Source organism: Lissotriton helveticus, chromosome 5_1, assembly GCF_964261635.1.
Source record: "Lissotriton helveticus chromosome 5_1, aLisHel1.1, whole genome shotgun sequence".
Lineage (NCBI taxonomy): Eukaryota > Metazoa > Chordata > Amphibia > Caudata > Salamandridae > Lissotriton > Lissotriton helveticus.
Window position 1 is genome coordinate 1,607,906,012 of NC_136065.1, and position 72,089 is coordinate 1,607,978,100.

A 72,089-nucleotide genomic window follows, 5' to 3' on the forward strand; every position below is an offset into this window, starting at 1 on the left:
ACACATTTTACAAGGCTGATTATGTGGGTGGCACAACTAGTGCTGCAAGCACACCAGCAGCATTTGGATCTGCACGCCCTGGGCACACTCAGTGCACTGTACTAGGGTCTGACAAGTAAACCAAGCTGCCAAACACAGAACCACTGATTAGTACATCAATTTACAATAGGGAGCACTTGCACTGTGGCACTGAATAGCAGTGGCACAGTGCACAAAGCATCTAATACACAAAAACACAAGAGGCAACAGCAACAATGGAATAGAGACCCATGCCAATGGTGCCAGGTCTAACAGGTGGAAAACTTGAAAGCAAAAGAAAATAGTTTGCGGTTGCTTGTTCTTCCATCTAGAGGGGACCTGACATGGCAGTTCAAGCTTGACTGTTAGTAATAGAGGAGGGCAATTTGTATATGGCAGATATCTGTCTGGAGTGGCATAGTGGTTGTTAGACTTGTCAGCCTTAGGGCGGTCTTCCCCCAAACTTATTGCTTTATTATTTACTCCTCCATATTTTTATAATCTCGTTTATGTTGGTGTTAGGACTCTGTGCACTTTACCACTGTTAATCAGTGCTAAAAGTGCATGTGTTCACTCCTTAGCACGTGTTGTCATTGGATTATCCCAAATTGGCATATTTAATTTACTTATAAGTCTCTAGTGCAGTGGTACAAAATGTATCTAGAGATTGTAAATTAAATACTACTAGTGAGCCTGTATCACTAATTGTGCCACCCATTTAGGTGGCCCTTTAAACATACCTCAGGGCTGCAATTGCAGCCAGTGAATGTTTTTTTTAACCTGCCAATTCTACCTGGCAAAGTAAACCTTTTGGCAGAACCAAACAATCCTTATTAATACAAATAAGGTGCCCCTAGGTTAAGCCCCAAACAGCCCTCAGTGCAGGGTGTAATGGATTGAAAAGGTAGGACATGTACTTTTAAGATTTATAGTCCTAATAGTGAAAAACACTTACTTTTATATTCTCACTGTTGCAAATCCTACCACTCTCCTGGGAAAACATTGGAGGTAACTTTTTGCGTATAATAAAGGTATCTGCCAAATGGGAGCAGGTAAATAATTCATGTTTGGTGTCTTATGAATTGTAATGAAAGATAATCTTTTTTGGCGAAGTTGAATTTTGAATTACAATTTTGAAAATGCGTCTTTTAAAAGGCTGGCATTTTACTTCATTAGACATTCAGTGCTTGGATCCAGTCACTAGATCTCATGGATAGCTGTAGTTGTTGGTTGGTATTTGTGCATTCCTCCTAAACAGCCACAAACAATAGAGACATTTGGTGTTGGGCCATCAAAGACAAGATGGTTGGGGAGCTGGGCAATGCCCTACTTACATCTGCATAGACTGTATCCTGCCTTCTTGGAAATAATTGCTTACCCTCTGTAGCTAGTCTGGAGCCAGGGCAGGTGAGGCAGGAAACCAGATCACTTCAAAGAGTATCCTCTAGAAGTTTCTCCCAATTCAAAAAAAGCATTTGGTATACATATTGGACTTCAGCCATCCCAGTACCAAGATACACTTCTTGACCTGTGGAAGACTCTGCCAGGAAAAAGGACTCCTGTGCTGTTGAAAAGACTACCACTCTGCTGTACTACTGGCTTGACAGACTACTGATTGGTATGCTGATCTATTGTCCTACTGCCTGAGTAAGACGGACTTGACCTGCAACCTGTACCCAGGCTCACCAGAGTGACTCTAAGGGCTTGTCTCTCGCAACTAGGACTCTGCAACTGTAAGCCCTACCCTAGTCCTTGACCTTTGGATGTGAGCCTGAAGGTGCTCTGCCAGACCATTTGTTGACCGAGGAAAACTGGCTCAGTTTCTCTACTGTGCCGCACAACCTCTAGCAAAATGATATATCTCCTCTGCTGTGAGGACATTTCAAGCTCAAGGACTTCACATTAACCTTCTAGCCCACAGCTTCATCAGAACTGCCACTGCGTTATGCATCCCAAATGCAGGCCCTCACGTCACAGCACTCATTGACAGCAGATTTGACAATGATGCAGGACTTTCTATTGCTTACCCTCAGATTCTTTGGAACCAGAGAGTGCACAAGGCCTCCTTAGGGCACGACTTCACATCGCCAGCTCCCCGTATCATTGGCCTTGTTGACAATGATGCAGGATCTTGCATCACAGCCTTGCAGCTCCTCTGAACTAACGCTGTGACGCAGATTTCCAATTCGGACCATGCTTAGCATCAGCTGTGTGACGCAGGACCTCACAACATTCAGTAACTAGGATTTAACCTACTTTTATTAAGCAGACCTAACTGTGTCCCTGTAGCCAGCTTGCGCTCAATCGTGGTTGGCCCGAACTTGTGATAGTGTTCTGGTTCGGTGCAACCAGATACCAACAGTTGGTGCTTTATGCTTTTGGTGCTATTTTCACTCAACCCTTTACAATTAGATATCTCCGGGTCTACTGATTGTATTTTTGCCTTTTTGATCTTGGTTTGTTTATTGATATATATATGTTTGATATGGTGTGTGATCCTTTTTGTGTTGTGTTTTCACTTTGTTACTGTTTGAATTGTTGCACAAAAACCTTACACATTTCCTCTAAGTTCAGCCTAACTGCTCTGAGCCAAGCTATCAGAGGAGTTGAGCACAGGTTAGTTTGGGGTTTGGTGGTGACCCCACCCTGACACCAACTTGTGGTTCCTGTTTGAGTAGGGTTGTACTGCCCTCAACCAGTACCCTAGTTTCTTACAGTGGTTAAAATACAATGGTCTGAATACAGCCCTGAGTGATCACCAGTGGCTGTGACTAATTTAAGCATTCCTTCAATCACCTTGCTGTTTTGCAGTACTGTGACATGTTCAATGGGGCAATGGGTTTGTGACTGAGTGTAACAGTTTTGCACAAATGTCGGTCCAGTGCCCACTGTATCCCAGAACTTAAGTTATAACTCAATAACAAGACCTAACTAGGTCGAAACAGGTCTAGGGTGGCTTGTATTCCTGTTCTAGATGGTATTTGGCCTGGCAGTTTGGGCTGGACTGATCCTATTGGAGTAGGACAAAGACTGACTTGTATATCGAGGGGGGTCGAGGTCTGGATTGGCAAAGTGGGTGAAAAAAGATGCAGCATGAGTGACTGCGAGTTGCTGGCATTACTTGAAGGATTCTTATTCTTGTTCTTGCAAATATGCAACTATAATTTGAGAACCTAATTTAAAGTGTGATGGATGACTTCTGAATCATTATGGGGATTGAGGCCCAACTGCAGCCAAACCCGTGACTAGCTGCCCAACTGCCATTTTGAAGGAGGTGAAACCCTACATGTGAGAAATTGGATAGTTGGTTGAGAGGGGTGTTAATCCTGCTTCAGCACAGCCACAATCCTTGTTAGGATGAAACACAGCATTTACAAAATTAATCAATGCTTAACCTTCTGGTAGCTTGGCACAAACGCATTCAGGCTTAACCTAGCAGAAATGAGTAAAGTGTTTATGCAGCACACAAACAGTAATAAAGTGAAAAACCAAAACAAGAAAAATCCCACACTGTAAGAAATCGGTGCAACCACAATTCTTCCCAGGGTGAAGTCACAAGCAGACCCTAAATGAATCTGTGCTCAACGCTCGGGTAACTTTGTTCAAAGCAGTTAGGCTTAACTCAGACGCAATGTATAAAGTATCTGCGGAACACCTTAAAGAATATTACATTGAAAACACTGCACAAAAGGTGCCTAAAACAGAATTAATAAATAAAACAAGACCAAAACGACAAAATACATTTTATAGAACTGGAGATATTGAATTTTAAAGATTTTATTGAAAATAGTACCCAGAGGCCATATAGTACCAACTGTAGATTTCTGGTTGCACCAGACAGGGACAAAGTCACAAGTTGAGGCTGACGGTAATGGAGCATAGGCCGGCTACAGTGACCCAGTTAGGCCTACTCAACAAAGTGCCTCAAGCCTGGTTTGTGGAGCATTGTGAGAATCTGCGTTTAAGATGTGTTGTACAATCTAAATGATTAATTGGTTCCCGAGATGTGGGTAAGCTGCTGTGCTAGAGCCTGCATTGTCATTGAGGATTCTATTGACGGGGTTTATGATGCAAAGTCTGCCATCAAGGAAGCATGGCCCAGTCGGGGTGATGCATTGGTTCTGAAGAGCTGCGAGGTTGTTGTCGACGAGGGATTCAAGGGTCTGAACTGAGGATAGACTCACTGATGGCAGGGTCGAGGTGCAGGTGTACGTTTTTTGGAAGTCTGTTATGTCCCTGAGGCTGCAGATCAGGAGGCCAGCCAACTAGCCCTTAGAGTCAATCTGGGTTTTGGGTCCAAAAGATGCAGGTCCTGTCCTTCTCACCCAGGAAAGAGTGCAGCAAGTCAGCATAGCAGGCCAGTAGTTCCTTCAGAGCAACAATCCAACAGAGTGGCAGTCCTTGTAGCAGCAGAGCAGTCCTTCTTCCTGGCAGTGTTTCCACAGGTCCAAAATTGTACTAAAGTGGTGGTGTCTGAGGTCCAGTATTTATACCCAGTTTTACCTTTGGAGTGGATGCAAAGCTTCTAGAGGTTTTCCCTTGAAGTCACAAAAGCATAAAAAAACAAATGATGGACATAATGCAGAATAAATGTCATACATACACCCCAGTACAGAGATCTAGGCCTAAATCCATTGTTTCTTGGCTCCCATGCCATTCCAGTTGAACTCAGCCATATGCAAATCAGTCTTGACCATGTGCCCAGTGGGAACAGTCCATCCTGAACTGCCAGGCCAGGTCCTCCCTAGACTGGAAACAGTCATGCTAGGACCGGTTTCGGAGTTTGGCCCCTCATCTGCCAGGATAGCTTGACTCCAGTGGCAGGGAGAGAATGGGAAACACAGAGTACATTTTAATAAATTATTTGAAAATGACAAAAATCCAATTAGCAGAACCAGATTGATGAATTTTTTAACTTTAAGCAAATAATTATCAGCTGAAATATCAAAGAGCCAACTGTGTTCATCTATTCACACGAGATTGGCTCAAAGTCTAAAAATATGACTAACTGTAATGGAGTGTGAGTTGGAAACAAATAGTGGACTGTGCCCGGTAGGTTTTTACCTTCAGACTTAGAAGAGAATTTTTTTGAGTAGAATGTAAAGTTCAGTGTGGCAAGGCTGAAGGCGATGTCTGAGGAGGGAGTATTATCATGGGGAGCTGCTGAATGAAGAGCTGGGAAGATTTCTTCATTTGAGTTTGTCACTTTCTGAAAGTGGTAAATCTTCAGCAAAATGTGGCTGGGGTCTTCAGCTGATGAGATTTCCATGAGGCCAGATACCGCTTTGGTGAAGAACTGATGAACAGGACTTGTTGCTGAGGAGAAGAACATGGTGGGAACTACCTTGAAGATAGTCGGAAAAGCAGTGCACCTTCGGTAGATATACAGGTCATTGATCCCGGTCTCCTCTCGGTTTTCAGAGCAGTTTTTAGCCACAGAAGTTCTTAAGTTCTGGCTTTCGGCTGTCTAGGCACCTACAGCACTACCACCAATTATATGGAACTGGAAGGGCACCACTTGGGGGGCTAGGACTTACTCAGGTTGATGCAGGTTCAAGATGGTTGGAGCATTTTCTGTCCCTGAGGTTTTGATCAGGAGACCAGAAAACTAGCCCTTGGAGGCCATCTGGTAGTCCTAGGTTCAGCAGTAGAACAGAGCTCAAACAGTAGGACAGGCCTCTGGGGGTACAAGGCAGGCTTCTGGTAGCAAACTAATTCTTCTTATTGCAGCAAGGCAATCTTCTGAAGTACACAGCAAGCCTCAGCAGCAGTCAGTCCTCTGAGAGTGCTTCCGCAGGTCTTGAAAGGGAACAGATGAATGGGTCTGAAAGGCTCATTTTTATACCTGGTTTCCTCTTTGAAGTAGGATAAGCTTTTAGAGAATTCCATTTGAATGTTTCTTGCTCACCTGCCCGGGCTCCAAACTGACGGTATGAACAATGCAGGAATGACAAGCCCTTTGTTTGAAGTCAGAGCACAGCCTACTCAGTTGCAAGTGAGGCTGTTTCTAGCTTGGCCCCCTCCCTCCTGCCAGTTGAGGGCACACCTAATCCCTCTATGTGTGACTGTTTGGGAGTAAAAAACTGCCTTCTACACCCAATCATGTGACCCAGGAACAGGCAGCAGGCTTCAATATTTAGAGTAGGAAAATGCCAACTTTTTAAAAGGTAAATAACAAGGAGGTAGGTCCTTGGGACGTATGGTCAACTGGACCCTCTGTAATATTTATGAAAAAACAAGTGTTGGCCATACAGGGTGATTTTAGTCTCCTTCGTTTAGAGTGACAAAATAAAGTTATATTTCAAAATTTGTCTGGTATTATTTATTTTATACCTTTTTACTTTTAAATTTTCAGAAAATTCACAAAAATACTTTTTACAAAAAAGACACACCTAATTACATTTATCATACAATCTGTTCAATCATATGAATATTTTACACAAGACAAACAATACATATATCTAAATTTCATATATACAAAGACTCATGCAACAACATCATTAATCATATTTGCACTGAGAAAAACAGAGAAAAGATTCTCTATACTCAAAAAGGAGAAATCAAACGGAGATAACAGTCTATGTACACAATAATGCAAATTAAACTGAGAGTATGAATCAAGAACTCAGTCTAACACAAAGACAATTGTTTCAAGCAGTTATCAATTGCTTCTCTCCAACTGGCCGACGCGTTTCGAACTCGCTATTTTAATTAGCGTGTTCTCGTCAGGGCGTAACGACTCTATCCTGTAAGGGTCATGCAAAAATAAACAGAAAAATGATGTCAGTTCTTACTGGGTCTATTATAGCCTAATTAGATTAACAAGCTCCAACTCATAAGTTCATACCTTATAAAAACTTCATTGGTGAGTGGGGTTCAGTGGGCGCTATAAATTCCAATCGTGAAATCTAGAGGGAGAATGGAATCAAAATCAATTCTACTTATCCAATGGAGAGCCAATTGTCTTTTGCCACACACACGGGAGCCTCGCTCTTACCTGCGAGTACTCACGTCTTTGTTCAAAAATTATTTTGACTTCGTGCACAGGGGGGCCCCCCTAGGTGCACTAGAACCTGTCAAAAAACGGGAAGCATAGTCACTTCACCTATTCAGTATCCCTTTGCACTACTACGTTTGTCAAAAATATGCGCGTGTAATCAAATACCTCCGTTTTGGTTTTGACAAATGCTCAAACAGCCACTCGGTCTTGGTTTATCCTCGCACGGTAACCGGCACTTCCCAATCACACGTCCGCGGACGTACAGTGTTAATTGTCTGCCAAGACAAAGACAGAGAGGTGCGTTCAGTAACCAAACCACCCCTCCACCTTACATGAGATCAGGTCACAGTTTTACAACGGCTGCGGGCAAATACCTGGTTAGCGCAGCTCACTCGGCTCACTTCACTCGAACTAGCAATCCATCAATGCGCCATGTTTGAAAGAGGCGTGACTAATTTATTGTTATGTGTCGGATGGATTCCTGGGACATGTAGTCCACTTGGTGTTTAGAAAACGCGCGTTAATTACTTCAAACAACGCGCAAGGGGTTTGATAACATGAATTTCTTGGCAGGTTTTTAGGGGGCTTTCGGTATTTATCACGAGGACACACAGTTAGAAAAGGAAACGTGTTTTGAAAAACGTGCAAAGGGATCTAGATATAAAACAGGATTTTTATAGCCTAGAAATTTCTGACATCGAGTTTAACCCAGTTTGGAAACTATTAAATCGCAGGATTAAATAGGCTTCTTTCCTAAGTAAAACATCATCCACATCCAAGACTGTTTTCATATGTCCTATGGTATATAGGACCGTCCACTTGAAATCGGTCTCTGAGTGACCCTGTTCCAAAAAATGTTGGACCATGGGTGCCGATACCACCTTAGTTTTGATCCGTGATCGGTGTTGTGTGATGCGGGTATTGATCTGTTGATTTGTTTTCCCGATATAGAGCTTATCGCAAACACACCTGATTGCGTAGACCACATTTCTGGTCCTACAGTTACTGAAACACTCATTCCGCCATCGTATTCCCCGGTGGATGAATTCCCTGCCCTCTATTGTTGATTCACATGAGACACAGTTACCACACCTGTGGTGGCCAACTATCTGTTTCATGCCCCATATTGAGAGCAGGTCATGTTTTGGTCTATCTATCCTCACATCTGCCCGTACCATATGTTGACCAATACTTCTATTCTTTTTAAAGGCAAAAATAGGTTTGGGAAAAGGACACTCCAAGTCTTCCAGTAGATGCCAATTTTTTAGTATCGTTTGCCGTACTTGGTGGGCATGGGGACCGAACGTGGTTACACAGACTAGTTTGTCTAAGTCTTGTTTCACCTTACGTTCAAAGAGGCACTCACGTGGTGTGAATCGTGCTCTCTTGCGTGCGTGTTTCAGTAATTTAGCAGGGTAGCCCCTGTTGGACATCTCATCGCAAAATCTCTGCGCATGTTGATCATAGTCTTTTATCTCCGAGCAGTTTCTTCGAATGCGAAGAAGCTGCCCATAAGGAAGATTAGTTCGCAGGTTCCTGGGATGGGCACTCCGGTGGTGCAAGATGGTGTTCCTATCTGTCTTTTTTCTAAAGAGAGAAGATTTTAACACACCATCATTACAGCTTATTTCGACATCCAAAAATGTCATTTTTGAATTGCTATGTTCAATTGAAAACTTGATATCTGGATGTTTATGATTTAGCCATTGATGGAATTCAAGCAATTCGGTGTGGCTCCCCTGCCACAGGAGCCACACGTCGTCGATATATCTGAGCCACTGTTTTATATGTTTTTTGAAAGGATTGTTGTTCTCGACAAATTTGTTCTCATATTCTGCCATAAACAGTATAGCCATCTCCGGCGCATAGGGACTGATTTCACAAAAACTAAAATGGAAATGATCTCATTTTGTCGCAAAATACGCCTGAAGGCTTTCTTTAATAACCAGCCACCTGTAGTGGACACCGAAACAACTGGACTAAGAAATAAATCTTCTTTTATCCCCAATCAAAATATCCCAAAACAGATATATGCCTTTGAGCAAGTGGTTCTGTCCTCAATAAATAAGTTGGAGAAACAACAGAGATATGTCAAGCCCAACTTAAGCAAGGGACAACAAGTAGCACTGAAAAGCTTAAGCATGGATAATTCCATCATAGTAAAACCGGCCGATAAGGGCGGGGCAACTGTCCTGTGGCCGCGGGACAAATATCTTAAAGAAGGGGATATTCATGTACAAAATCAAACATGGTATAGAAGATTACCAATGGACCCTACTAAAGAAATTCAGTCAAAAATATCTGACTTGATTCAAACAGGCTGTGACAATGGGTATGTGGGAAAGAAAGAACGAGAATTTCTTATTAAAAAATTCCCCCGCATCCCATTGTTATATTTTCTGCCAAAAATACATAAAAACCCTGCCGAGCCCCCTGGACGACCGATCGTCTCAGGGTGTGACTCGTGTTTGGAGCCGCTATCAAAATATGTTGATCATTTTCTGAAGCCTTTTGTGAGTGGTGTCAAGTCGTATCTTCAGGACACCACTGACTTTTTGATTAAAGTTGAGGGATTGGATTTTGACCCCAGAAGTGAGATCTTGGTCACAATGGATGTGACCTCATTATATACGCAAATCCCACAAAGTGAAGCGTTGGAGGTCATTGAATTGTATCTAGACATGAGGGTAAGACCTCATCGGGTTCCAACTTCATTCATTTTGGAAATTGCGGAATTGACACTAAAGAGGAATTACTTTCGTTTTAATGATGAGTTTTTTGCTCAAATCAAGGGTACGGCCATGGGATGTCCCTATGCGCCGGAGATGGCTATACTGTTTATGGCAGAATATGAGAACAAATTTGTCGAGAACAACAATCCTTTCAAAAAACATATAAAACAGTGGCTCAGATATATCGACGACGTGTGGCTCCTGTGGCAGGGGAGCCACACCGAATTGCTTGAATTCCATCAATGGCTAAATCATAAACATCCAGATATCAAGTTTTCAATTGAACATAGCAATTCAAAAATGACATTTTTGGATGTCGAAATAAGCTGTAATGATGGTGTGTTAAAATCTTCTCTCTTTAGAAAAAAGACAGATAGGAACACCATCTTGCACCACCGGAGTGCCCATCCCAGGAACCTGCGAACTAATCTTCCTTATGGGCAGCTTCTTCGCATTCGAAGAAACTGCTCGGAGATAAAAGACTATGATCAACATGCGCAGAGATTTTGCGATGAGATGTCCAACAGGGGCTACCCTGCTAAATTACTGAAACACGCACGCAAGAGAGCACGATTCACACCACGTGAGTGCCTCTTTGAACGTAAGGTGAAACAAGACTTAGACAAACTAGTCTGTGTAACCACGTTCGGTCCCCATGCCCACCAAGTACGGCAAACGATACTAAAAAATTGGCATCTACTGGAAGACTTGGAGTGTCCTTTTCCCAAACCTATTTTTGCCTTTAAAAAGAATAGAAGTATTGGTCAACATATGGTACGGGCAGATGTGAGGATAGATAGACCAAAACATGACCTGCTCTCAATATGGGGCATGAAACAGATAGTTGGCCACCACAGGTGTGGTAACTGTGTCTCATGTGAATCAACAATAGAGGGCAAGGAATTCATCCACCGGGGAATACGATGGCGGAATGAGTGTTTCAGTAACTGTAGGACCAGAAATGTGGTCTACGCAATCAGGTGTGTTTGCGATAAGCTCTATATCGGGAAAACAAATCAACAGATCAATACCCGCATCACACAACACCGATCACGGATCAAAACTAAGGTGGTATCGGCACCCATGGTCCAACATTTTTTGGAACAGGGTCACTCAGAGACCGATTTCAAGTGGACGGTCCTATATACCATAGGACATATGAAAACAGTCTTGGATGTGGATGATGTTTTACTTAGGAAAGAAGCCTATTTAATCCTGCGATTTAATAGTTTCCAAACTGGGTTAAACTCGATGTCAGAAATTTCTAGGCTATAAAAATCCTGTTTTATATCTAGATCCCTTTGCACGTTTTTCAAAACACGTTTCCTTTTCTAACTGTGTGTCCTCGTGATAAATACCGAAAGCCCCCTAAAAACCTGCCAAGAAATTCATGTTATCAAACCCCTTGCGCGTTGTTTGAAGTAATTAACGCGCGTTTTCTAAACACCAAGTGGACTACATGTCCCAGGAATCCATCCGACACATAACAATAAATTAGTCACGCCTCTTTCAAACATGGCGCATTGATGGATTGCTAGTTCGAGTGAAGTGAGCCGAGTGAGCTGCGCTAACCAGGTATTTGCCCGCAGCCGTTGTAAAACTGTGACCTGATCTCATGTAAGGTGGAGGGGTGGTTTGGTTACTGAACGCACCTCTCTGTCTTTGTCTTGGCAGACAATTAACACTGTACGTCCGCGGACGTGTGATTGGGAAGTGCCGGTTACCGTGCGAGGATAAACCAAGACCGAGTGGCTGTTTGAGCATTTGTCAAAACCAAAACGGAGGTATTTGATTACACGCGCATATTTTTGACAAACGTAGTAGTGCAAAGGGATACTGAATAGGTGAAGTGACTATGCTTCCCGTTTTTTGACAGGTTCTAGTGCACCTAGGGGGGCCCCCCTGTGCACGAAGTCAAAATAATTTTTGAACAAAGACGTGAGTACTCGCAGGTAAGAGCGAGGCTCCCGTGTGTGTGGCAAAAGACAATTGGCTCTCCATTGGATAAGTAGAATTGATTTTGATTCCATTCTCCCTCTAGATTTCACGATTGGAATTTATAGCGCCCACTGAACCCCACTCACCAATGAAGTTTTTATAAGGTATGAACTTATGAGTTGGAGCTTGTTAATCTAATTAGGCTATAATAGACCCAGTAAGAACTGACATCATTTTTCTGTTTATTTTTGCATGACCCTTACAGGATAGAGTCGTTACGCCCTGACGAGAACACGCTAATTAAAATAGCGAGTTCGAAACGCGTCGGCCAGTTGGAGAGAAGCAATTGATAACTGCTTGAAACAATTGTCTTTGTGTTAGACTGAGTTCTTGATTCATACTCTCAGTTTAATTTGCATTATTGTGTACATAGACTGTTATCTCCGTTTGATTTCTCCTTTTTGAGTATAGAGAATCTTTTCTCTGTTTTTCTCAGTGCAAATATGATTAATGATGTTGTTGCATGAGTCTTTGTATATATGAAATTTAGATATATGTATTGTTTGTCTTGTGTAAAATATTCATATGATTGAACAGATTGTATGATAAATGTAATTAGGTGTGTCTTTTTTGTAAAAAGTATTTTTGTGAATTTTCTGAAAATTTAAAAGTAAAAAGGTATAAAATAAATAATACCAGACAAATTTTGAAATATAACTTTATTTTGTCACTCTAAACGAAGGAGACTAAAATCACCCTGTATGGCCAACACTTGTTTTTTCATAAACTTTTTAAAAGGGGCATTTTCAAAATTCTAAGGGCCAGATGTAAGTTGCTAAATACCGGTCGGTAACACAGAAATTTGCAGAATTTCTGCATTATTGACTGGTATTTAGCCATGTACAATGTAGGTGACACCAAACGCCATTGCAAATAAGGAATCGGTAAAAATAAGGGAAACCAGTTACCGATTCCTTAATTTGCGATTAGCAGACACCAAAAACCCCAATACGGAATCGCCAAATAAGAAATCCTTAAAAACTCGCAAATCAATGTACCAAAAATCTGTAATACCGATTTTTCAATGTTTCAGTATTTAGGAGTCTCTAATTACTACTGACTTAAATCAGGTGGTAATCAGGTGCACTGTATTTAAAGAGCCCCAAATGCAACAGTGTGAACACAATATCGGCCCTCTACATCATTGCAAGGTGGCTACATATGCAAGCAGCAGGGCTGAAGATCTGGAGACAGGAGGAGCGTATGTACAGACTGCAAGTTACACTGTTCCAACTGACTGAGGCTGAAATCCAAGAGAGGTGCAGGCTAGACCACCAAACCATCCTAGACCTGATACGGGACCTGCAGCCACTCCTGGAGCATCAGACAGCAAGGGCACACGCCATACCAACACATGTTTAGGTGCTCTGTAGCCTGCACCTACTTGCATCAGGTAGTCACCAGGGGGTGAGGGGGTGATAACTGTGGCAGGTGGTGTGCCACAGAGTTGCCTGTCCTGTTGTTTCAACACTTTCCTGGATGCCATGATGCAAAGAATGCATCACTACATACGCTTCCCCAGCACACAGGAGGAACTGCAGAAAACAAGGATGGATTTTTACCAAAAGGCACTGTTCCCACAAGTGATAGGGTGCACTGATGGGACACACATACCAATCTGCCCACCTGCAGCTACAGAGTAAATATACTGGAACTGCAAATTTACACATTTCATCAACGGCAGGTAATATGCAATGCCAACAACATCATCACAGACATTGTAGCCAAATTTACGGGAGTACCCATGACTCCTACATATTCAGGAACAGTGGGATCTACACACGTCTGGCTGAGGGTGAATTTGGAGAATGATACCTGCTAGGTAAATCAATGTGACACACCCTGATGTATACCTTGGATGAATGTGTTGGTGACTGTTATTAATGGCACTTCCTTTCTCACTCAGGTGATAGCGCATACGCCGTGCGGGCATTTATCCTGACTCCATACCTCAACCCATCCACCCCAAGTGAGAGAAGATACAATGTGGCACATAGAACTACGCGCAACGTTGTGGAGCGCACATTTGGACTCTTAAAAAGCAGGGTCCGCTGCCTCTACAAAAGTGGAGGTGCACGTCAGTACCGCCCCATCATCATCTGTCACATAATTGCAACATGTGCCATGCTGCATAACCTTGCCACAAAGAAAGGAACAGCAGTGGAACTAACTGACTTCAAGGAAGAGGGTGAGGATTGTCCACAGACAGACCACAGCACAGCAGGTGTGGCAGCAGCACCAAATGGGAGACACAGATGGGCTGAGATCAAACGCAACTATTTCTGAGTAAGTAAGGAGACACAGCCAGCTACTGTAATTGTGTGACAGTGTTTTATTATCATAGCACACCGCCACAACATGAAGGGCTTAACATGCCAGGCCAATATGCAGTTCAGATTACAAAGGCGAAATGGGTTACATCACCCATTTCGCAATACCATGTGATGGCTGGCAATACTTCCTGCACCCATGTGCAGAAATGCTGTGTTCCCTGAGCACACTGTCCTCACTCGCAGTCTGTCCTGTTGCAGTGCTGTGCTGTTCGCTGTGCCTCCTGGACTCCGTTATAGGGGCGTAATGCTACTGCTGCTAGTTACCTCTTCACTATCCCCCCCATCACCTGCACCTGTAGTGGCTATCTGGTTTGTCTGTCGCACTTCCATTGCACTGGTCACTGTGACCAGCCCCCTTGCCACCTCCCGACTGCAGTGGGCCATCTCCTCCTGCATGGTCACCAAGCGCCTGCAGAGCAGAGAGGTGGCAGTGGAGAGGCGGTTCACCGCCTTAGTGTAGTTGTCAAGTTTCTGCCTCTCAATGAGCCCCGCCAAACAGTCCTCATCCATTTTGCTGCACAGAAGCCTCACTGCCTCGGACATGTCAGTCATGCCTTCAGCCACAGTATTGTTCATGCTGCTGATGCCCTTCTCGAATTGCTGCATATGTCTATTTATGTGTACAATCTGACGTTAGACTGATCTTATTGCTTTGCCTTGCAGGCGCTGCACCTTGAGCATGTTCCCCTCAAGGCCGGAAAATACACTTTGATCCTCGCCCTATGGATCTGGACTGGCTGCACTTGCTTTGCGGCATCTGGCACCTGTGTGGACGTGCTCGGTGGGGGACTGTGTGCCTGCACTGTTGGCCTTGTCTGCCACCGTGTTCTGTTGGCCTCCCATGATGTCCTTCTTGGACATCTCCATTTGCTGTAGGCCAGCCACAGTATGCCTCCTGGCTCTTGTTGGTGGTGATGGTGGCGGTGGTGATGCTGGTGATGGTGGTCTTGGTGGTGGTGGTGGTGATGGTGGTGGTGGTGGTGGTGGTGGTGTGGTGTGTTCTGCAGGCAACAAGACCTCCTCTTCCTGTGTTCTCTCTCTCCTGGGGGCATTTCCTGTGTCACCTTCTGCAGCCCTGTGTGATGGCTCGCCTGTAGAGACAGAATGTACATTTGCACATTTGACTACCAATCGAACTGACTGTCCTCTGCTTGCTAATGGCTGATGTGTGTCACATGCCTTTGGGTTCAGTGGACTGTCTGTTATGATATGTGTTCCTTTTGACTACATCTCCCATAATGCATTGCAGGTTTGTAGTAAAACATGTACTGGAGTGGGATTCATACAGCCTCATTTGGGATTGGGGATTGGGCATTGGGGTTGGGGGGTGGGGACACAGCATGCTGTGCATGCATCTTACCTTGCCTGTTGTCAGCTCTGGCTGAGCTGTCTGCATCCCCAAACCCACTCACACTCTCCGGCTGGAGGGTGGACTCCACAAGGAGATCCACGGCAGTTGGTGCAGGTGCTGTGTTTCTCCCTTCATCTGTCTGGTTAGCTTGCTTCATTCTCTCTGTCAGCCTCTTCTTTTCACGCTTCCTGAGGTCATACCAGCGTTTTTTTAAGATCTTCAATGGAGCACTGGGTTACACCAGTCGCATTAATCTTTCCTGGATGACCAGCCATATCTGCCCCTTCTGAGATTCATATGTATTAAGAAAAAGAGCACTCATCTTGCGCTCCCACTGTCGCACTGCAAAAGGAGGGAATTTACCCCACCAATGTATTCCATTAATCCAGGTACTCCAATGTACACTCGTTGTATTCATGACTATTATGTTGCCTAATATTGAATCCATATACTCTTATCTTTTCATCACAACGAAGACAGTATGATCAAATTTGTAATATTTAATAACATCTTTCAAATACCAGTTGTACCCCAATCCAGGCATAATACTGAGGTACGTCCATATGCATCACAATATGAAGTAGACACGCTTGATAAATACCCAATGCATTTCAAGTCTTATTGGCTCTTCGTCAGGGGTTACTAGAACAAATATGATAAGCAGTTTAAGTATACTTGTGATTAGTGTTTGAATGTAAAAAAACACCAGCTATATACAGCAAACCCATTAACCAGTTCATATCCTAATTAAAGGTGATTCACATACTCTTGATTTTTACACAATGTATCTCCCAGCGTCACCCGCAACTGTAATTACCCACCATATTCTATACACTTGTAAAACTTTGTGCCTTCCTTTTCACCATAAAGCACTTTATCCTCCTCATGAGTCCTCCCCTCTTGTACTCCTGTCTAGATTTATACCTTTCAAAAAATAGTCATCCTCAAAACTCTGGCCCCTCCTGCTTTGCTTGGTTAACACGTTGCTTCTACCAATCTTTTATCTGAATTATCAGCTATGTGACCCTTCTAACAACCTGAGGTAACGTGGCTTGAGTCCCCAACTGTTACTCCAAATTACCTCCGTAACTGTGATTACCCACAATATTCTATAAATGCACAAGACATCGTGCCTCTCATTTTACCACAAAACGCATTATCCTATTCATATGTCATCCCCTGTTCTGTTCCCCATTTCATTCTACCACCTCAATTACCCTCCTTCTACCATGTTCCAGATTTTTACCTTTCAAATAGCGTTCAAATTCAGGACTCTAACACCTCTTGCCATACTCCATTAACACACTGCTTCTTCCTCATTCCAATCATTAGTACAAGCTGTGTTCCCTCTCTCTTTTGTTTCACAAGCTAACATCATGTGACTCTATTCCTCGGCTCCTCCTCCCAAACATCTCTGTGACTCTGCCAAAAGACTTACACTCCCATGATCCACCTCTCTCCCCAACTACTGGATCATTTGAATGCATGTATAATAAACTAATATGTGCTCATTTAAAATACCCAAATGTCCCGTTTCCAACAAGTTTTATAAAAATACCACTACGATTTGAATCTAAACGTGTTCAATCAACCCCAAATGGTGCACTTGACAAATCCGTGTGCATTCTCTGCATTATTCGTAATCATTTTTAGTACCAGAGAAACTGAAAAACAAAAAAAAGTGAAAAAAACATAAGAAAAGCCAAATGGCTGTAATAGTAATCAGCTCAAATAGTTCACATTGAACATCCAAGAGTGTTCTAGGGCTTGACTTCATATCTTCTGTCTCCGTGATGACAAATTCGTTACTCAATCCATTTCTCATTTTTCAACCGTCCATCGTAACAATAGGGTGCAAAGCTCCAGAAGGCGATAAATTGCGATTGATGAAGAGATTGTGATGAGATTCAGGCATGTGCAGGGAATTCTTACCAAACAGTTTGTCATGGTCCTTAATAACCTCCTCAATAAGGACCTCCAGCTCCCTCTCACTAAATTTGTGTTTCCTTTTGCGTTCAGCTGCCTCCTTTTCCCTCTCCTGTTTGTCCATATCTTGGCTGTGATGTCAGCAAAAACTTGGAAAGTTGCTCCTGGGTTGTCTGCTGTGCTCCCTGCCTTTCCAACAGCTTCAGGATCAGTGCAGCTGCATGGGTGTGGCCACTTCCTGGTTGTGAGGTCATGAGGAAGCTCAGGATTGGCTGATTCAACAATTTCCGATTTTTTTAAATATGCTGATTCGCTAATTACCAAATCTGTATTAAAAAATTGGTGATATCGGTATGTTTTGCGATTTTTACGAAACCGCTAAATATTATCGATTTTTACCGAATCAGTAATTTTTACCGAATTATTACCTACATCGGATATACCGACTTCCAAATTAAAATTTCACAAACATGAAACATTTACCTGTTCCCAATCACAATTTAGCACTAATTAAATGTAAATAACACAATGTTATCCTATAGGAGAGGTAGGCCTTGCAGTATTAAAAAAACTAAGGGGCATATTACCAAGCAATAGCGATAATTATCGCTATTGCTTGGTTAGAGACAAAAATTTACCGCTGAGCTGCGGCGAGTTTTTATCGCAGATAAACCTTGGTATTACCAAGGTTTATCGCAAATGCGACAAAAACGTCCGCAATGCATGAATATCGCTGAAAAGTCAGCGATATTCATGCATTACCGAGCTAATGCTCTTAGCCATGTTATCCACCTCCCATTGGATAACATGGCTAAGAACTGCTCAGGGCAGGTGTTAGCTTTTGGAGATATTCGCGCTTAGGCGGCAGGCCCACGAGTCGGACGGTCCATGCGGGCTGGAAGCTCTTTGCTTGAAACAACAGCAGAGGCTGGCCAAGCAGTCCATCCCTAAACGGACCAAGAGTTTTCTAAATAGAAGTAACCTCCCTCTATCAGCGGCAGGCTCAGGCGACTGCGTATTTCTCCCGGTTATTTTCCTTCCGCTTATATTCTGCCATTGATAAAAACATGTTAATTACCTTTGGCTTTGAAACCTTTCTGCATGCCACTGGGTCCCTGAATAGGTCAGGGAGCCTGTTAGAAATGGGATTTCTGGTTGGCTAAGGTTTGCAACAAATCCAGGCGGAAACCACCACTCTAGTCAAGATAAGGGAGTTACACTCCTAAATTAACCCCTGCTCACCCCCTTGGTAGCTTGGCATGAGCAGTCAGGCTTATCTTAGAGGCAGTGTGTAAAGCATTTGCACAAATCCAAGAGTAATACAATGTAAGAAGCACAAGAAAAGGACACCACACCAGTTTAGAAAATATAAATATTTTTATATACTTACGCAAGACCAAATACGATAAAAATCCACAATACCGTACTTGAAAAATATTTGTTTCACTAGATGTCTTTTAAGTGGCAAAGTTACGTTAAAAACATAGTTTGTAAGAGTCGGTAACTCGTTCCGAGTTTACCGCGATGCTGAAAACAACAGAGTCTCACAGTTCTAGCTGACCGCGTCGGTACAGGCCAGCAACAGCGGGACAGACTCGTTAACAGTACCTTTCTTAGTGCGGCTCACATAGAGGTGCGAGTCAATCTTGGCATCAGTTGCGGTTGCGATGCAAAGTGGCAGCGTTGCACAGTGCGGTGTCCCTCGATTTGGTGCGAGCAGCGTCTCGGTGACGATCGTCCAGACGGCGTCGGTGAGACCAAGGCGGGCGGTGCAGGGCGAGACGGTGCTTGATGCGGTGCTGGCAGGTTGCTGTGCAGGTGACAGAGCTGGTCGTGGCATTCGTTGCAGTTATGGTGCAAAGTGGAAGCGGTGCACGGTGCGGTGTACCTCGATGAGGTGCGACCAGAGGCACGGTGACGATCGTCTAGCCGGCGTCAGTGAGACCAAGGCGGGCGGTGCAGGGCGAGACGATGCTTGATGCGATGCTGGCAAGTTATAATGCAGGGACAGAGGCGGTTGGCAGGAATCGATGCCGGCCAAGTCGGACATGGGTGTCGAGCCAGCGGCGACTGTGTCGGTGAGACCAGGCCAGCGAAGTGAAGCGAGGCGGTGGTGGTTGCGGTATCTCTCGATGCGGTGTAGGCAGCGGCTTGGTGACTATCATCCAGACAGTGTCGGTGAGACCAAGGCGAGCGATGCAGGGCGAGTCGGTGCAGCCTGCGGTGCCTTCAAGACACAAGGCCAGCGGCGGTGTCGGTTGACGGAGTCGGTCGCGTTTCCCTCTTCTCTGTGGCAACTGGAACAGCTGTTCCAGGAGCGGTACCCAGAGGTCGGTGAAGTCGTTGCAGTCCCTGAGGCTTCTTAACAGGAGGCCAGCTCAGTTTCAGGCCATTGGAGATACTCAGCACAAGTAGAGAATGTTCAGTCCAGCCCATCCACTGCCCAAGGCAGAAGCAGCAGCTGCATGCCAACCCAAGAAAGCAAAAACACATCAAAGGGGCAATACTCCTCCTGGCAGCTCTTCCAGCTCTTCTTCTTGGCAGGTTCTGTAATTCCAGCGAGTTCTCTGAAGTCTTTTATATTCCCGAGACTTTCAACAGGAGGCAAGTTTTATTTCAAGCCCTTGGAGAAAATTCTAACAGCAGGATGATGAAAGCACAGTCCAGTCCTTTCCCTGCTCAAGACAAAAGCAACCACTGCAGGCCAACCCCTCAACACACAGCATAGGGGCAGTTCTCCTCCTTCAGATTTCCTGGTCCTTCTTCCTCGCAGGTTCCTTAGTTCAAAAGTAATCCAAATCTCTGGGGCCTGGGCCCCAATATTTATGCTAGCAAATCCTTTGTCGTCTGAAGGCAGAGGGGCCTGCACCTAGTTCAAACCAGCTTTGGGTGCATTCTGCCAGTGTGCACCTTCTTCCTTTGTCAGTGTAGGCCAGGGTAATCAGATGCACCACAGGAGGTGGAGCCAGCATTGTGTTAAGGCACACTAAACTTGAATTTCTACCATGTTCCCTGGTTCAGTTAGGATCATAAGATGTAATTATCAAACTCCTTATTCTGGCCTATGGTTAACATGTAGCCTTGCAATAGTGAAAAATGAATTAGGCTGTAATTCACTATCAGGACATGCCACACATACCAGGGCCTTTCGTGCCTTTCACATACAATGCACCATGCCCATTGGGGTACCTTGGGCCTACCTTAGGGGTGACTCACATGTAGAAAAGGGAAGGTTTAGGGGCTTGCCAGTGTGTGCACTTGACAAGTCGACATGGCAGCCCCTGGCACCACACAGGCTCTGCAATGGCAGGCTAGAGTTACACTTTACGGGTTGTTTGCATGGGTGGCACAATCCAGTGCTGCAGCCTATCAACATCATTTGATTTATAGGCCCTGGCCCTCACAGTGCACTTTACTAGGGACTGACACATAAATCAAATAAGCCAATCATGGTAACACAAATCCATAACACAGTTTACAAAGAGAGCATATGCACGTTACCACTGATTAGCAGTGGTAAAATGCCCAAAGTCCTAAAACCAACACAAACAGGTCAGGAAAAAAGTAGGAGGAAAAAGCAAAAACTTGAGGTCTAACCCTGCAAAAAGGGCCATTTATAACACAACCGCCTTCCAGCCTAAAGCCAGGGAAGACCAATCCAGACCTCGATGGACTTCCCTACTTGGAACGATAGAACATGGAACTTGGCCCGCGACAGCAGGGTTTCATTCCCATTCTATGCCTTCCCGAACCTAGTTGGATTCCTCTATCCATACTCACGGGCCCCACCAACCTGACCCTTGGGGAACCCTTCTCCTCATCAGTGAACACCATCTGTGCAGCGCCTAAATTTACTTTGCTCACAAATGTGTCCCAACAGGCCAACAGTACCCACATGGCCAACGCAGTCATGTGACCCAGTCCACCAGTCGTGTGACACCTGTCCCTTCCCAGGGTCAACCCTGCCCACCAGGACAGCAAGCCACAGTGGCTACTGACAGTTGTCAGTGGGGAGACCCAGGCCTTAGGCCTCTCAGGGCTCTCTAACCTCAGTGGTGTCAGGGAGTTTGGGGCAGAATCCCCAGGTGCCGGGGCACCCTTTGTCCATTTTCCCTCTTGTCAGGTCAGGGATGACATCCTGGCACTGACATACCAGCCCAGGGTCTGTAATCTGCAGCTGGACAAGAGACTGGTGCAGGCTCTACAACACACTGTCCTCCTTCCCGGGGTTCTGTACCCTCCCACCTGGAGCGCTACCCGCTTTCAGAATTGTCAGGCCACCTGTGGCAGGTGTTCTGCACAATTAGCCCGCCAGTTCAGGGGTGCTATCCTGCAACTGGTACACCAGCCCACTATATGTACCCTGAGGCTGAACCAGGGACCGGGGTGGGCTCTCCCACACCTGTTCCCCCTCCTTGGGGCACTCTTTCCTCCTACCTGGAGCGGCACCCCCAGAAGACAAACTGGTAGGGGGACTGTTAGCAGTCCCACCTCCCTCCAGGTCAGTGGGGACACCCTGAACCTGGTCCTCCAATCCAGGTTCTGTACCCTTAGGCTGGGCCTGTGCCTGGCAACCCATGACATCCAGAGGAGTATACCAACCCCCCCAAGGGAAACACACTCCTCATGGGTTGTGCCAGAGTCCGCCTGGCGCAGGTCTCCAGCCTCTTGTCCACCTGACAGAGCATGAAGGCCCACCAGGTCAGAAGTGGCCCCACCAGGGTCAGTCTTGGATTGCTCTGACCTCAGAGCTGGCAACCCCTGACCCACTGGTGCTTCCAGAATTGCTAGGACACCGGTGGCAGATGTCCTGCCCAACTCGCCCACCAGTTCAGGACTTCCCTCTAGCACTTGCCTCCCAACCTAGGGTCTAACCCCTCAAGTTGAACCGGGGTCAGAGGCAAGGACTCCCTCCCTCTGGGGCCCCTTCCAGAGTTCAGCAACCTCCCACCTGGAGTGGTACCCCTAGAAGACAAACCGGTCACAACACTGCTTACAGTTGTTCTTCCCTTCAGGTCAGGCAGGACCTCTACCTGGCTTTCCAACCCAGGGACTAAACCCTGAAGCTGAGCACCTGCTTGGTGCACCAGGACTTCCTTGGGAGCGCGCATACCCCGCTGAGGGTAACACACGACTCATGTGCTGTGTGATAGTCTGCCTGGCCCAGATCACCTGACCCCTGTCCATCTGACAGTGCACAAAGTTCCCCCAGGACAGACGTGGTGTCACCATGGTCACTCCTAGGAGGCTCAGCCCTTCTGGCTGGCCCCTGACCCACTGGTTCTCCCACTGAGGAACATGTCACCCTCTTACCCCTCCATCTGGACTTCTGCACCCTCCCAACTGGAGCGGTGTTGCCAGACACCAGAACCGATGGGATGCTTGTTACATCAGTCGCCCCCAGTTCCCCAGATACTAGGGGATCCACCTTAATTGGTGGCCTTCCAGTACAGCCTAGGCTCCCCGCCTGGTGTTCCCTCATGGAACCACTCAGGCTCCGGGACCGGGTTTCAGGCACCTTGGGCCGCAGCCTATACCCACTCCTTCTCCGCAGAGACAGGACGTGAGTCCCCTCACCCTTCCCATGACACCGGGACCTATCTGGGCTAACACAAACCTTTCCCACCACCCTCGGTTGGGAAATACCTTAGCCACTACTTCCGGGTCATCCCCAGATGCTTTTCAAGACCCTCTGGAATCCACCAAAAGGTTTGGCTCCCGTGCAAGCACCCTGGGGCCATAGAACTCACCATCCACTGGGTGTTGGCATAGCTCGGGAAAACAAGGACTTAAAATATGCTCTCCAACAATTGAATCACACAGCCCCACACAGGTGTTAACCAAACTACCCTTCACCCAACCATCCAGTCCCTCAGACAAGTACCCCACATCATTCTCACAAGACTGGGGAGACAGTGTCTGACTGTTGCTGTCTCTCCATCCTTGCTCTTTTGGCGGGTCCCCATACTCACTTACCAGGACTTCTATCATGGGGGAACCCTTCTTCCTGCACCACTCATCTAGAGTCACTATAGTGTCCCTCCCACTACCAGGAATATGATCCTCTGTGCCAGTTCCCCAATCCACCTCAGGGACACTGCATACCACTGAAGTCACCTCACAATGCTGAACCCCCTGGTGTATGTCAACCCCTTCCTTGAAGCAGGGCCCCAAATCTGTGTATGTGTGTACCTCACTCTCAGTGCTGGATACTACATTTTTGCTGCCACCATCTGGGCTGGACAATGCCCTACTGGCTTCCCAATCCAGCCCCAGGTCTCTCATTTTAAGCTCATGATCCAAGATCATCTTCCTTACCTCCATGGCTATTCTTTTGTCTTCCATTGCCCTCTTCATACGGAGTTTCCTAACTCAAACTTCCTTGTTTCTCACCTGTCCTCCAGCTCTCCTGTGGACAAGCTACTGCTTCCTTGCCTGGAAAGTTCCCTCCTCCCAAAAGCATATCCACCCTAGAAATAGGCTCCTCCGCATCTCCACTGAGATCACCAGATTGCGCACTGGCATGTCTGGCTGCTACCCAGGCCCTCAGCGCCTTTTGTAACTCCTCCTTCCTAGTGAGGCCTCTGATTTGGATTCTTAGGTTTTTGCAAATCGCTCTCAATTCCTTGACATTGTAGATTTCCAATCGATCCTCCTCAAAGGCATTTTTTACTGATGCAACAGATGATGATGGTTTCAGGCGTGTTGAAGTAGCAAGTTCAAAGTTGGCAAGATCAAAAATAGGCCAAAAAGAAAAAGAACCATTTGGACATATTAGCAAGAACCTCCTTAAAATTATCGCCATTTTAGCGGCAGGAAACTGCTGCTAAAATGGCGATAATGGGCTTGCTACGCCGTTTTAGTGGCAGTTTCCTGCCGCTAAAACTGCAATAATTTTAACAATGTTCTTGCTAATATGCCCCCAGTATGTGGTACGTAATGGTCTGCGATATGATAGTAGTGCACACCAATCACTGTATGTCAAGTGCAAACACAAATCCTATCCTCACCGCTGACAACCAATGTTAGAAATGGGATTTCTGGTTGGCTAGGGTTTGCACCAAAGCCAGGCAGAAACCACCACTCTAGTCAGGATAAGGGAGTTACACTCCAAAAATAACCCCTGCTCAGCCCCTTGGTAGCTTGGCACGAGCAGTCAGGCTTATCTTAGAGGAAGTGCGTAAAGCATTTGCACAAAACCAACAGTAATACAATGTAAGCACTTCAAAAGGACACCACACCAGATTAGAAAAATATCTAATATTTTTATATACTTAAACAAGACCAAATATGATAAAAATCCACAATACAGTACTTGAAAAATAGTTGCTTCACCAGATGTCTTTTAAATGGCAAAATTACATTGAAAACAAAGTTTGTACGAGTCGTTAACTCGGTCTGGGTCTACCGCGATGCTGAAAACAACAGAGTCTCACAGTTCTAGCAGACCGCATCGGTACGGGCCAGCAACAGCGGGACAGACTCGTTAACAGCACCTTTCTTAGTGCGGCTCACACAGAGGTGCGAGTCAGTCTTGGCATACGTCGCGGTTGCGATGCAAAGGGACAGCAGTGCACGGTGCGGTGTCCCTTGATGCGGTGCGAGCACCGGCTCGGAGACGATCGTCTAGACGGCGTTGGTGAGACCAAGGTGGGCGGTGCAGGGCGAGACCGTGCTCGATGTGGTGCTGGCAGGTTCGGTGATAGAGCCGGTCGTGGCGTCCGTCGTGGTTATGGTGCAAAGTGGAAGCGGTGCACGGTACGGTGTCCCTCGATGAGGTGCGAGCAGCGGCTCGGTGACGATCATCCAGCCGGCTTTAGAGAGACCAAGGCTGGTGGTGCAGGGCGAGATGGTGCTCAATGCGGAGCTGGCAAAGTTGCAATGCAACGACAGAACCAGTTGGCGGGAATCAGTGCTGGCCGAGGCGGACAGCCGTGCGTGATGAGGCGGTCATGGTGTCGAGCCAGCTGCGACATTGTCAGTGAGACCAGGCCAGCGAAGTGAACCGAGGCGGTGCTGGTTGCAGTGCCTCTCGATGCAGTGCAGGCAGTGGCTCAGTGATGATCGTGCAGACGGCGTCAGTGAGACCAAGGTGTATGGTGCAGAGCAATTCGGTGCAGCTTGCTGTCCCTTCAAGGTCAGCGGCGAGGTCGGTAGGTCGCGGTTACCTCTTCTCTGTGGCAACTGGAACAGCGGTTCCAGGAGCGGTACCCAGAGGTTGGTGAAGGTAAAACAGAGGTTCAAGGAGCAGTACCCAGAGGTTGGAGATGTATTTGCAGTCCCTGAGGCTTCTTAACAGGAGGCCAGTTCAGTTTCAGGCCCTTATATATACTCCAACAAGTAGAGAAAGTTCAGTCCAGTCCCTTCACTGCCCAAGGCAGAAGCAGCAGCTGCAGGCCAACCCAACAAAGCAACAACACAGCAAAGGGGCAGAACTCCTCCTGGAAGCTCTTCCAGCTCTTCTTGTTGGCACCGTTCCATGATTCCAGTGAGTTCTCGGAAGTCTTTGCTATCCCTGAGACAGGAGGCAAGCTCTACTTCAAGCCCTTGGAGAAAATTCTAACCGCAGGATGATGAAAGCACAGTCCAGTCCTGCAACCACAGAAGCAACCAGAAGCAACCACTGCAGGCCAACCCCTCAACATGCAGCATAGGGGCAGTACTCCTCCTTCAGCTTTCCTGGTCCTTCTTCCTGCAGGTTCAGAAGTAATCTAAATCTCTGGGGTCTGGGCCCCAATATTTATACCAGCAAATCCTTTGCCCTCTGAAGGCAGAGGGGCCTGTACCTAGTTCAAACCAGTTTTGGGTGCATTCTGCCAGTGTGCACCTTCTTCCTTTGTCAGTGTAGGCCAGGTTCATCAGACGCTCCACAGGAGGTGGAGCCAGCTTCACTTCGCTGGCCTGGTCTCACCGACACGGTCGCCGCTGGCTCGACACCCATGACCGCCTCATCACGCACAGCTGTCTGCCTTGGCCAGCACCGATTCCTGCCAACCGGCTCTGTCGCTGCATTGCAACTTGCCAGCACCACATCGAGCACCGTCTCGCCCTGCACCGTCCGCCTTGGTCTCACTGACGCCGGCTGGATGATCGTCACCGAGCTGCTGCACGCACTTCATCGAGGGACACCACACTGTGCACCGCTTCCACTGTGCACCATAACCACGACAGACTCCACGACCGGCTCTATCACCGAACCTGCCTGCACCGCATCGAGCACCGTCTCGCCCTGCACCGCCCGCCTTGGTCTCACCACCGCCGTCTGGATGATCGTCACCGAGCCGCTGCTCGCACCCCATCAAGGGACACCGCACCGTGCACCGCTGCCACTTTGCATCGCAACTGCGAGTGATGTCAAAGACTGACTCACACCTCCGTGTGAGCCACACTAAGAAAGGTACTGTTAACAAGTCTGTCCTGCTGTTGCTGGACCATACAGACGTGGTCAGCTAGAACTCTGAGACTCTGTTGTTTTCAGCATTGCGGTAGACTCAGACCAAGTTACCGACTCGTACGAACTGTGTTTTCAACGCAATTTTGCCATCTAAAAGACATCTGGTGAAGCAACTATTTTCAAGTACTGTATTGTGGATTTTTATAGTTTTTGGTCTTGTTTAAGTATGTAAAAATATTGGATATTTTTCTAATCTGATGTGGTGTCCTTTTGTAGTGCTTACATTGTATTACTGTTGGTTTTGTGCAAATGCTTTACACACTTCCTCTAAGATAAGCCTGACTGCTCATGCCAAGTTACCAAGGGGGTGAGCAGGGGTCATTTTAGGATTGTAACTCCCTTATCCTGACTAGAGTGGTGGTTTCTGCCTGGCTTTGATGCAAACCTTAGCCAACCAGAAATCCCATTTCTAACATTGGTTGTCAGCGGTTAGGATAGGACTTGTGTTTGCACTTGACTTACAGTGATTGGTGTGCACTATCACCATATCGCAGACCATTACGTACCACATATTGGGGTCATATTAGCAAGAACCTTGTTAATATTATCGTCATTTTAGTAGCAGGAAACTGCCGCTAAAATGGCGATAATGGGCTTGCTAATATGTGTTATAGAATTCCAAAAGAAGCCCAGGTGAGATGTCCTGCACATCTAACCTAGGCTTCTATCGGAATTCTATAATGCATATTAGCAAGCCCTATATCGCCATAAAACGGCAATAGTTTTAACGAGGTTCTTGTTAATATGCCCCACTAGTTCTTTTTCTTTTTGGCCTATTTTTGATCTTGCCAACTTTGAACTTGCTACTTCAACATGCCTGAATCTACTGCATCATCTGTTGCATCAGTAAAAACTGCATTTGAGGAGGATCGATTAGAAATCTACAATGTCAAGGAATTTTGAGCGATTTGCAAAAACCTAAGAATCCAAATCAGAGGCCTCACTAGGAAGGAGGAGCTACAAAAGGCGCTGAGGGCCTGGGTAGCAGCCAGACATGCCAGTGCATAATCTGGTGATCTCAGCGGAGAGGCAGAGGAGCCTATGTCCAGGGTGGATGTGCTTTTTGGAGGGCGGAACTTTCCAGGCAAGGAAGCAGTAGCTTGTCCACAGGGGAGTTGGGGGACGGGCGAGAAGCAAGGAAGTTTGAGTTAGAAAAACTCTGTATGGAGAGGGCAATGGAAGACAAAAGAATAGCCATGGACGAAAGGAAGATGGTCTTCGATCATGAGCTTAAAATGAGAGAACTGGAGCTGGATTGGGAAGCCAGTAGGGCTTTGTCCAGCCCAGATAGTGGCAGCAAAAATGTAGTGTCCAGTACTGAGAGTGAGGTACACACATACACAGATTTGGGGCCCTGCTTCAAGGAAGGGGTTGACATACACCAGGGGGTTCAGGATTATGAGGTGACTCCAGTGGTATGCAGTGTCCCTGAGGTGGATTGGGGAACTGGCTCAGAGGATCATATTCCTGGTAGTGGGATGTACACTCTAGTGACTCTAGTGGTACAGGAAGAGGGGTTCTCCCATTATAAAAATCCTGGTAAGTTAGTATGGAGACCCGACAGAACAGCATGGGTTGATAGACATCAACAGTCAGACACTGTCTCCCCAGTCTTGTGAGAATCATGTGGGGTTCTTTTCTGAGGCTTTGGAAGGTTGGGTGAAGGGTAGTTTGGTTAAAACCTGTGTGGGTCTGTGTGATTCAATTGTTGGAGAGCATATTTTAAGTCCTTGTTTTCCCGAGCTATGCCAAAACCCAGTGGATGGTGAGTTCTCTGGGCCCAGGAAGCTTGCACTGGAGCCAGACCATTTGGTGGATTCCAGAGGGTCTGGAAAAGCATCTGGGGGTGACCCCGAAGTAGTGGCTTAGGTATTTCCCAACCGAGGATGGTGGGAAAAGTTTGTGTTAGCCCAGATAGTTCCCGATGTCATTGGAAGGGTGTAGGGACTCACGTCCTGTTTCTGTGGAGAAGGAGCGGGAATTGGCTGTGGCCCAAGGTGCCTGAAACCTGGTCCTGGAGCCTAGGTGGTTCCATGAGGGAACACCAGGTGGGGAGCCGAGGCTGTGCTGGAAGTCCACCCATTAAGGGGGATCCCCTAGTGTCTGGGGAACAAGGGGGGACTGCTGTAACGAGCATCCCATCGGTTCCGGTGTCTGGCAACACCGCTCCAGTTGGAAGGGTGCAGAAATCCAGATGGAGGGGAGAGAGGGGGACGGGTTCCCAAGGGGAAAAACAGTGGGTCAGGGGCCAGCCAGAAGGGCTGAGCCTCCTAGCAGTGACCATGGTGACACCACGTCTGTCCTGGGGTATCTTTGTGCACTGTCAGATGGACAGGGGTCAGGAGATATGCACGAGGGTATACAGACATAATATCGACCACAAAAATATCGAGGTAGCTAAATTTCGAGTTTAAAATATCGAGTAGACAGAATAAAGATAAGACAGAATATAGACTACAAAAATATTGAATAGAATGCCAATAATATAGAATTCAAAAATATAGAATGGACAGAATATCGAATGGACAGAATATAGGCAACACAATTATCGAGGGACAGAATGTAGACAGCAAAAATATCGAATTTTAGGTAAGTAAGTAAGAACATTTATGTTATTTAATTTTTGCGTAATATAATTCTGGAGCGGGTTGTGGGTTTATAGGGAAATAGGGTGGGAAGTAATTTAATTATAAATAATTAAATATTTTAACTTATTAGTATTTATTTACAATTAATTGTTAATTATTTTTTAATTGGCAATTAACTAAAATATAATTGGTAATTAATTTGTATTAATTGATAATTATGTTAATTTTATTCATTTATTTTCTGGAGCGGGTTGTGGGTTTATAGGGGAATAGGGTGGGAAGTAATTTAATTATAATTAATTAAATATTTTAATTTTTTTATTGGTATTTATTTAAAAATAATTGTTAATTAATTTTTAATTGGTAATTAATTAAATCATAGTTGGTAATTGATTTTTTTATTTGATTAATTGTTAATTATGTTAATTTTATTTATTTTCTGGAGCGGGTTGTGGGTTTATAGGGGAATAGGGTGGGAAGTAATTTAATTATAATTAATTAAATATGTTACATTATTTATTGCTACTTATTTACAATTATGTTGTTATTCAATGTTTTAATTGGTATTTGATTAATATATAATTGGTAATTATTTAAGAATTGATTAATTGATAATTCTGTGAATTGTATTTATTTAATTTTTGTAGTGGGTTGTGGGTTTATAGGGGAATTGGGTGTGAAGTCATTTAATTGTAAGTAATTAAAAATTGTATTATATAAATTGGTATTCATTTTGAATTAATTGTTAATTATTTTCATTTTTTTATAATTTTTTGTTATTGGTAAATATTTTGTATTAATAGGTAATTATGTTTTAGTAATTAAATTAATTTTATTATTTTCAATTGAATAATTATTATAATATCTTAAATTGGGAATGAATTTTAAATAATTTTTAATTGGTATTAATATTTAATTCATTTTCAATTATATATGAAGTATTTACTTTCGCTACTGTTGCTCTATTTGGAGTGGGAATAGTAATTGTTACCTTCCTGCTATCCAACGCTTTCCCTACTGTTGCACTCTATGGAGTGGGAATAGTAATTTTTACCCCTACGCTATTTAACGCTTACCCTACTGTTGCACTCTCTGGAGTCGGAATAGTAATTTTTACCCTCACGCTATCCAACGCTTTCCCTACAGTTGCACTCACTGGAGTGGGAATAGTAAATTTTACCCTCCCACTATCCAACGCTTTCCCTACTGTTGCACTCACTGGAGTGGAAATAGTAATTTTTACCCCTATGCTTTTCAACGCTTTCCCTACTTTTGCACTCTCTGGGGTGGGTATAGTAATATTTACCCCTACGCTATCCAATGCTTTCCTTACTGTTGCACTCACTGGAGTGGGAATAGTAATTTTTACCCCTACGCTATCCAGCACTTTCCCTACTGTTGCACTCTCCGGAGTGGGAATAGTAATTTTTACCCTCCCGCTATCCAACGCTTTCCCTACTGTTGCACTCATTGGAGTGGGAATGGTAATTTTTACCCCTACGCTATCCAACGCTTTCCCTACTGTTGCACTCTCTGGAGTGGGAATAGTAATATTTACCCTCCCGCTATCCAACGCTTTCACTACTGTTGCACTCACTGTAGTTGGAATAGTAATTTTTACCCTCCCGCCATCCAACGCTTTCCCTACTGTTGCACTCACTGTAGTGGGAATAGTAATTTTTACCCTCCCGCCATCCAACGCCTTCCCTACTGTTGCACTCATTGGAGTGGGAATAGTAATTTTTACCCCTGCGCTATCCAACGCTTTCCCTACTGTTGCACTCTCTGGAGTGGGAATAGTAATTTTTACCCTCCCGCTATCCAACACTTTCCCTACTGTTGCACTCACTGGAGTGGGAATAGTAAATATAACACTCTCGCTATCGTATGGTAAATATATTGTATATTTTTTATTAATACTATGTTTATATATATATATATATATATGTATATATATATATATATATATATATATATATGTATTTAAAAATATATATTTTTATTTATATTAATGATTTATTTATTTTAATGTTATTAAAGTATTTAAGCATGTTTAAGTTAGTTATATTTATCATTTCATTAATTTAAAATTACTTTTAACTATTTAATATTATCTATATTTTTGTAGGTCTATATTTTTGATTCAATATTTTTGTACTTGAAGATAGGAAGTCGATATTTTGGCATTCTATATTTTTTACTCGATATTTTTGTAGGTCTATATTTTTGCCATCGATATTCTTTCAGTGATCCCTGCACCAGGCAGACTATCATACCACACATAAGTCATGTGTTACCCTCAGGGGGGCATGCATGCTCCCAAGGAAGTCCTGTTGTGCCAAGCAGGTGCTCAGCTTCAGGGTTTAGTCCCTGTGTTGGAAAGCCAGGTGCAGGTCCTGCCTGACCTGAAGGGAAGGACAACTGTAAGCAGTGTCCTGGCTGGTTTTCCTTCTAGGGGTACCACTTTAGGTGGGAGGTTGCAGAACTCTGGAAGGGGTCCAGAGGGAGGGAGTACTCGCCTCTGACCCCGGTTCAACTTAAGTGGTTAGACCCTAGGTTGGGAGGCCAGTTGATAGAGGGAGGTCTTGAACTGGTGGGCGAGTTGGGCACGACATCTGCCACAGGTGCCCTGGCAATTCTTGAAGCATCAGTGGGTCAGGGGTTGCCAGCTCTGAGATCAGAGCACCTCAGGACGGACCCTGGAGGGGCCTCTTCTGACCTAGGGGGCCTTCATGCTCTGTCAGGTGGACAGGAGGCTGGAGACCTGCGCCAGGCGGACTCTGGCACAACCCATGAGGAGTGTGTTTCCCTTGGGGGGGTTGGTATACTCCCCTGGAAGTCATGGGTTGCCAGGCACAGGTCCAGCCTAAGGGTACAGAACCTGAGTTGGAGGACCAGGTTCAGGGTGCCCCCCCTAACCTGGAGGGAGGGGGGACTGCTAATAATCCACCTACCATTTTGTCTGCTGGGGGTACCGCTCCAGCTGGGAGGAAACAGTGCCCCAAAGAGGGGGAATGTGTATGGGAGATCCCACCCCAGTCCCTGGTTTAGCCTTAGGGCACAGACTATGGGCTGGTGTACCAGTTGCAGGATAGCACCCCTGAACTGGTGGGTGAATTGTGCAGAACACCTGCCATAGGAGGCCTGACAATTCTGGAAGGGGGTACCTCTCCAGGTGGGAGGGTACAGAACCCCGGAAAGGAGGACAGGATGTGGGAGAGCCCACCCCAGTATCCTGTCAGTCTGCAGGTTACAGACCCTGGGCTGCTATGTCAGTGCCAGGATGTCATCCCTGACCTGACAAGAGGGAAAGTGAACAAAGGGTGCCAGGCACCTGGGGATACTGCCCCCCACTCCCTGACGCCACAGAGGTTAGAAAGCCCTGAGAGGCCTAAGGCCTGGGTCTCCCCACTGACAACTGTCGGTTGCCACTGTGGCTTGGTGTCCTGGTGGACAGGGTTGACCCTGGGAAGGGACAGGAGTCACACCCAGGGGGTGGACTGGGCCACATGACTGTGCTGGCCATGTGTGTACCGTCGACCTGTTGGGACACATCTGTGAGCAAAGTAAATTTAGGCGCTGCACAGAAGGTGTTCACTGGTGAGGAGAAAGGTTCCCCAAGGGTCAGCTTGTATGCTTATCACCGAGTACGGATAGAGGAATCTAACTAGGTTCCGGAAGGCATAGAACGGGAATGACACCCTGCTGTTGCAGGCCACGTTCCATGTTCTATCGTCCCAAGGTGGGAAGTCCATCAAGGTATGGATTGGTCTCCCCTGGCTTTAGGCTGGAAGGGGGTGTTGTTGGAAATGGCCTTTTTGCAGGGTTAGGCCTCAACTTTTTGCTTTTTCCTCCTACTTTTTTCCTGACCTGTGTGCGGTAGTTTTAGGACTCTGGGCACTTTACCACTGCTAATCAGTGCTAAAGTGCATATGCTCTCTGTGTAAACTGTGTTATGGATTGATGTTTTCATGATTGGCTTATTTGATTCATGTGTCAGTCCCTAGTAAAGTGCCCTGTGAGTGCCAGGACATATAAATCAAATGCTGTTGATGGGCTGTAGCACTGGATTGTGCTACCCATGCAAACAACCCGCAAAGTGTGACTCTACCCTGCCATTGCAGAGCCTGTGTGGTGCCTTGGGCTGCCATGTCGACTTGTCAAGTGCACACAATTGCAAGCCCCTAAACTTTCCATTTTCTACATGTAAGTCACCCCCAAGGTAGGCCCAAGGTACCCCGATGGGCATGGTGCAATGTATGTGAAAGGTAGGAAATGCCCTGGTATGTGTGGCATGTCATGATAGTGAATTACAGCCTACTTTGTTTTTCACTATTGCAAGGCTACATGTTCTCCATAAGCCAGTGTGGGAAGGCGGTTTGATAAACAGGCGAGGAGGCTGTATAATTTTATTTTTAATAGTGGAAGGCAGGGGTTGAGTAAGGGGCTTTTCCTCTCGTTCCTCTTCCGAAGTGTTGGATGATGAGCTTGCGCTTGACAAGTTTTTCCGGCTGCGGGGTTCTTGCTCTTCTTCCTCTTTGTCAAGGTGATCTCCCCGGAGGCTCTTAGGAGGAAAGAAAAGAGGAAGCCATGAGATAGGAGTTTGTGGTAATGCGTGAGTGAGGTATACCTTCACCACACCCTGGTGTCGAAGAGCTTTTTTGGTGATATGGCTTGGGTTTTGTGAGGGATTTGTGGTAATTTAACAGTAATTAGGTTAAGCATTAGCAGAAGACATGTCGTATTTAGAGACTATCTTGCCCGTTGTACGGAATCCATTTTGTATTTCTATCGGCCATTTTGTATGCCATGAGCTCTGTCCTACCTTCCTGTCTACTGCTCTTGAAATCTGCCTAGAGACAAGATATGTTTAGTCTCCTCTACTTTGCACATGCTTAGAAGATCATACAGCTCTCCCTAGCATGTAACTGTCAGGATGTGTTTACTCCAACTAGCTAACTGTTACCTCCTCCCACTTGTCGACTGTGCATTTTCTGTATGACCTTGTATGTGCCTAAGAACAGAAGCTTTATACTTGTACCACCTTCTTTTGAGCCCCTGTGTGGGTATAAAAGGACCCAGCTCCTTCCAGTCTGTGTGCTACCTCATACTATACCGAAGGGTCTTGTGTGAATGTAGTTCCACCTCATGAGGTTTAATTAACTCTGTCTTTTCTATTTCAGGTTCTGTGCCAACTTCTTACTATTGGTCTAAGGACTCTGAGTAGAGAAAAGCGAATCCCTTGCACTAGTAGGCCTGGCTAGGGCTTGCTATGACAAATTGGCGTCATCGGCGACTCGGATGCCCGAAGGACTGGTCGAGACGAAGGTTTGGAATCTCGCTTTGGACGTTATCACTGCCAGAGAAGACCCGAGTCTTGACACCCACGGCATTTTCCCTTTCTTTCTGATCTGACCATCCAGGTGGTGCCGGTCCTTGACTGAAATCTCTTCTGTTGATCCGCTGTGTAGTGACCGTTTGGTCGATTTGAGAACTTAGCAGGAGGAACCTGGACACTATTTCACTAGTAAGAGCCGTTTTATGGCACTTGCTGTAAGTATGACACCTTGTAATTAGTAAGGTAGTTTAGATATGCTTACTACGGCCGTTTTCTATGTATTGGCCAAAAGTTTGAAATGATTCTATGTAAAGTTGATATATGTCTTGCAACACATATAGGCAGGTAATGAGGAGATTTTTTTCTACTCCTATGAAATTCGAACGGTGCAACGTACCTAGAGTACTTTATTTATTATTTATTTATTTTGTGTACTTGTATAGCGCAGTCCTGTCGCCCCAAGGGCATCCTGGCGCTTGAGATCCAGTCTAAGCTTACTTAGATCCAGTTTAAGCGCTACTTTTTTATAATACAGCATATTTTGCACTATTTTCGACATGCCTGTTTTTAGCACACTTCGTAAGTTGTGTTGCTTTTGTAGTGGTACCAATTTGAAACTTGATGAAGCTCAACAGGCCCCCCCGGAGGGGACTCCTAATAGGGATATGTATATTAAATATGGTGTTTTGTCCATAATGTACAGCAAATTTTGGAATAAATACACTTGCAAGGATCCTGAGTTGCGTTGGCCTATGCATGGGTCATTTGATTTGCGAAAGATTCAGAATGTGGAGCAACGAATGTTCAAGCGAAAGGCTAGGCAAGATATGTTTGACTGTGTGCGAAGGTGGGCGAAAGAAGTGCGCGAGCGAATGAAGCGCGAAAAGGCCTTGATTGAAAAAGAACAGCGTAAAAGTGGGCATGCGAAAGCCTTAGATATGAAAAATAAAGAGATGAGAGAAACTAAAGAAAGGGAAGATAGGGAGCGTCAGTTACAGGTGAACGGCCAATATGCTATTCGTAGGCCTCTCTATCCTATTCTTAATAAACCCCAAAATGATTCTCTGTTATTAAATCGTTCTCCACCTCCATATATTTTCCCTTCTGCTCCTAATGAGTCAGATGAGGACTCTCCTACAGATCAGGATAAAGCCCGAGACACTCGCTCAATGTTAACTACCGAACGTTCCTCTGAGATTAGATCTGCGGCGCGAAAAGCCGATCGGGGTACTCGCACTGCTTCTGAACTTCTAGATACTATTAAGAATTGGTCAGAAAAGGAACAGAAATATTTTACTGAGATATTGGCTACAGAGGTTGTTGAGCGATTTACGAAACATTCGGTGGAAGTAGAGCCAGATGATATAGCAGCTGATTGTAAGCAATTACGTAAAGGTTCTCCCAGGTGGCTGATACGATCAGACGCTTGGTTAAACTACGTGATGAACCAGTCTGTTTGCAGGAGTAGAAAAAGGCAGCAGACGCAGCTGCACAAACATCTGGAATCAACATGGCACGAGATCCTTTTTTTCTTTTTTTTTTTTTTTTTAATTTTTATTGCAGACAGGCTGACACAGAAAGCCAAAGAAAATTACATATAAAACCAAAAAAGCACAAGAATATCTTCCAAAGCAACAGAAAATCGTATACATACAAGTTTAAATATCGTCCAACGCAAACAGCAAATGAAATTTTTCACATTAAATCTCCCTTACTTCCTCCCTTACCTTCTTTCCCTGTTTCCCTCTTATCATGTTATGTTGAACAATAAGTCCCCCAATTTCTGTCAAATTTAGCCAGTGCTCTTCCACCTCTTATGTTTGCTAAGGCAAGTTCCATGGAGTGTATTTCCATTACTAAAGCCCACCAGTCCCAAGCGGTAGGTGGATCTGTAGCAATCCAGGCTCTTGCGATGCTTAGTTTAGCGCAGGATAATAGTATGGTTACCAGGGAGGACTGTGGAGTTGAGGATGGGTGGCAATCTAATAAAATAAAGGGAGCGGAGAGAGTGGGGAGAACGATCCTTTTAATTTTGCAAATATTTTGGATCTCTTCCCAGAAGGTCTTAAGCTTAGGACAGGAAAATAGCATATGAGCTAAGTTGGCAGCAACCTCTGAGCATTTGGGACATTTAGTGCGATCTGTAAAATCTGGATTAGGGGACCACCTTGAGATCCTTGCCGGAGTGTAATAGAGCATACAGGTTGTTCTAAACTGCTGTAACCTAAGACTTGAAGATCTAACTAGTTTGTTGATATTAGACAAAGAGTTCTCTATTTGTTTTAGAGTAACATTTGAGCCGAGTTGGGCCCCCCATTTTTCCTTTATTTTAAGCAAATCATTTGTTTTGTGTTTTAATAGTAGTTTATAAGCTATGCTGATAACTGATTTGTTTTTTTTGGCATATAAGCAAGTCCAGATATTACGGTCTGTAACACTTCGGATCTTTTTTTTGTTAATTAAAAAGTCATGAATCTGAAGATACTTATATCTAGCATTTTCCGGTAACTCATATGTTAATTTAAGCAAATTAAAGTCAGCAAATCCCTGTGGACCATATAAATCGGACAGAGTATTAATTCCCTTCACAGCCCATATGTTGTTACTGTTATCGGAAAATACTCCTGGGAGACCAGGATTGCCCCATAATGGGAGCTTTGGGTGAAAAAATGACGTCCTGCAGTATGTCAATAGGTTCTTCCATATCTTTATTATATCCCTGGCCGTCTTAAACCTTACCCTCTTAAAGTAGTTCGGATCGTTTGTTCTAAACAGAAACATGTTTGATTCTTCCTTCAACATAAGATAATAAAAAAATGTGGTTTCTTCCTTGTATAGTAAAGAACGTAATCGTAAAAAAAATGAAGACAAATAGTACAACTTAAAATCTGGAAAATTAAGCCCTCCCTCGTTCGTAGTGTTTTTCAAATGTTTCAACGATCTTCTTGATTTTTTATAGCCCCAAATAAAGCTATTTAAAACACCATCCAGCTCTTGAAAGAATCGGTTATTCAGTGCCAACGGAATAGATCTGAATAAGTATAGGAACTTAGGTAAAACCTTCATTTTAATAAGATTAATTCTGCCGATAATATTCAAAGGCAGCCTATGCCATTTCTTTAAGAGTAAAGCCGTGGACTTGATTAACCCATCATAATTAATATGATTTATATCTTGTATTTGGGCCGAAATTTTAACTCCAAGATAGGTGGCTGTCTTGCAGATCTCTGGAATAGCCATGGACGGGGAATAGTTGGCAATAACTTGCGTCTTCTGTATATTAAGCCTGTAGCCAGACACTTTCCCAAATTTAATGTCCTCTAATTTAATTCCTTTTAAAGCTTCATTTATATCTTGTGTATAGACAGCAATATCATCCGCATAGGCGGTTAGTTTGAGCTCTTGGGGGCCAGAGCGGAAGGGGACAATCAAATTTTGAAAATTAAGAGCCGTTAGAAAAGGTTCCAAAGAAAGGGCAAATAAAAGGGGTGAGAGAGGGCAACCCTGGCACATACCACGCAAGATTGGAAAATCCGAGGAGTTTAGGCCGTTATAGCTGGTACAAGCAATAGGATTATCGTATAAGGCCTGTATACCCCTCAGAAACTTCCCCCTAAACCCAATTTTGGACAACGTACACAAGAGATAGTTCCACCCCACACGGTCAAATGCTTTTTCTGCATCTAATAAGATCATACCTAGTGGGGTGGATTCTATCTCTGCGACATCAAAGGCGGTAATGGCCGTATTTACATGTGAAGTAGTGTCTCTACCTGAAATGAAACCGTGTTGTTGTATATTGACGAGTTGAGACATGATGGGTACCAATCTATTTGCAAGGATTTTGCCGAATAATTTAGCGTCTGTATTTATTAATGAAATCGGTCGATAAGACCCTCTCTCTTCCTTTGGTTTACCCTTTTTTTAAAAAAATATAATTTTCGCCCTGTTCCATGATTTAGGTGCTTTTCCGTTAGTCCCAACTGATTGCATAACTTCTAGTAATAACAAGTCTAATTCGGGTAAGCAGGCCTTATAAAGTTCTAACGGAATAGTGTCTTTGCCCACAGGCAGAGAGTTAATAGCCTGGTGTAGCTCAAGCATGGTTAGATCTTCGGACAGAGAACTCAAGTCTGAGCTATCAGCATAACACGATGTATATTCATCAATATAATCCCGTATAAGATCTGGATCTGTCTGGTTCTCTGGGGTATATAAAGTTTTGTAAAAGCTGGCAAATTGCTCTAACACTTCCTGCGGTTTATTATATACGTTATTATCTGAACCCCGTATGTTGGATATTGAGGAACCTGCTCTGGATTCAGCAACCTTATAAGCCAAAATGCGGCCAATTTTGTCCCCCCCCTCGTATTGAGTTATTTTATATTTGTGGATAGTGGCACTATGTCTCTGGTAGAAGCTTTTCTTTATCTCGTTTTTTAATGCACTAAGTTTGAGTTTATTATCCGTAACATTCAGCTTATTATGTTGAAGAGCTAGAGCTAATTCCTCTTCTTGGTTAATTATTTGTGATGTCATCATAGCTCGATTTTGTTTATGTTCGGTATTTTGTCTGAACACAAAAGCCTGTGTAAAACCCCTTATGCTAGCCTTGCAGGCATCCCAAACTACATCGCACAAAGCCGAGTTCTTATTAATGTCTATAAACTCAACAAGATGAACTTTCAGCTGTGAGATATAAGATAAGTCTGGTAGGAGATATCTGGGAAAGGAAAACATTCTAGAGGGGGATGTACTATGTGGTATAGAAAATGATATAATTATGGGATTGTGGTCAGACGAAATGCGAGGGCAAAGGGTCATAGAGCAAGTCTTTAATAGATTGTCGCTAACTAGAGCCATGTCTAATCTAGAGCATAGTTGGTGAGGTGCCGAGTAATAAGTATACCCAGGTCGTTTTGGGTGTAATTGTCGCCAGGCATCTTTGATGTTATGTAGACGACATATATCTAATATAGCTGCCCGGGTCTTGTGCATACGTTGATGGCTATTATGTCTAGTCGTGTCCAGTTTGTAGTCCATGATGCAGTTAAAATCGCCCATATTTATAGTTTCCCCTGTCCAATCCAGAAGTTTAATGTTCAATTGATCAAAGAGCATTGGCTCATCTCTATTAGATCCGTACACTGCACATAATACAAATATATTATTTCATACTTGAACTGGGCTATTGCCCATCTGCCATCCTGTCATGAGCAGTTTGCATCATTTCGATCTTGGCTCGCCGGTCCTTAAGTATGGCAACCCCTCTAACAGATGTCCCGGCAGAAGAGCAGACCATGGTTTCATATCCTAATTGATTCATTAATTTCCTATCTTTCCAAATAAGATGTGTTTCTGATAGTAAACAAAAATGCGGCTTATATAATTTTAGCTCTTCAGAAACCAAAGCTCTTTTGCCTTTGCTGTTCAGTCCCGCTATATTCCAGGCTAAACATTTTATTTCATGCATTTAAACGGTAAAAACATCGGTCCCAGCTCCCACTTATCCATAGCCGGCGATAGTAATATATTCCAAAAGGAAAAAAGAAAAAGAAAAGGAACAAAAAATAACGAAAGCATCATAGAAACTCGATTTACCAAACAAATGATGCTACATCTGATGTGCTTCGCATTCAATATTAAAATGTCCGTGTCTGGTCCATCTTCAAACAAATCCTTGTCAGCCTGTAGGCTTGTTTTAGCTATTTTCCCCTCAACCACCCCCCACCCACCTTGACCTGCGGAGAATGTCCCCTCCCCCCTACCCCCCCTGGTATCTCCCCCAGCCGGGGAAGCACCACCCTTCAGCTTCAGCTGCTGTTGGAGAGGCAGCTCAATAAGGGGATCGTCCCCTCAGACCCCTCCCCCACCTTCCCCATCGTGAAGCAAAGAGACCTATGTAAAGTACTACGCAAGAGCAGCAACACACAAAAAAAAACAATACCCCTGATCGTCCACAATTTACTATTGACCCTCCTGACAAGAAATCTTAAGCTTCCCAGTCACCTCATCTGTTTATCGACCCCCTTAAACGAAAAGAGAAAAAAGCAAAAAAAAGGGGAGACGAAGGGAAAGCCAGAAAAATACAAGATAAGTAGAGAGAAGGAAAAAGAAAAAGAAGAAGGTTAAAAAAAGGAAAAAAAGGGGTCCCTGCATAACTTGACTGTTGATCTCTCTATAAATCAGTCTCTAATTTTTGTCAGAGTTAATGTTGGCTAAAAAAGCTTCAGCCTCCTTAATATCATTAAAGAAATAGGTGCGCCCGCTCTTGATGACTTTAAGACGTGCGGGTTCTTGTAGGAATATCTGAGCGCCACAGGCTTTAATGGGATCAATCAATTTGCGGAGTTGCCAACGCCTATCCATGGTTTCTTTACTTAAATCTGAGTGAGTGAAGAGCGACATCCCACCAACCAAGGAGAGTTAGGACGTGCTCTCTGCCAGACTGCCTGACGCAAAAGAAAGTTCCCAAAATAGATTAGGAATGGTCGAGGGAACTGTGAGTTTTTGTTTCTCTGGACTAGTGGAAGACGGTGGGCCCGTTGGATCTGTGAGTCCCAGTCCCAGTCGGCCAGATCGGGGAAGGCCTTCTGAAGTATCCCAACCACATACGCCCTCGGATCTGAGCCTTCCGATTTTTACGGGATCCCAAATAGTCTCAGATTAGAGCGTCTTTGTCTATTCTCCAAATCTTCAACTTTCTTTTGTAGCCCTGAGATCTGATCATCATGTTTCTCGGATACGGCCGCCACCTTAGAGGTCGGCTCTTCCACCTCCACCATCCGTTGCTGCAGCTCAGTTGTTTCCTGTGAGATACCACCGAGTTTTGCCGTAAGTTCAACGAGAGAAGACTGCATCTTGTTATTATCTTCCCTCAGTTGAAGATAATATTCTTGTGCCTCCGCCCGTTGACTGCTTAGTATTTGTAGTATTTCATCCAGAGGAGATTGATTAATTATTGCAGAACCGGAGACTGGTCCAGGCGTTTCTAAATGGATGCCGTCAGGAGTTGATTCTGATAGTAAAGCTGTTCTGGGTTCGGTAGATGGCAACGGATGTTTGCTGGTAGTGGCCGGCAAGTCCACATAGACAGGGCCTCCAGCGGATGCTAGCGTTGCCAGAGGTGAACTAGGGATAATAAAGTCCTCTAATCCCTTTACAGTTGGTTCCGGTAGCTGCTCAGGCGGCTGAGGGCTAATAGTGTTTGACAAGATACTTATGGGAGTTGTTTCGGTTGAAGAAGAGGATCCAACAGCCATAGGGTCCGGAGGGCTAGCCCCTGATAATCTTAGTGCCATAGTTTTTACTAAGCCCTTCGCTTCTATCCACTTTCTCAGAGGGCTCTTGGCTTGTAGGGGTTTTCTATGCATTTGTCTATTATTGCTTTTAAGTTTGGTTGGTGTTCTGTACACTTTGCCCCCCCTTTTGGTTTTTTGCTTGTTTTTGGCTTTGCTTACCCCCGCCCCCACTGGTGGATTGGATCTTTTATCATTAGGAACATCGTCGGATTCCACCTCATAATCTTCGTAGGAATCCAAGTCAATGTCTGCATCGGTGTCAGCTATTCCATCTGTCTCCCCCATAGGGACTTCAGTCCCTAGATGTTTGTCAGGAGGGGTAACCACCTTAGTTTTTGCCGAGGGGGCCTCATCTGTCTCATTCCAGGGTAGGGGTAGGGGGACACTACTTGGGTCTATATCCTGTGCCGTGGATGGATTGATTCCTTTGCATGGAATTTGACCCAAATAGTCTAGATTTGACCCTGAGGTCAGCCGCTCTTGGCACTCTGCCCCTTGTGCCATCAAGGTAGCGTGGACTTTCAAAAGTGGTTTGAGACGTAGATTGAGACCCTTCCTGAATAGGGCTTCGAGCTGAAGTGGATAGAGTACTTTTTTGAAGCTCACTCATAGAAGTAGGGGTAGTTACAGCAGTGCGCAGCCCAGCTTCGCTTTCATCAGTCGTGTGCCCAGTCTTAACAACCTGCTTTCCCCCAGCCTTAACTGACTTAGAAGATACATTTTTAGTGTCTTTATCCAATATTGAGGGTTTCAGTACCTGTTTGCCTTTGCCGGGCGCCTGGGTTCCTTCTCGGCTCTGTTTCTCAGTGGGTAAAGTCGAGGTTGGTTGCGCAGGTGGCTGCTCCATACCTCCTGCGGTGTTGCTTTCCCTGCCGTTGCCGCTAAGAGCAGCGCCATGAGCAGCACCGTGAGCAGCGCCGTGAGCAGCGCCCGCCTCCTCGACGTCGTGGTTTTCTGCAGCCAGCTCCTCGATGGTTGGAATCAGTAGATTTGCTGTGGGGGCTGCCGCTGGGAGAGTCGAGGTGGCTTGCTTGCTGCTCCTGGTTGAACGAGGAAGGTTCGGCCCCTTGGGTGACATCTTGCTCCGCCACCGCCAGCCGCCGATGGACGCAGAGCGGAGACTCAGTCCAAACCAATTGAGACTCGAGCCACTGATCCAGACGCGGAGCACGCGTCGGAGGAGACTTGCCGAGGATGAAAGGCTTAGCATCGGCTAAGAATCGGCGTCCTACTGCGCTCCACCACTTTGCGTTTGTAATTGGAGTTTGTTCTTTAAACCCTTCTTAGAGACGGAGCCGGAGCCTCCTGAGGTAAGTAAATGAAGGGCTCTCCTGTTTTATTGCAAGCTTCTTTTGCTGTTCCTAATGTAGACTGTTATTACCACCGCGCCAATACTGACATCCGCCCAGTTGTTCTCAGCGGCACTTCACCATTTTACTCCGGCGTAAAAGTAGATACCCGGTAGACCTAGACACAAGGTCGTTGCTCACGGTAGGCGAGGATAGGAGAGGGTCAGAGCCTTCCGGACGAGCCGCTAGCACGGATCCTCACTCCGCCATCTTGGATCCGCCCCCTCCCATGGCACGAGATCCAACGCTTGACACAGATAAGAATGTTGTAAATGTGAAACTCATGGGGGAAGCCGCGCCTTTATATGTTCCTCCTAAAGGAACAGGTACAAGTGATGATAAGACTTCTATTGACGCAAAAGGTTTATTTTATTTATAATTGGGTTTACACTCCTTGGAATAGAGCAGATGTCATGACTCTTAAAAATGCATTGCCTGATCCGCGAAAGAATCCGACAGCTTTTTATGAAGAAATTGAGGGTGCCATTAGTTCTTGTACTATGACTTTGTCTGACATTGATTTGTTTTCTGGATTAATATTACCACCTAATATGTGGAGAACTGTGCGCAAAGTTGACGATCATGCTGTATTTGGAGCATTGTGGTCAGATATAGAACAATCAGATAAAGATAGAGAACCTGCACAAAAACCATGTCAGCAAATTTTAGATCTACCAGCAGCTATATTGGTTATATTAAAAACGATTATTCCCCCTAAAAAGATAGATTGGACTATGTTAGCGTCTTGCAAGCCGAAAATAGATGAATCACTTTCAGATTTTTTCACACGCTTTGAAGAAGCATTCCACGATTTTAGTGGCCAGTCATTGACGGATGACAGGGGTAGGCATCTGTTTGTCGATAAATATGTCACAAACCTGTTGCCAGAAATAGCTAGTCACCTAAAGGCCAGCGAAAGTTCATGGACTACCTCCTCTCCGGCTTCTCTCCTAACTATAGCTCAGTATTATGAAGTAAAAAGTAAGGAGGATAAAAAATCTAAAGAGTTAAAAACGAAGGTTATGATGGTTCAAGCTTATGGCTCACATTATAGAGGTGATAATAGAGGAGTACGTGGATCTTATTGTTCGTTTTTCCTCCCTCTACTCGTGGAGATTTGTCTATTAATCAGTGTGCGTATTGCAGACAATTTGGCCATTGGATTTCTAATTGTCCGGTGCTATGTGCCCAGCAGGGTTCACGTGGTCGGGGACAACTGAGAATTCGTTCAGGATATTCAGGGCCTAGAGGAAATACAAATGATCGTGCTCGGTTTGATGCTAGTGCACGTGGACAAGAAGGGGCTAATACTTTTGACAGACGGAATCAATATCAAATGTCCGACTATGAGCCATCTGATTTGCAAGGTTCTGCTTATGCATAGGATTGCCTAGTATGGGGTAAGGAATCAGTTGAAGTTCCAGTAGATCAGAAGGGTCCCTATGTTACAGCACATGTTTTGGGTTTTACTGATCAGTTTCTGGTTGATACAGGAGCTACTCGTAGCGCATTGTCTAAACACTTGATTCCTAGGGCTCCCCTGTCTGGCTTAACTATTACATCGATAGGTTTTGATGGAACATCCACCCTTAGCCCATTGTCACAACCACTTGCACTCCATGTTGATATGTTTACTGCTCCATGTCCATTTTTGCTTTCTCCAAATACACCAGACAATATTGTGGGTCTTGACATGCTCAAATATTTCAGGGTCACAATACGATGTTCTCCGGAAGGAGTACGGGTTATTTTAAATGCCAACCACCCCATGATTGAGAGATCCTGTATTGTTAGAGAGGACATTGCCCTAGCTTCACTCCCTAGTACTTTGAGGGTTACTTCAGATACCGATGTAGGACAAATGGTTATTCCACCAGTGCATATTAGTGTCAAGGAGGGTGCTATACTGCCAAGATTGCCCCAGTATAACATTTCTCGAGAAGGAGAGGAAGCACTTACATGCATTGCTCATGACTTAATTAAAGTGGGGGTTGTGGAAGAGGTTCCTTACAATGTTTCAATAGTCCGATTCTTCCTATTTTGAAAAAAGATACTGACACTAAGATTTATAGATTTATCATTGACTTGAGGGAGTTCAATAAGATTGTATACCACAGTATCCTGTAGTATCTGACATTACGGCATTGCTTGCCCTGGTCCCTCCAACAGCAACTACATTTTCAGTAGTGGACTTGAAGAACGCTTTCTTCTCGATTCCTATTCATCCTGATAGCCGATATTTGTTCGGTTTCACTTTGAATAATAGATCATATCGATTTTGTAGAGTTCCTCAAGGGTACACTGAGAGTCCGAGTATCTATAGTCAAGCCTTGAAACGGCAACTTGATTCTATTATTTTGCCTGATGGAGTGGCTCTCATACAATATGTTAATGACATCTTGTTGGCAGCTGATACACCTGAACAGTGTGAAACATGTACTTGTCCTTCCTTTCTTTGCTTGCTACACATCACCATAAAGAATCACGGAAGAAATTGCAATATTATAGACCGAAGGTGACCTACTTAGGTCATCTTCTGTCTAAGGAGGGACGTGCATTGACACCAGATCGCATTCAAACAATTTTAGACACTCCTGTACCTTCCACACAGAAAGATGTCCGTGCATTCATTGGTTTAACTTCATTTTGTAGGCAATGGAAATTGGGTTTTTCACACATTGTTAAACCACTGTTAGCACTTTTGACAAAAAACACTCTGATTACTCTTCCTTGGAGAGATGAATGTAAAAAAAAATTTCGCTAGTTGAAACAAGCTCTTTGCTCTGCACCAGTGTTAGGTACACCAGATTATATGGAAGCTTTTACACTCTATGTACACGAGAAAGATGGATGTGCATTGTCAGTTTTAGTACAGACACACGGTGACAAGCAGCGTCCCTGTGCATATTTTTCTGCAGTTCTTGATCCTGTTGCTCGTGCGTTGCCTGGATGTTTTCGTTCAGTTGCAGCAACAGCTGTGTCCATACGTCAGAGTGAAGGGATAGTTTTGTCACACAAACTGTTGGTGCTAGTACCCCATGCAGTAGATGCCCTTTTAAATCAGACTAGAACGCAGCATTTGACTAGCGCTCGCCTGACAGGATACGAATTGACACTGTTAGTACCTCATATTACATTGAAGAGGTGTGCTACACTAAACCCAGCTACTTTGTTGCCATATCCTGTGACTCAGTCCCAGTTGAAGGAACCTCATGATTGTATATTCCTTACTGAGGAACAGACAAAGGGTCGCATCGATTTGCAAGATACGCCCCTTTCAGATGTAGATGGGGAATTATGGGTTGATGGGTCCTGTTTGAAATTACCAGATGGCACAACCTCAGCTGCATATGCAATCACCATACTTGAAACAGTAGTGGAAACCGCTCACATACTTCAGAAGTCGGCTCAAGCAGCTGAACTAATAGCTTTGACACGACCGTGTGAGGTTAGTACTGACTTATGTGTGAACATTTGCATGGATAGCCGCTATGCTTTTGGAGTGGCCCATGATTTTGGCCTACTTTGGAAGGATAGAGGCTTTCTTACATCCCACGGGATGCAGATAATGCATGGAGAACTAGTACATAACCTTTTGACTGCACTGACATATCCCAAAAAATAGCGATTGTGAAGTGTAGCGCACACAAGAAGGTCACTGACAAAATAGGACAAGGAAATGCCTTTGCAGATCGTGTAGCTTGTGAAACTGTGATGCAACGAAGCACTACTTCCATGTACGTAGTGAAATCTCAACCTGAATGATGGCATGATGCTAGAGAGGAAGTACTAGATGTACAGAGATCTGCCTCTGTAGCAGAACTTGAGCAATGGTCCAAAGAAGGAATATTGGACGATGAGGGTTGTTGGCGCAACAAAGACATGGATAAGTGGAAGTTACCTGCAGCCTATTTAAAACCTATGGTTCAAATGGCACCTGGGCTGGCACATGTTGGAGCTCTAGCAATAACTAAATTTCTTACACAAGTCTGGGAGCATCCTGAGATTGCCAGCACAGCTAAAAGAGTGGTACAGTCCTGTTTGATATGTTGGCAGTACAATCCTGGAAAAGGGACACAAACTCCTATAGGAGGGTTTGCTACACCTACCGCACCTTTTGAAGTTCTGCAGATGGATTACATCCAGCTTGAACGCTGTAATATTCTGAAATATGACCTAGTGGTGGTATGTGCCTTCAGTAAATGGATAGAGGCGTACCCTATGAAGGATAATACTGCTCTTACTGCAGCAAAGTTGCTTCTGAAGGAATTTTTCCCCAGGTATGGTGTTTGCAAAATTTTGTGGAGCGACAACGGACCTCATTTTATTGGGCAAGATGTTGATTATGTCATGAAGGGATTAGGAATCAAACAGAAATTCCATGCAATCTTCCACCCACAATCAGCAGGATTGGTGGAAAGGTATTATGCTACCTTAAAATTGAAGCTCGCGAAAATAGTGGCTTCTACGTCCCTAAAGTGTCTGGATGCATTGCCTTTGGCACTGTTGTCCATAAGATCAGTACCACACTCACGATCAGGTCTCACACCGTATGAGGTGGTATTTGGAAGACCAATGAACAATTGGGGAGTTCTTAAGCCACGCTCTATACATGATGTACCTTGTGTTCTGTTGAATGATTATTTGGCACAGTTAACTGATAGTTTGACTTCTATTCATCAACAGGTTCGAGAAGCTCTTCCTGATAGATCTACAGGTGAAGCCCATGATCTCCATCCCAGTGACCAGGTGATGGTCAAGGCGTTTGACAGATCGAACAGCTTGGAGCCGAGGTGGCGAGGTCCGGAGCAGGTGCTGTTGGCTACAAGGACAGCGGTTCGAGTGACGAACAGAAAGAACTGGCTCCATACCACGCATTGCAAGCGTGTATCGCCCGCCTTGGTGGTACCTGCTGTGCTGATCGACCATCGAGAGATTCTGGACAGGGAGAAAGGTCAAGCTATCTCATCTGATGAGTCTACGGAAGTCTTCCCGGACCACGCGATTCCTGGAACATCGCAATACAATTTGAGACTGAGGAAAGAATCTGCAGTTTTGAACGAGACTGGTTGAGCTACCGCCCTGGGTTTGCAAAACAGAGAGCCAGTGAGGCAAGGGGGGGGGATCAGCCCTGCATTAGTGTAGTTACACCCGTCTTGGCCCGTGGTGAAGATATCAGCAGCTACCCAAGGCATAAGAGCTCCAACGATTATTTTAACAGGTTCTTAGAAAGATCGAGCATCATTGTCAAATGAAATGAATAAGAAAATAATTTGTGCTGTAGGGTTTTTTGTTGCCCTGGTGGTTTTGGCAATAACCACTTGGTTCATTGAGAAAGCAGTTCCTGCTCGACAGCTTTTTGTTGCAACCACTCCAGCTCCACTGGAGCATCACTACTACACTCTTCCTTATCATGAGCAGAAACATCGACAGTCCTATCTGAATAACACAGTCATTCAGATGTTGCATCATACCCATAATGCTACAAATACTACCAATTGTTGGGTGTGTGGGATGATACCTGCGCACCAGAAGAAAGGGGGAACGCCATTTTTTCCTCTACCGTTTTCTCATAATGGTTCATGTCAAGCTTGGTATGCCCTTTTGTGTGCTTATGGAAAGCCTTCAGTAGGTGGAATTATTTTTCGATTGAATAAAGAATGTTACCAAGACAAAAATGGGTATCCTCAAGCTTAAGGGACTAAATGGGAATGGGATGAATACCAACCGGACAATATTTCGACACATTATGTCTTCACAAATGTGAGGAATATGAAGAACATTGGACCCTTTGTGATTTCTGTAACCAGAGCAACAGCAGATTTATGTATTGGCAGTGTTGGGAGAATTCCCGTAGGAAGAAGCGAATGTACTACTGTTTTAAACATTGAGGGTGTTAACAATAGCAGCTTTGTAGCGTCTCACAACACCTATTTTGTATGTGATAATAAAGGATGTTACCAATTACCTATTGGATGGTCAGGGGTATGTTACATATCATTTTTGTTACCACCTGAGTTTTTAGCACCTGCATCATATCATCTTGATTAGAAACTATACAATGATGTTTCTAAAAATAGATATAAATGGACAACAAGTACTCATGAGATTGACCAGACAGACACCGCCCTGCAACAAAATGTTGATTTCAATTTGGGGTTGTTTTTCTTCGTGGGTGCTGCATTAAATAGTAGAAAGGTCAGGTGATTGACTCGTGTAGTGGAAGCTGTCACCAATCAGACAGCTATGGCACTTGGGAACATTACAGAAGAACTGCAAATTGCAAGAATTGTAGCACTCCAAAATCGGATGGTGCTCGATATGATCTTGGCTGATCGTAGGGGTGCATGCCGCATCATCGGAAGCTGCTGCTGTGTCTATATACCTGACCATTCGCCTTCAGTTTATGACGCAATCTCTAAACTGCATAAGGTTGCTGCAGACATTCACCCAGAGACTGGTATATGGACATTTTCAAACTGGATATGAACACTCTTTGTTACTTGGTGCTGGAAACTACTGACCTTTCTATGTATACTATTGGTGATACTATTTACATGCTGTACAAGTATAGAATGTGGTCCCGTGATTTGCTCTATGTGCATTACTGCTTGTACACCTGCCAAGAGAAGTGTTACAAAAGAACAGCAAATGTTAAGCAGTGAATTTTCTAATATGATGAATATCAATATACAGGATGCAGATCCAGATTACCCTAGACAGACGAATGTCTTCAGCAAATGCTGAAAGGGTCATCTGTGGTAACTTAACAGTAATTGGGTTAAGCATTAGCAGAAGACATGTCGTATTTAGAGACTATCTTGCCCATTTTACGGAATCCATTTTGTATTTCTATCAACCATTTTGTTTGCCATTTGCTCTGCCCTACCCTCCTGTCAACTGCTCTTGAAATCTTCCTAGAGACAAGATATGTTTAGTCTCCTCTACTTTGCATATGCTCAGAAGAGCATACAGCTGTCCCTAGCATGTAACTGTTAGGATGTGTTTAATCCAACTAGCTAACTGTTAGCTCCTCCCACTTGTCGACTGTGCATTTTCTGTATGACCTTGTATGTGCCTAAGAACAGCAGCTTGTACTTGTACCACCTTCTTTTGAGCCCCTGTGTGGATATAAAAGAACCCAGCTCCTTCCAGTCAGTGTGCTATCTCATACTATACCAAAGGGTGTTGTGTGAATGTAGTTCCACCTCATGAGGTTTAATAAACTCTGTCTTTTCTATTCCAGGTTCTGTGCCAACTTCTTACTATTGGTCTAAGGACTCTGAGCAGAGAAGGGCGAATCCCTTGCACTAGTAGGCCTGGCTGGGGCTTGCTATGACAGAAGGGTCTGTTTTAGTGCCTAAAGGATTATGGACAGTGCTTGGGGAAGTGGTCCGTAGGTATATTGCTATAGTAGTACTGAAACTATTATGTGCTAGACCTTACAACCTTCTTTGTTCCTATTGCCTCAATACTGTGGCGGAAGTACCCAAAAAACTATCCCACTAACAGTAACCCGCGCCGGTACCCCTTCTCTCTTCCCACAACCCCACTCCCTGTTCCCTTGAGCCGCAGAAACTCACCGGCTCTGCCGCAACTCTCCAGAGTTGCGGCCACTCCCCAGCATCCTCCGGGCACCACCAGTCTTCGTACCAGCTCTCCTCCGGCTCCTCGGTGCTTCCAGATGGTCCCTGTTCCTGCAACTCGGGTCCTGCGTCTTCCTTATCGGGTCCCGCGTCTTCTGTCTCTACTCTGTTTTCCGCACTCTTCCGCTCGCTCTACTTCCTTCCTGGTCTTTTTGCGCCGCCGGTCACTGACTCATCCCCTTGATATTGGCCGTCTTTCATTGGGCCGTCATGAGTGTTTCCGGGGCCTCTCAGGGTTGCTTCCAGGTTGTCCTCGACGTCAGCGTCTCTCTGTGAACAAACATGAGAGTGGCATGGACGTTGAAGTCCGTGAATAGGGTCTTGCTGTTCAACCCGCCTCGATGACTCCCCCCATGGCGACACCTCGGTAAGTCCATCTTCTGTTCCCCGGTCTTTCTCACAGCCAGAATGGGCAGTTTGATAATTACATCCTATGATCCTACCTGATCCAGGGAACATGGTAGAAAGTCGAGTTTAGTGTGCCTGAACTCAAATCCATCTTTTAGTGAAGTTGGCTTTAACATTCTGTGTTTGAAAATACCACTTTTAGAAAGTGGGTATTTTCTGACCTAACTATCCAGCCTGCCTCCGCTAGCTTGTGTATTAGCTGCGTGGTTTGTGAGTGACCTGGGCTGCAGGAGACGGGGTGAGTCAACAGTGCTGAATAGGCACATGTACACATAGATGGGTGGGAGTAGTAGTACCTGGGTCTGAATAGGGCTGGGCTCGCCTTCCACAATGCTGGCTCCTCCCCCTGCGGTGTGTTTGATGACCCTGGCCTACACTGACAAAGGAAGATGGTGCACACTGGCAGAATGCACCCAAAACTGTTTTGAACTAGTTACAGGCCCCTCTGCCTTCAGAGGACAAAGAAAGAATTTCCTACCATAAATATTAGGGCCCAATATTTCAGAGTCCTTCAGAGTCCGTATGTAGGTATGGTGTTTAGTCTCTTTTTCTTGCCCCCGCTTGATTACAAAGGTCTTAGTTTGATTAACTTTCAATCCATTGAATCGATAAAGGATACATACACAGTTATCAAACATTGGAGGGCTAGCCTTGTAATCAACACTGCTTCATCCATGTAAGCCAATATAGGTAGCAATTGTGAGTCAAACATAGGAACATCCCTTGTGGCCACTGTGAACGCGTACTTGACTCCATTTGCATAAATAAAGAAGCGGAATGGGGCAAGGACACAGCCCTGCCTACCCCTGGCGATTTTAAATGGGCGGGTACAGTCCCCGTTTTTGGCATAGCGGACTGACGCATGGCATTTGAATATAGCTGTCTGATGAAGTTAATTATAGCTGGTTAGACCCCCATCTCCTTCATTATATTCCATAGCTTAGCATGGACCATGCAGTCAAACGCTACCGACAGGTCCATGAAAGCCATGAAAGCCATGTATATCTTCTCTTCCTTCACTCTGGTATGTTTTTCTAATGTCAGCTCTAAATTCAAGCACTGGTCCACAGTGCCCTTTCCATGCTAGAACCCATACTGGGCCTGGATCAAGATGTTATTCTCCTTGGCCCACCACTCTAGCCTAAAAAGAAGGACCCATAAACTTTGATGCGGTATCCAGCAGGGAGATTGATCTATAGTTATTTGGATTTGCCCTACCCCTTTTTTGTGAATAGGAACAATGACACCCGATGACCATGAAGGAGGGGGAATGCCAGAGCTATGCTATTGAGTACATTTGTTAAAAGCGCACCCATAGGTCCGAGGTTTCCTGAAAGAAATCAATTTGGACACCATCCGGTCCTGGGGGCTTTCCCGGGCCAAATGACTTCAGGCCCCTTCTCATTTCAGTGAGTGAGAAGAAAAGAGGGTCCTGTGGGTTTGACTCTATGGTACTTGATAATGTCTGAGGATGAGTGCTTGAGGCAAAGACATTTTCAAAATGGGCCACCCATGCATCTTCATCTACATTAGTAATTATTGTGGGGTCTCTTGAATTTAAGAAATGTGGTGCATTTACAATTTTCCAGAAATCTTTACTGTTACCCATGCTAGCTGCCTCTTCAAGTTCCGCCTATGCCTCATCCTTAATAGCTCTTTCTCTTTTTTTTCGTACTAGATTATAATCAGCCCGCAGTGCTCTTATTTGGTCCTGGATTCTGGGTTAGTTTTCAGGGCCGACATTAAAACATTCCTCGCTTTTGTACATGGAGAGTCAAAATAACCCCAACCTCTCCCAATATTTGATGATTCAATGAATGTAAGGGCCAGTTTTACCTGCTCTAAAATACCACAAAAAGAGGACACCACTGTCCCTGAGTCAGTGTAGGGTTCCAGGTATATGTATGTATTACCCTGTATGGTTGATACAATTTCTAGGATCATTTTTATTTTATCACTAGCTTACCCATCGCGCGTTGCTGCGATCTCAGAAGAAAGGAAATTCAAGGAAACTCGTTATGATAACATTCAATTTACATTGTGTCTTTTTAATTGAAACTTATTCATTTTAATATGGAAAACATTTCAAAGTGTTGTTTTAATTCTATTTATTTATTCGAGTGCTTGTGGATACACAATATTTTTTGTTTTTCTGTCTGTTGCGTACACGAATAAATCAGAAGGTTTTCCGATGCGTGAGCTGGCCACACACAGTTGTCCATGTGAGAAGCACGGATTCTCCAAATCTAGTCCACACACTTGTAGCGATTGTCCTTGTGCTTTGTTGATGGTCATTGCAAAAGCGAGTCGCACCGGAAACTGTACACGTTTGAATTCAAAAGGCATATCTGTTGGGATCATTGGAAAATGTGGCAACAGTACATATACCCCCTTGAATTTCGGCACGCCAATTTTCAATGTTAAAATGTGCGGTGGCATACCTGGCAAATCCAGTGAATTCAAGAATTTCGTTGGGTAATTGACAACTTTGTCTTGATTCATCACAGTATCGATAAACTTATACGTTGTCGCTTCGTCTGGAATTCCGTAAATGGAAAAATTCAGTATTCGAAAGATTATGAGGGCCCTGGCGGGCCGATATTTAAAATAATGTTATGCCAGAAACCTTTGTGGGAGTGTACTTAACAACTTCCCAAAGTTTCCTGGCGATCGGACGAATGGTGTAGTAATGAATATAGGACAAATGAGGGCCCTGGGGGGCCGATATTTAAAAGATTATGAGGGCCCTGGTAGGCTGATATTTAAAAAGAATTTATGCCAGAAACCTTCGCGGGAGTGGACTCAACAACTTCCCAAAGTTTCATGGTGATCGGATGAATGGTGTAGTAATGCATAAAGGACAAACAGACAGACAGACATACTTTCGTTTTTATATAAATAGATTATGGGCCCACTTAAGTTGAAAACCATTCTTCCTTGCCACAATTGGTGTTCCAACTTTCTGATGGGAGGTTAAGATCCTCGTAAGTACCCTTAACTGTACGGATAGGATGGCGTGGTCACTAAAAATCGTAATTGATTTTCTAACATAGTAGCCCTGATGCTAAGGGGATTAGTAACTAATATGTAGTCAATCGTTTACTCATACCCATTTCACTGAAAAGTTTGCCCTAAGTTACCTGATGATGGTTTTGGATCATTGATTACTACCATATTTAAAGAGGATAAAATCCGAGAGGGCAAGATGGCCGCTGACAGGCCATAGTGAGCCAGCGCAGGTGAAGCCCTCTCCCCCCTTGCTGCAAAAAGGGATTGTAATGTGGAGATAAAATGCTACACTATTTTCACCTGTTGGATTGATTGATCGGTCTGGTGATCAACCGTAATTCATGGCGGTGGTGGAGTCGAGACCTGATGACATCCAAGAGGATAGTGATCCTGGAAATTGGCCGTGCAGTCCACCTTCTCTATCGGTGCGCGATCGCTGGTAGCAGGATGGCACGGAAAGCGAATAAAAACACAAAGGAGGCGAAGGTCACGCAGAAGGACCCATCCGCCCCTGCATCTTTGGCCACAGTTGTGCAAGGCTCAGTGCAGCCCAGACGAGCGCCACTGAAAAAAACGGGAGAAGCAGCGGCAATAGCGGTAGTTGCAGTAATGGCAGCAACAACGGGAAGCAGAAGGCTTGTAATGAAGGAGGTAGTAAGGATTGGGAGAGCAACCTGTGCAGCCTACCCTGATGGAATCTTTCTTGGCAGTGACACCGGTGACTCAGCAAAAGCCGGATCAGGTGAACAGGGGGAGATCGGTGAGGATACATTGTTGCAGCCTCACTCCAGACCGGCTGACAGGCAAGTGGAGACGAACAACGAGAAAATGAATGTGCTGGATGGGCTGAGTGAGCAGAATCTGCAGGGGGAGCAGGAACTAATCAACTGTACTGCAAACAATGAGCTGCCAGTTAGTGATCTACTCCTAAATATGGAAAGGGGAGTTTAAAGAAAAGTGCGGGGATCAGTGCCGATCCTCTCAGATTCCATCACAGAGCCACTTTTAGAAAAATCATCTTCAGGGAGAACAGTGGATCGAAGACAGGGGCCTAATCACACTAAAATAACCGCTGGGTCTCCAGAAGGGGATTGTTTTTACTCTCTCAAAGATGATACAGACCTGTCGCCTTCTAGTCATAGTGATGGTAATTATTCTGATGGGTTAGACTCTGCAGATACCTCTTACATGCAAAGAGCACCATCTGCTCCAAGGGCTGCCTTCCACAAAGGTAGGTCAAAATCCAAATCCACAGTGAGCCCTTTCAGAATGGATACAGCAACAGCTCGAAATCTTACATGGGATTACTCATCTACCACTCAGCTTTATCAGGATGATGGAGTAATGCCTGAACATGGTCGGCATACCAGCCCGAACAGTACAGCTCTGGCTCCCTGAATGGATTTAGTATACAACACGCTAAAACAGGGTGAGGTCAGGCTGGAGAGCCGTAGGGCCAAACAATTAACCAAAAAACTTCAGAGTTCGCTATGGAATGTAAATAAATTATATGAGGACATGGCAGACAGGGTTACCGATGCAGAGGAGAGAACTGGCTTTTAAAATCGCCGCTTGTGCACTCACCTTTATTCTTCCCTCCCTTCCTCACTTCACCCCGCTTCCCCGCACAGCCAATTAGGCGCTGCAGCAGGGGAACGGCGAGGACACACGCCATCTTGGAGGGAGTCCTGGGTAGGCGGTGCAGTTGCACGACCCTCCCGCCTCCCGTCAGCTCTTAAGTGGCGCATTGGACATCGCGCGCAGATTTGACCACATTGCCTTTAACTCCTGAGGCGGAAAGCCGGGAGCATTTTTGTTCGCTTTTAACTTGTGTGTTTGCTTTTAAAATCGCCGCTTGTGCACTCACCCTTATTCTTCCCTCCCTTCCTCACTTTACCCCGCTTCCCCGCACAGCCGATTAGGCGCTGCAGCAGGGGAACGGCGAGGACACACGCCATCTTGGAGGGAGTCCTGGGTCGGCGGTGCAGTTGCACGACCCTCCCGCCTCCCGTCAGCTCTTAACCACATGCCTGCGGGCGGAATTCCGCTTGTACGCTGAGATTTTTCAAAGCGCACTTTACGTGACGAGCTGGGCTCGTCATCAGCGTGCGAGGAGGCTACGCCATGACGAGCCCAGCTCATCATCAGCGTGGAAGGGGGTGGCGCATTTATATTCACCCTCTCATAGCCGCCTTACAAATAATGGAGGTATCAGTATTCAACAATGCTTATGACCTCCAGCTTATTTTCAACCTTTCCTCCTCTCACAACTCTATTTTCAAGTTCCACACTGTACTTACATTCATCTATGACTGGATGAATCATAACCATTTAAAACTCAATCCTGATAAGACGGAACTGGTCCTCACCGGTGGCCTTCCCAGTCCATGGTCCCTGCCTTTTGGCCCCCTGCCCTTGGTTCTCCCCCTTACCTTCTACCAAAGTTAAAACCCTGGGCATCCAAATTAGCCAAGATCTGTCCATGCGCCCCCAGATCAGCTCCGTCATTTCAACCTGTTTTTTTTTCCCTTCGTATCATCCGTAAAATTTCTCATTTCTTTTCTGTTGAGGCCCTCAAACTTATCATCTCGGCCATGATCATCTCCCGCCTGGATTATGGCAATGGCCTTTATGTAGGGATTCCGGCATACGAGCTTCGGCGCCTTCAACGTATCCAAAATCAAGCAGCGCGCCTTATTTACAGGCTCCCTAAGTCTCATCGCGCTACCCCTCTGCTTAAATCTCTTCACTGGCTTCCCATTTCCCAGCGATCCCTATTTAAGTTGGGCTTCCTGACCTTCATGGCTCTAGCCGGTACTGCTCCAGCGTTTGTTAACTCGAAAATTCGTGCCTATCTCCCCAACAGAAGCCTCCGCTCTTCTACCCAGGCACTCTTGGAGGTACCTCGCTTTCAGAGGAAAAAACTGGGAGGCTTGCGGTTTTCCACCCTTGCCCCCCGTTTCAGGAACGCTCTCCCTTTCACCATCAGGTCCCTCTCTGTTTACATGGACTTCCGCAAAGCCTTAAAAACTCATCTCTTTTACCTAGCTTTCCCACTGCAATAATCTCCCGGCACTCCCACTCCCTCTTCCTCTGCTGTCAAATCCTAGTGTAGTGTAGTTCCTATTATCCCAATAGGCTCTGCGCATTGGAATAATACCTTCAATAGTATAGGCCTAGACCAGACGTTAACTAGGTCTACTACTGTCGATATTAGACTTAAAGTTTTGGGTTTGCCAGCTAGCTCAGAGTTCACTAGAAACTTTCTCGAATAGGCAAGGAGGAGTTGAACCTCCCTGGATAGACAAGAAGGGATTTAGTTTCTGACAACCATAGAACATGACAACTTTGCTCTCCCCTAATCAAGAGTGTATCTCTAGAGTCGTGTCAAAACAAAAGACGACTTATTTTACTCAGTCAGTACGTGCATTCTTAGTCTCACCAGATTGTAGAGAAAAGGAAGAGACGGGCGTGTTCAATAAAAGATGTTATTTATTGATCAGTCTCTTTTCTCATACAAGAGAAATGGATCGATATTATTGCAATACTTATGGTTAAGTAAAGTGCATACATTAAAAGCAGAAGTATAAAATAATACTGTAAAACCATTGATATGGTTTCTAAGCCATATGATGGTTTAAAATGGATAAAATATATACATACTCATTTACATTTGACTAATCGTACTCAACTGGTGTTTCTAACTACGCCTACCCCGTGTACCTGACCTAAGCCTAATACGTGGGCGGGAATAGAAAGTTACAGTTTTAAGTTAAGTTTGTTTTGCCAAGTGACTGACTAAGGAATTCTCTGCGAGGGGTTATTCAGTTCTGTACCTGGAATCTAGGATGAATGAGGGATGGTATCTCTCGTCTCTGGTCTCGATATCCCAGGCTGCCTGCGAGGGCTACCCGGAAGCGCCGGAGCTGGATTTCTCGGCAGGAGAAAAAGGCAGCTTCTCGTTCTCAGCGCGTCAGGAAGGCGGGGCTGCGCCAGCGGGGTCTGCTCTGCTCTGCTCTGGGCTTCGGCAAGTCTGGCTGCTCCGATCTCGTCACCACCGCGTGTGTTTGCATAGGGCAATATCGGTAATATTTATACCTTTAAGGTGCTGAGATTGACGTAAGGATGGACATAGATACGTCAATAAGGATGTCATACGACCTGGTCGTTAGCACATTCTTTTGCTGAAGTTCTCGGTGAAATCAAAACAATGGCCGCAGGGTTTTTCCCAGGTCTGTCATAGGTTTGATTTGTTTTGAGAACTCCGTATGCCTTATCAGGGGCTGGAGGAATATCGCTTGTCTAATTAGATGGCAAGCGTTATGACCTAATCAGATAACACGTTCCTGTGCCGTAGTGTGGCTTTATCAGATAACGGTTCCTGCATCATGGGGGTTTTCTGCCTCATGGGATGGCTGCTAGTTAACTTGTTAACCAGAATAGGGCCAGGAATAGGGGGATCGATACAGTACCTATAGGAATACATCACACTAGCGCCAAGAAACCGCTAGGTGTTAGCGCGCTCTACAAATTCCTTTAACTTCAACTTCAACTTCAGACTCGAGGACGAGGTCAATAAATGGCAGGCCTTTAAGAATACATAGGAGAAGCTGACGGAGGATTTACAGTGGAAGCTTGAAGATTTTGAGACTCGGCAGAGAAGGAACAACATCAGACTTTTAGGAATGGCAGAAAACATTGAGGGAAGAGACGTAATGGCATTTGTAGTAACCCTGCTGAAGGGGGCTTTCCTCGACTTGGCTTCATGGAACTAGGAGACTGAGGTGTAGAGGGCACTTTGGTTCCCACTGACTCAAAAGAGAGGGAATGCAGCGGGTCAAGGTGAGAGGTCCAGGGGTACTTAGTGTATATCCGTAATTTTTTCCTCATACAGGGTAATATACACAATGCAATACCAGATGTTAGGTGATCATTTGAGGGCAATACATTCTTCCCCCGTCCAGATTTTTGCCGTGCTACCGTTGAAAAGAGGTTTAGGCTTAGGCAGCGGATTAATCCCTTCCAGAGGCTGGCCTATGAGGCCCGGCTTAAAGTAATCTCTAATGGCCAAGTCCGAATGTTCTTTTCAGAAATCAAGGCACAAGCACTCATGACTGAATTGCAAGAGAAAAAGGGGAAAGCTGTTGGGGTTTGACAGCTCTAGTGCTTTGTATGTTATGTACGGTGTGATATGCGTAAGGCAATTATAGCTTTAGTATTTTCTACCATTCATATATGTATCAGAGACTTAAAAATTTAAATAACTGTTTGATGGTTGGATGAATAGCTTGTGAGGCATATAGAGCAAGGGGGTGTTTTAAGGGGAAACAAGGGGGATTGCGACTCAGGTATGGGATTCGGCTACCTCACAAAGATCATGTCTGACCTATTTGCCCTTGAGGCAGGAGGAGGTTGTCCTGGGGGGTCTGAGGGCTAGGGGGGTAGTGGGGAGGTAGGGAGGGAGGGAGTGTGGTATGGCACAACACAACATCTGAGACACATGCGGAGACACATGAGGAGCAATGAAGTAACGGAAAATAAAGAAAGGGAAAGTTTAAGAATAAAGATAAAAAATCTGACAATAAACTTAAAAAATAACTGGGCTAGACAGATGCTTGATCTTCATTAATGTGACTACAAATCAGTTCAGTCAATGTTTGTGGCTTAAAGGATCAGGCTAAAAGATAGCGGGTCGCAGACATTCTGAGAACAATGCGCTTGGATCTTTTGTGCCTACAAGAGACTCATATAGAGGGTATAAGAGGTAGTCTAATGGAACAGCTAGGCTTCAATCTGATTGCAAATACTAGACAGAGGTCTAAAACTAGAGGGGTTGCCATACTCTCCCGACGGGGTGATATAACAGTCAAGAGGAAGTTACAAGATAAATGGAGTAGATGGGCTCTGGTGGAGTGCACAATATTGGGTGAGACACTAACTATCTGCTCAGTGTGTGGCTCGACCGAGGATGACCCTGATATTTTTGAATTTTTAGATCTGGAACTAGCCTCCTGGCCTACACCAGTCATTATGTGTGGAGATGTTTTAATATAAATGAGTTGGAGGGGCTCTGGATGGAGACCGGGGATCGGTATGCAGGGCAGAAGAAAAAGACTTTTCGAGCAATCTCTAATTTAGCCCAGAATAACTCACTGGTAGACGTGTGGGTACTGCTGAAGCCCGACGACCCGGGCAGTACATATTTTTCAGCTCCGCACAAGGTGGTTGTTAGACTTAACTACTTTTTTGTATCTAATTCATATCTAATTCATTAGTATCTAGGTGTTGGATTGAAAAGCTTCCCCGCATCATCTCTGACCATAACCCTGTAGTGTTAATAGTTGACATAGCAAGGGGGGGAAAACAGAGCGGGTATGGACCTTTGAGAGAGGGCTGTGAAAAGAACCAGGATATGTACAACATATGAAGGAATGGATTGTTCGCTTCTTGGATATTAATAGAGGAAGCACCAGTCCTAGTGGTAGTCTAATATGCATTTAAAGCTGCGATATGAGGGGAGACGCTGAGCTACAGCCTGCATAGACAGAAACGAGAGGCACAGGTAAAGAAAAAGTTAGGAAATAATTGATATAGAGGAGGAGCTGAATGCTGCAATTACTATGGGCATATTGTTGAATTATATCTTGCTTAGATTGGCCATGGTAAAATCTGAAGCTCAGGAGGTTATAGCCACTAAGGCAGCAGCAAGTTTCCTTGCAAGAAAGGAGCAAAGTTACGAGCTCAGCACACAGGTCCGGTATACACTAGCAGTGCTCCTCAGACCGAAAACAGCAACCGGGGAGATTAAGGAGATATCGGATGGAAATGGGAATATAGTTGATGAACCAGCTGGGATCCAAGAGCTATTTAGGCAATTCTATGTTAGATTATATAATGAAGAACAGGCGAAGGATCCTCTGGAAATCCAAAGGTATCTTAATGAAACTCTAATATAGTCAATCACTGATTAAGATAGGGAGTCATTGGAAACCCCACTGACTGTTGAAGAGATTTATGCCGCCTTAGGCAGCCTCCCATTGGGTAAGGCAGCTGGACTCGATCAGATCCCTTTAGAATTTTATAAAGTTTTTTGGGAGATAATCAGACTTGACTTAGTCGAAATAGTACTTTAGGCCCAGTCGTATAACTCCGTTCCAGCTTCATGGGCAAGGGCAGGTATAGTAATCTTCTTGAAAAAAGGTAAACCACCTAGAGAACCATGGTCTTATAGGCCAATAACTTTAATAAATTGTGATGCCAAAGTTGTCTCTAAAACCATTGGCGACCAGGCTAAGCAACATCATAGGTAAGATGGTGAATCCCACTCAGTATGGCTTCATCCTAGGGAGAGGAACAACGCAGTATATCCGCAGGGTTGTAACTCTCTTTGAGGCTTCAGATGTCGCAGGGGATCCTATGGTGGTCATGCTAATGGAGGCTAATAAAGTATTTGACGGGCTTTCCTGGGACAATCTCTGGGCAGCTATGAAGCGATTTGGCATAGGGGGGCTATGTCAGAGGTATCCAGGCCTTATATAAGGATCCGACAGCCCGACGTAGAGTGAATGGAGGATATACTGCATCTTTAACAATCAGACGTGGTACACAGCAGGGCTGCCCATGCTCGCCATTGCTCTTTGCAATATACATTGATCCCCTAATTCGGAAGCTGGAGGCAAATGTCAGAGCATTGTTCCTATAAGATTTCATGGCCTAGAATATAAAACCTTGGCAAACGACTTCGCACTGGTGACTCCAAGCCCGAAAACTCCCTAGCTGAAATCGAGATGGAAGCTTAAACCTTCAGCCTTGTATCAGGGTGTGCCTTAAACAGGTCTAGGACTCAGATATTTAAGAATACGGGGTCTGTGTGTGATGACATACGTGTAACTGACTCAGCTGTCTATCTGGGGATAAATATATCAGCAGATCTGGGGAAGACTGTAGACAGAAACATTGAGCCAATAATGACTAAAGCTAAAAAGGATTTTGATAGAATGCACAATTTACATCTTTCACTAGTTGGGCGGTGTAATGCGGTAAAAATAGTCTTTTTACAGAAAATTGTGTATCTTTTTAGGGCTATTCCACTTGAATTTAAGAAAAAATGTTTTTCTGCACTGGAGCACATCGTCAATTGGTTTATTCGGGCACATGGGAAAACTAGGAGGGCACTGCGATTTATTTCACTGCCAATGGAAAGGGGAGGATGGGCTGTTCCAGATTTTAGAATGTATCATTGTGTGGCAGCCTTTCAGTATATGAGTGGGCTAATCGGGGGAGACTCGACTGATCCTTGGGTCAAGTCTGGATCAATCGATATGTATTCAATTTTGGTTGGAAAAGATGCTGGGAATTGCCTTTTGAAATTTACTGAGCCTAGCTACTTTAAACGAACTAGGTTTAAGACCCTGATGGCTGCATACAAGATCTGGACAGCATTTTGTATAAATACTGGCCTTGTTAGACTAAATGGTTATACTCAACTCTTTAGGAACCCCACTTTTCCTGGGGAAATTTTCTCAGACTCTATAACGGTAAATGGGAAATGTGTGGGATCCGGAGACTGGGTGATTTAATGGGGCCACATGGAATTGGCAGTTTATAGACATACAGAATAGTTATGGTATTAATAAAAGAAATTTCTTTAGGTATCTTCAAATTTGTAGTTTTCTAGGTGGGAAAAAGGCTGTGGATTTGGTAAAAATAAAATTATGGCTGTTATTAGAAATGGGGTAGATTACACCATTCAGAGGATATCCGATGAGCTCTCTCTATTTAAAAATGATGAGCTTGAAAAATACGAGAAGAAATGGGTAGATAAGCTTGGTGTAGATTAGGATCACTTTACAGCCTCTTTAGATTCAGGTCAAACCATTTTATGCTCTGCGGGATTTCAAGCTCAACAATATAAAAACAGTATTTTCCTTGTATTATACTCCTGCAAGGATTGCGCAATGGAGGGGGGGCAGACGGGAACTAGATGCCCTCCGTACGACTGTATGGACGCTGAAATAATACATATGTTTGCGTCATGCCCTCAGTTGCAAGCTTTGAGGAAAGCAATTGAACTATTTATGGGTAGAACACTAGAAATTAAAGTTTGTCTTACTCCTTCTATAATTATGTTGGGGATAAATAGTGAGGGCAGGCAAGATCCATCTCAATGCTTTCTCTTTGTGGCCATGTCAGTGCTGCGCATTTGTATTGCCACAGCCTGGCTGGATAAAGCAGCTCCAACGTTCCAAAAATGGCTTGCCAGGTTGTTGTCTTCCTACAATCTCGAGTAAGGGATCTATGAGAGAAAGTGGAAAAAGGGGAGGCTGCTTGGTAAACGTACCTGGGGGCCCATTGATAGATGCAAGGAAAACCAGCAGTAATGATTGTCTTAGTGGGTCACTTGGGATTATCCTCTGCTTCTCATCTTTATGTTTTCTTTTTGAATAGGTATCTGAATAAGGAGGATAAATTATGCATCACTGACGCTCTGTGTTGTAAATGCTATCCTTTTTTTCTTTTTGCTCTGTGTCTCTCTCTTTGTTTTTTTTGTACTGTGAAGTTTGTATATGTCTCAGTTGATATCTGTATGTTTTTCACCTAAGCTGTTGTGCTAGAAATAAAAAACTTTTAAAAATAAAAATAAAAAATAAATAAATAAAGAGGATGAAATCCTGTTTAGGCAGTTTCCATATACATTGTGGGTGAAATTATATATTGTTTCCCCTCAGGTCCTCTAAACCGCAAACAGGGATTATATTGTATTCACAGGCTGTACATTAAAATCTATTGCCTTATTAACATCACCTACCACAGCGTGCATATTTTGCCCATACTCATTATTATAAAAATTAATTAGAAACCACGTGCCTTCCTTTGGTACCTTGAGTATCAGCAAATGGAATTTTGGGTTCAACAATGCAATCTTTTTTACTTTTACTGGTAGATTATTTGGGCTTAAGGTCAGAATACCCACTTAGCCCTCCCTGAGAGAGAGGATTTGGCCGGGGTTTGAAAAGAGCGATATCCATTTACAGAAATTGGCTCCTTAGAACATGTCTCCTAGAAAAATGCAATATCATGATCTTGCCAGAATTATTGCCAGTTATTGTCCACCAGTTTTGGGGCAATACCTGCCACGTTCCATGAAGCTATTTTATGCTAAGTTTTGTTTGCCTCCATTGTAAATTAGGTGACATTGTGTTCTATTGGGTGACAGTGGCCAAAATATCCTGACTGTTACAGCCTTCTCTGGGTTTTATCTCGGTTGGGCATAGTCAATCAAATGATTCTAAATCTGACAGAGAAGCAAATCTATTCACCAACCTCAACCCCAATACCCAATGCCCCGAGATTTCCTCATGGATTCATCCGTGCCTGGACATCCCTCTGCTGTGGTCTACCTCCTGCAACCAGCGGGAAAAGTGGTCTATACAAATATTTCAATGGTGACACAGTAATCTGAGACCTCTTAAAGGAGACTTTGCATAGGTACGTTAAGAGGGATCTGTCAACAAATTAATTATTAAAATTTAAGACTGAGCAATCTCCCGACAACTCTTTCCTTACTGTGCCCTACCAGGCTATCCTTCTAGCCATAATCATTTGTTTTGAGAGACAACTGCATCTACCCCCCACTTTGTTCCGTTGCCGGGTCAGCCAGTGAAGGGCTTTAAACATTAGTTGGTTTGAAGATTCTACTTGACCCTCCCTCAGAACTGGTACATTCCCAAACACCAACACAAGTGGGGCTGCAACCAGGGGAAGATGTAGAGTCTGAGATCCAGTGGCTATAGTTCTGGCATCAAATCTTTCCTCCCTCCGGAAGTCAGCTCTTCCCCCTGCCCAGGATTACGGTTACGAAGGGCATCCCCTGCTACATTCTCCGAGTGGGCGTTGGGGTATTGCAGGGATGTTTGAATGTGGGGGATTATAATAGTTTGAGTATCAAAGTTTAGGTGTGAAGGATTAACCAGGTCAGTGAGTGCAGGCTCTATATTTGGACAGTCCACGATCAATTCTGCTCTGCGGGATTCTGCTTGCATATGGGTCTTTGGGCCTGTGCCGGATCCTTTCCAAGCAGGCTGACGGCTGACGGTTGTGTGGAGCCGCAAGACCTACAGAGTGAGCGAGTGGAGTGTAGCAGGAGTGGGCCAAACGGAACAGAAAGAAACAGAACTGAACGGTGTGGATGGATAGAGGCAGAGAGGTGGTGAGAGGCTGGTGAGAGGCTGAAGATTCCCAGGCGGGCATAAGCGAGAAAAACCTGCGGGGCTCCCCGCTCCTCCCCGCCCCCTTGTGGCTCTGCTTGCTCCACGCTCCACGCCGCCAAGTCCCGCCAAGCCAAACTACAACTACAACCCTCCCTTGTCATCCAGCTTGGAGAGAGAAAAGACCCTGCTGGAAGCCTGCTCAAAGCCTGCTCAAGACTGAGGGTGCATTTATTATTGGAGACAAGCGCCGCTGCCCTTGGTGTCTTGCGAAGGCGGCCTGTCTAACCCAGGTGCAGGCTGCAAACCAGCATTGTGAGCCCTGCTTGTCCAAGTCCTCGTCCCTGTCCCAGTCCTTGCCCCAGCCCTTTCACCATCTCCCCTCCACGATTAGCCCAGCTACGCAGCTCGAGCCTGTGAATCTGTGTGCGGAGCTGCGCATTGGAGTGTGGGGCCTGCTGGGACTGCGATTAACCAACAAACTAACCTATTATCATTAAGACCTGTTAATCAAAGTTAATCAAATAACTACAACATCAAATAACAACAACAACAATAAAAACAATAAATAGCAACAACAATAACAAAAATAACAGTAACAACATTAATATCAACAACAACAAACTGTCACCAGCACCGTCAGCATATAGGTGACCATGAGGTCAGGCAAGGACAGACGGTCTGTAACAAATGTTATTAATAACAGAAAAAAGAAAAACAAGATACTAAGAGAATTAACCAAATCAACCGAAAGTCCCCTATCCACACTAACAATGCCGCTGGCTACAGCAGCGGCAAATGCATAGGTAATTGCCTACAAGGACTTTCGGAATTCTAGTGAACATGCTGGTAGATATAGATCGGCGGAGTAGTAGACAGACCAGTGCATCCAGCAGCAAACTTGGGAAAAAAAGTATTTTCAACCTAAAATATACTCCAAATTGTCATTTGTGAAAGATGCTGGTGCAGTGTTAAATCTTAGTATTAACAAACAACTAGATCTCCCTTCCCCACTACATCTAGAAGACTCAATAGGCAAAGGCCCATCGGCCAAACTGGCCAAATAAGGAGGATGAAGCATGGTTCAACCCAGCTTGACAATTGAAGGGGCAGTAAAAGAGGCAGCAGATCCACCGGTAGCATATGTATTTCAGCACTGACATAAACACCGGGAAAGAGAAAGAAGAAATCACACAATGCACAGGGGATCTGCCTTTCCCAACACTTTTCGAGGTTTCAAGATCACCATTAAGAATACCATTAAAGCCAGATATTAACCTCTTCCGTGCTCGTGACTGAACCACTCCGTCACGAGCCACGGACGCGCTGTGCTGGTGACTCTTAATTAAAGCAGCGGGTGAAAGTCCCCCACAATTGAGTCCGGATGTCATTGACCCTGACCTCGAAGACCCCGAAGATATTAACAAGACTAATGGGAAGACCACAGCGATGACAGCAAAGACTCAGTTCAGTAAGATCCTTGGAAGCACAGTAAAAAATACCGATACTGGCATTAAAACAAAAACCAAGTCACCAATCCCACCTCTCCTTGGACCACAGTACTACTGGTCCTCCTTACATCAGGGGACAGAGGAGCAAAGACATGGAGTGAACAAGAAGATCCCCGGTACTACGTGATCAGCAACAGATCTTTCCTTATGACTGAAGAATGGGAAAATGTGGTCACTACATACTCCACCGAGGACAAAGGAGGAACAGCCCCTCAAGGCACAGGAATGGCTACGAATGGGAGTCAGGAGGAAACACCAACAGGAAAAACTAAATATGGGCCTCTCTCTTAAACACCATGCGGCTTTCAACAAAGGCTCTGGAATACCACTCGGATAAGCTGGACATTCAAATTGCCCTCCTCAACTGTCTAGCCCTGCACGTCACAAGCATTGACAGCAAGTTGTCGGAAATTAACAACGTTATAAAAAGAGCCCAATCTGAAACTGTAATAATCCCTCAAAGCTGCACCTGCCATTTGATTGCCAAAAAACTAGTAACACTACCTACATTGATAGGTGATCTTCTCACGGATCTGAAAAGTACATATTCAAAAATTGGCAAGGCTTAAACTAGCTAAACTAAACTAGAACAAGATTGCTACAAGGAAATGTCATCATCCGTTCAGGAGCAAAAAGAGCGATCTGAGTCCGACAAGTACGGAAACACTCTGGTCACTGCCTCCATAGAGGCTGGGAAAGACACAGGCCAAGAAATAGGTGCAACCTCAGAGTCAAAACAACACAAGGAACTGGGAACCCATGGAACAACCAGAGTAAAGAAGATTTTGAACACCAACCCCTCAGGGCCTTTAGTCTCCCCTGAACGCCAATTGTTGGTACAGACCACCAGAAGTGGCAATAAGCAGATAGGTCACTCAGACAATGGGGAGGCTCAGTCGAACAAATGGCAAACATCCAAACAGCATTGGAAACAGAGGAGAATAGGAAAAAACAAGAATCCATATATAAAATACTTCTTTCAATTGGCATCAAAGTCCCTGAGTGGACAACAGCGAGTACGAAGTGTAAGCAGTGGACCAACAAACACGCAGCTTGAACCAAATGCCATCTACAGTACACCCCCTGCCCATTAGGGACGGAACAAGTAGGAGAGGTGAACATAATTCCCTCAGACTCACCAACTCATGCGAGCAGGCAGAAAATCAGCTGGATACTATAGCAGTAAGTGAAGCTGCCCCTGCGGTAACAGCAGTTGCAATGACACACACTGATCAACTAAAAACAAGGAATTCTAAACCAAAAGTGGAAACAGTAAATAGAACAAGGCCAGTGGAACAGTGAAGCGTCAGTGGACAATGCACGATAAAAGAGCAAAACATGAACCCTGCAGAAAGGGCACAACAACAAAACGCAATACCCTTAATAGCACATACCAAACAACTAAAATCAAGGTATGCCAAATTAGAAATGGAAACAGCAAACAGAATGAGACCAGTGAAACAGCAAAGCGTCAGTGGACAGGGCATGGAAAAAGAGCGAAGCTTGGACACCACAGAAAGGGCAGAACAACAAAATATGATACCATTAACCACAGGGAGAAGTGGCAAATCCATGTGTAGTGGACCACCCAAATAGGAGCCCCGAAGGGAGACCCCCAAGTCAATTCTGTTCATCCCGGAGTACAAATCCAAAGGAGGAGGAGATACCCTAAACAGAGGTATCACTCTCCGAATACTAACTGCTTTTAGCAGTGTGGCAAGGATCGGTTCACAAGATCTGGAATAAGTAGAATTTGAAATGTTTAAACACCTCTCAGAGCAAGAACCAACCAAGACAGTTTGGGCATCTGGAGAAAAAGTGGAGAAAATCCTCAAGGAAAAGCATCAACTAGAAACTTGGGGGATCTGACTGCATCTCCGTCAAGCATTCGGATATCCAGACCCACTACTCCATCACCATCAAGAGCACAACAACAGCAGACCAAGTAGAAGGAGAAGTTCTGGTCCTGGTAATTCCGTGCTGAAGGGGTCATGCAGTACCTCTGCAGAGACCTGAGAGAAAAACAGCTCCCTCAATCGGGACACCCATGGTCAAGGAGGAACCGACACACTACAGGATTGCTCTTGGATAGCCAAAACCATAGACACAAAAAGGGAGTCCCCTTCACAGAGATTAGAACAGGAAGCAAATGCTTCAAATCTAAAATTCTGCTCCTGGAACATAAACGGCCTCGGAACTAAAACAATGGACAGTGCTTTGCTGATGTATTTTCAAGAAATTGACCTAATTCTGCTTCAAGAAATGTGGCTGGTAGATCCACTCCATCAACTAGGTTTCAAATCATACCACCTCCCAGCAACTAGAAATTCAAACTTCGGCCATTTTGAAGAAGGCCTCACAACTTAAGCCTCGATTAAAACTTTAATGACTGTTAAGCAACTAACAAGTAAAAGTACTCCAATAAATGAGATAAAAAAATTCAGCTGTCCATAGCTGGTCCTAAAGATAAACAGCAGTTTATACTTGTTAACACCTATTTACACCCCAGAACAAAGGAAATGGTGTGAAACAGCTGGTAACAGAACTAACCAAACTAATTACTGAGAAGGGAACTTCAAACTATATCCTCTCAGGCGACTTTAATATGTTCCTTACAGGGAGTGGTGACTTAGAAGGGCTGGCAGAAGACCAACAAACAGCATGGGGATCCCACTTCAGGGTAAGTGTAAGTGGGGCAAGCCAACTAAAATCTCTAAAGAACTGTTGAAGGATCTAGAAAGCGTGTCCTTGGTAGCACTAAATGGTTGATTGATTTGTGATCGTCCCCAAGCTGCAACTTTCCACAATTGGATTGCTGACACCACAATAGACTATACTATTTCATCCTTACCACTTTACTATTTGATAAAAGATATCAGGATCGGCTTGCTAGACTATAGCGTAGCCTCCGACAAAATCGCCCGTCGACAACACACAGCTGGTACTAAGCTCAGGGCCTGAAAAAAAAAATCAACTGGCTAGCCAAAAAGGAAACTACTGAAATAACATGGCCAAAACTGTTATAAGGGGCAAAATCAAACAACAGCACCAGGTTTTGGAATACAGTCAAGAGTATAGAGAACCCAATGGCACCAGGAATTAATTCACATATAATGGTGGATGCCTTTGTAAAATACTTACAGAGTCATTTTAATCTGGAAGCTGGTGAAAACACACAAGACGTAGTGGTATGTCAGAGCGAGCAGCAGTCCCTACAACATCAAGGTCCAGAGCTCGCATCCTTCTTTTCAATTAAAACGATTGTGAATAGAATTTCAAAAAGCTGAAATCAAGGAGCAGCTGGGCCTAAAGGGCTTCCTCCAATTGTATACAAGCAAGACTCAACCTACTGGGCTGGATCATTACTACCACTCTTTAACAATATTTTGGAAACTGGAAGAATCCCAGATTCTTGGAAAGGCTCGATCATCTCACCTATCCATAAGAAAGGTAGCAAGAATGAACCGAAGAACTATAGACTTATAGCAGTCATTGACATTTCGGCCAAATATTACGCTGGCCTACTACTGGCTGAATTTACCGAGTGGGCAGGGGAAAACGATCTAATCCCAATCAACCGACCAGGTTTTCAAAAGAACCTGGGGACAATTACAAACATTCTCGCTCTTTCACTTTTAATAGATGCCACAAAAGCAATCAATAAACCACTATTTGTCTGTTTCATCGACTTTAAAGCTGCTTTTGATGGCGTTAACAGAGGGAAACTGTGGGGTAAGTTAGCTGGGTGGAAAATAGCCCCAACCCTTTTGAACCAGCTAATCTTACTCCACTATAAAACATGGGTCCAAATTAAGCTGGGGACTGGTAACAGCCTGTCGAGGAGAATCCCAACCACTAAAGAGTTAAAACAGGGCTGTGTTCTTGCTCCAACTTTGTTTAACCTTTTTGTGTCAGACCTCTCAACTGAGTTGGATAATTGCCATCACCATGCCCCGAACTTGGGTGGTCTGACACTTTGAAACTTACTATATACACCAACGACCTCTTATTGATCGGCCAAACCCCAGTTAGCCTACATCAGCTGATAAATGTCACAAGCAATATTGCTGAGAAGAACAGATTAAGTATAAACCATGAGAAGTCCAAAATGATGGTACTTAATCAGCGAACCACTAAGAATCAATTTGGATGGCTGCTGGTGGGTAGGCAGCTGGAAACGTTTAAGTTACAAATATTTGGGAAAAATGTTTTTTAAGTATGGGTACATACCACAAACAAACCAAAGAAGCGGAACCCTACTGGCTGTCATGCTAAAAAACATCAAGCACAAAATAACTTGCCCAATCTTATCCCTCTATTGGAAGTAGTGCGAGCAAAGCTTCTAACAACAATTACGAATGGCAGCGAATCAATGAGAGGGAATGACAAAATAGTTTGGATAAGGTGGTTACCAAAGCTGTCAGAATAATATTCAGTCTCCCACAATACACCTCTCCAGCACAAATAAGACTGTTGATTGGCCTACAAAAGCAGCAAATAACACGAAAGGGCATCTATGCCAAATGCTGGTATAAAATAAATAGTGTTAAATCTTGTTCATTAAACTCATACTTGTGGAAAGAGATGACAAGGACAAATGACTGCCCTGCTATGGTTTATCTTCAGTCAGTAATAAGGTTGCTCGCTTTACAGGATTTGTGAAAATCTGGTCTTCCTTATAACAGTTTTAAGGCCTTGGTAAACAAATCGGTAAATATTGTTTCCCTCGAAGAAGATAAAACAGACCTAAATACGAGGGCTCTCAGCTGGTTTGTGATTCAGAGCTACTTGAGATGCACACCACAGCCATATTTAGGTTCAAGCTTCTTGAGAGGTATGAAGGAAAGCCTTTTAGCAATGAGGCTGGGAATTTTACTGGTAAAACCGCACTTACCACCATGGAAACACACACATCCAACT